The 72,089-nt window shown below is 41.1% G+C and overlaps 2 protein-coding genes across 9 annotated transcripts; both read left to right on the forward strand.

The window, feature by feature from the left end:
• Positions 1 to 27,043: 27,043 nt before the first annotated feature.
• Positions 27,044 to 40,673, forward strand: LOC133448261 (uncharacterized). 5 transcript variants are annotated; one of them, XM_061726627.1, is made up of 7 exons: positions 27,044 to 27,442; positions 29,467 to 29,835; positions 36,752 to 36,926; positions 38,742 to 39,029; positions 39,238 to 39,302; positions 39,517 to 39,560; positions 40,534 to 40,673. In XM_061726627.1, the coding sequence occupies exons 2-7, from the start codon at positions 29,623 to 29,625 to the stop codon at positions 40,568 to 40,570; spliced, it is 822 nt and encodes a 273-aa protein (XP_061582611.1). In that variant the 5' UTR covers positions 27,044 to 27,442; positions 29,467 to 29,622; the 3' UTR covers positions 40,571 to 40,673. The 5 variants fall into 5 exon arrangements, with proteins under 5 accessions (XP_061582611.1, XP_061582610.1, XP_061582614.1 ...); XM_061726626.1 differs by having other exon boundaries at positions 29,605 to 29,835; XM_061726628.1 differs by lacking the exon at positions 27,044 to 27,442 and adding an exon at positions 27,470 to 28,124.
• Positions 40,674 to 44,066: 3,393 nt separating this feature from the next.
• Positions 44,067 to 56,920, forward strand: LOC133449246 (uncharacterized). 4 transcript variants are annotated; one of them, XM_061728373.1, is made up of 7 exons: positions 44,076 to 44,405; positions 49,224 to 49,454; positions 54,276 to 54,450; positions 54,901 to 55,188; positions 55,386 to 55,461; positions 55,673 to 55,716; positions 56,789 to 56,920. In XM_061728373.1, the coding sequence occupies exons 1-7, from the start codon at positions 44,307 to 44,309 to the stop codon at positions 56,848 to 56,850; spliced, it is 975 nt and encodes a 324-aa protein (XP_061584357.1). In that variant the 5' UTR covers positions 44,076 to 44,306; the 3' UTR covers positions 56,851 to 56,920. The 4 variants fall into 4 exon arrangements, with proteins under 4 accessions (XP_061584361.1, XP_061584357.1, XP_061584359.1 ...); XM_061728375.1 differs by having other exon boundaries at positions 44,095 to 44,405; positions 55,397 to 55,461; XM_061728376.1 differs by lacking the exon at positions 44,076 to 44,405 and adding an exon at positions 46,464 to 47,735.
• Positions 56,921 to 72,089: the final 15,169 nt, after the last annotated feature.

The following is a 72,089-nucleotide window of genomic DNA, read 5'->3' on the forward strand; positions in this document are numbered from 1 at the left end:
GAAGGACAATCGGCCAAGACTTGAGGGAATCATTTCATGAAATTAGAAATCCTCACCATTTGCATTTTGTGTGTGATCGGTTTTGAAGTCATGTGAGGCAGCTTTCTTCACAGCTATTTCCATTTGGTCTCACGAATGCAGGTTTCTGAGGAAATGTAAAAATAATTTAATAAAATGTGAAATATCTTGTCTTCATACTGGTTTTTAAGAATAATTCAGTATAATTTTGTATTTTCCACCCCCCACACAGCTTTCCTAACCTTTTCCGATCAGAAGGTACAAAAACACAACTTGCACTCGACAAATTTTCAAAATGCAGCATAAGCTTTGGCACCGAAACCCAGCCGCACGTGAAGTCCAGTGAGCTTTCAGACAGATGAGCAGAAGCTGTAAACACATCCATCATCGTCGTCAGTAGGTGTCAAACGCCCTGAAAGTCCACGCTTCCCGACAGACGGATTACACCCAACATTTGCTTCATATTTCAGGACAGCTGTTTAAAAAATCATGGGCTGATTTTCTCCACCGGGTCGAGTCAACCCTGTGTGCTCTCAAGCTCGATCAAATATAATAAAGCATTTTTTCTAACGTTCTGATTGCATTGGTTTAACAAACAAAACATGAAACGACAGCTGCTAGACATTTAAAACACTAAGAAGTCAAGTTAAGCTATTCTTCACTGCCCAGCTGTGAGTTTTAAGGAATTATTTTTGTGATTTCAGTTTAATTCACTCTATTTACAGAGCGCCAATTCACAACAATAGTCTTCTCAAGGTTGTTTACACAGAAAATAACCAATAACACATCTAATTTATTGTACTTTATCTTATTCCAGTTCAACAACAGACTGCTCTGAATATTCACTTTGGTGCAAAAGATGAGAACATCTGGGTACTTCGCTATCGTGCAATAATGCTCTTTGGTTGAAAACGGACCAATTTGAATGATGGTCAGTAACTCTTGATGTGTTTCCCAACATAAAAAGGTGTTAAATTAGAGACCACTTTACCATGGAGCGCAAATCCAAAGGTCTAACAGATAAACAATTACAAAACGCTGTTGCAGATCCCTGACGTTATGTAGTTGTTTTGTATTTATAATTGTAAAAGTGTTAATAAAGCAATTTTTTTATGTTCCCGTGTCCCCCACAGTCGTACGAGATGCTGAAGCAACGGCCTCCAGAGTGACGACAGTCAATTCAAATTCAATTCTGTTTAAAAATACTTTACTGATTGTCGAAGGGAAATTAGTTGTGGAAGTAGTGATGATTTTAGTCTCGTTAAAGAGCAGTGTTGTGCTAGTTACTGAAAAATAGTAACTAGTTACCGTTACTAGTTACTTCATTAAAAAAGTAACTCAGTTAGTAACTCAGTTACTTAGACCAAAAAGTAATGCGTTACTATGAAAAGTAACTATTGAGTTACTTTAAATAAAAACATTATTTTAAATGCTCCCATTAATCCCCTCTAGCCTTCATTTCAGCAGGTACTGTATGGATTTACATTGTGCCTTGTGTTCTGCATTCTGATTGGCTAAACAGTCTCCCCGCTTCTTCACTTCCTGTGTCAATAACGTTAGTTGCTTAGCAACAAGCTGAGAACGGCCAATGAGCTTCAGCAGCAGCTCAAGAACGGGACCCTTTGATGAATCATTTATTACAGTCTCAGATATAATCCATGGTGGCATGTCGGTTTATAAGAATCTTTTTGCCCAGAAGAAAAAACAGCGACAAAACGACCCATAACTATTTTCTTCTCTCGAAAAAACACACCTGCACCGCGGCTTTAGGAGAAAAAGACGCTAGAGTCGGGATGCAGCGGCTCAGAAGAGCAGGAATACGTGCGAGGCGGCAATTTGTAGCCTTTTTAATTGTAAAAAGAATTTCACTTACCACGGGTTCTTTTTGGAACGTAACCCCTGCGAAAAACGAGGGATTACTGTAATGACAATCTCTCCACGTTGCGAAACTCGCCATCTCTCGGCTCTCCATGGCCGCGGTGAAGTTAGTTTTATGTTGGATATTCGACAGACGTTCGCTCTGGGGGCATTTCTGTTGAATATCCAACGAATATCCAACGTAAAACTAACTTCACCGCGGTCTCGCCATGAATGTCATGTTTTTGAAAGCACACACACATCCACACTACATTTCCTCAAAAGGCTTCACTGTAGCCAGTAATAACGGAGTAACGCACCCTTTGGTAACAGTAACTGCGTTACTGAATTTAAAAAGTAATGCGTTAGTATTTCTTACCGAAAAACTAACGTCGTTACTGTAACGCGTTCCTAAATAACGCGTTAGTCCCAACACTGTTAAAGAGTCATAGCGGAGATTTATAGCAGTGGCGGGAAGCATCTCCTGCCGCAGTGCGAGCTGCAGCAGATCCGGAGACTGAAGATGCTCCACTGCGTTGAGATGAGGATGCTCGGGGTCGTCCACGATCTTCTTCATTACACATGAAACAAAGCTTCTTTCTGAACCAGATTTGTTTAGAAATATATTAATGGATTATTATTTTAGAGAGCCCAACACCCTTTACCCTAAATTTTAGCAAAACTTTACCACATGCACAAAACGGCGTCATTGCCACACCAAAGTGATTATTTCTCTCCCCGTTCAGCCGCAGAGCTACTTGCCATTCAGCTGTTAGAGTAGCCAGCCTCTGATTAGTCAAATGTTTACCAGCCAGCCTCATTCCTGAAGCAGCAGGTGTACTCAGACACATATGCATTTTAATTACCACTTCATCAAAATCACCTTTGTGATCAGGACCGCTGTGAGCTGGGCTGCCCACACACACACACACACACACACACACACACTCGCAGAAAGAAATTCATCCATGCAATCCTGCATAACACCAAATCCCCAGAAATGTTTTCATTTCAAATGCCCACAGCCAAATATCAAATTCTAATGAGGGTCAGGTGACCTCTCCACACTCCAAAAAGCTGATGTATAGCCTCAACACGGCAACAATGAAGGAGTCATTGAGCACCCAGTTTGATCGCCTCTGTGCCTGCAGGGCAGCTTTGAAAGAATAAACAGGACAGCAGCGATTTGAAATGAAGCTGCACAAAGAAATCAGATGTGCGAAATCCTGTGGACAATATAAAACCTGGATGCAGTGGAACGGGAGCTTTCCTGAACAACCCCATCCCCATTGTCTCGTCAAGCACGACATTCAGGTCTTGAACTTTTTTTTTCCTTTCCTACTATTAAAAGTCTAAGTAGCAACTAAACAGTTGTCACGGAAACCAGATTAACCAGCTGTTTTCTTTTTGGCACAGTTTGATTATGTGGTGATAACAAGAAGATAATGATTCTGATGTGAGAAGTGTTTTTATACATCCTAAGAAAGTTTTCATTGAATCATTTTTTGGTAAGGTATTATTTTTGGCCATTATGTATAAATGTATAAAATGTATATGATGTATAAAACGACTAGTAGTCCTCTAATTATATATATTCCCCCCTCTTGTTACTACAATCAGGAAAAAGCTCAGAGATTATTAAAGGAGTATTCTGTATGAGTTTAAAAAAAAAGATTTTAAACCTTCATCTCCTCAGTTGTTTTTTTCCAAATGTTTCCAAAAGCCAAAACAAAAGTCAACTGTGTGTACATAGTAGGGGACTGCAGGTCAGCATGCAGCTCCTGAGGCTCTGGCCTGCAAACATGCACAGAAGAGAAAAAGAAGGCAGACCAGCACAACAAACTACAGGAAAAATGGAGAACAGTGATGGTGATGAGATACTTATAATTAATAACTGAGAAAGGAAAGAGAAGGAGGGGTGATGGACACCGCTCAGTGGATCAGGTCGGTGTCCCCATGCAGCACGTTAGCGGACTTGGGACAAATGGCGGTTGAAGAATGGGATGCCCCCCCAGGGCAGTGCGTGACCAGGCTGGTGACCAGCAGGAGGAGCCAGGCTCTTGTGGCGATATGTGGTTGTGCCACCAGCTACTGAGGCTCGTGCTTGTTAAATGGACAAACTGTTAAATTGCCAATATGTGTTCTTTCTTCAAACTTCAATCATCCAATCCACCAAACACCAAACAAAAGTCAAAGTTGGCATTGGCAGAGAAGATTTGGCAACTTTTAGGCAAAATTTTCATGGCTGCAACCCAGATACTCGCTCTGCTGCTCATCCCACATATGCAAATTCTTTACAAATGTGGCACCATTTAAAAAGGAAAATAAACAGGCTTTAATAAAGCATTTCATTCACTGCCATTGGGTGATGATAGTTCATTTAGCAGTCAGCAATAGTTTTTTGTTTTTTTTTTAAGAAAAAGGCTTGTTTACATGCAGTAACTCATCTATTTTCCATACCCGCTGTATTGTTGAGGGTCACAGGAGTTGGGGCGTATCTCAGCTGTCTAGTTGGTAGTCCATCACAGAAACACAAACCATGCACAGTTATCCTTATCAGATATGTGCATCCACTTACCTCTAGCCATAACTCAGGTGCCAGAAATTAAACTCTGCCTCATTAGGAGTGAGCTCTGACACCCACACAGACTACCAGTTAAACACAGTCAGTCCGACCTTGTTTGGACCAGAAGTTTACACCTCATTAGCGCCGCAAGGTTATACTGTAATAGGAACTCAAGAACACACTCACAGATTTCAAAGTCGTGGTTAATTCATGGCTTTGCAGCGTTGAGGTGTCCTTGGATAAGACAGTGAACATCCTCTCTGATGCAGTCATTGGTGTGTGAATAAAACCCTGTACAGATCTTTATAGACTCGGAGACTGCTTTATGAATGCATGTGTAGGTGGGTGAATGTGGCTTGTGCAAAGGGCAATGTGTTAAGGTTAGTAAATAATGTGACAAAAGCACTGTATAAATACAGTCCAGGTAACAACAAATCACTCTGACGTGAGCTTGCTGTGGGAGGAATCTGAGAAGCTCTGGGAAAACCCACTCAGGCACCGACGACTGCAGAGGATTCTGTTCTCGGCGGTAGCTGCACAAACCATCCACACACACACACACACACACGCACTGATTAGCATGTGTCAGAGACTTAGTTAACCTCATTTGCTTTGCTGAAAACAACTCTCCGTGGCCCCTGCTCAATCAACCAATATTGATCTGTGCATGTATGAGCCTGACACTTCTCTCTGTGTGTACCGTCTGTGTGTTTCAGTGAGTGTGTGTTGACGTGTGACTGTAATAACGTACAATACTGGAGACACAAACTGCTGAAGCAAAGCTGGAGCCCCGTGGCAAAGAAATACACACTAACACACACGGAAACCAAACTGGGAATAGTTATGTCAGATGTTAGGTTAACCGTTCCTGCCGATGCAAACCGAGGACTTGATTCCCTTTTTTGGAAGTATTTACACTGTTATCACTTTATGCCTGTCAAAAAAAGTTTGTTTTATTGTGCTTTTTTTAATGAGGACCGAAAGGTCAAACCAAGAAAAGGCAAAGCAAGACAACTAAACACTGACAGCCACAAAAGGGCCTATGGGACAAAGCGATGCTGACATGACTACACACACACTCGTAAGGAGATACACACACACGCATATTTATATACCGTATTTTCTGCACTATAAGGCACTTAAAATCCTTACATTTTCTGAAAAATCAGCAGTGAGCCTTATTTATGAATTTAGTTTTGCTTACTCACCTCAAATCAATTTCATGTGGTACACTGGGATCAAAAATAGTGCAGTTTTAGTCCAACTTTGGTAGCGAAGAAACCGCTCCGCTTGATCGATGGTCGGAGCGTTCAGACACATTAAAGTCGGTCCTTGTTTGGATACGGGTTGCACCGTCAGACAACGTTAGATAACTAATTAGCTAGAGCTGGCAAGCAACCGTCATCCAACATGTTACCTTACTGTTATTAAACGTCAAGCCAACGTTAGGTTTTTAGCGTAAATCCAATTTTCAAATCTATTTCATAATCCAGTTATAAGCAAATGTTGGAATACAACGTTGTTCCAACCTCAAACTAACTTCAGGTGTCTGCTATCGCTGGCAACGATGAACCAATGAGAGAACAGGACGTAGTACTAGGTTTACCTCCTCCACTTTTTATTTCTGGATTCGTGGAAGACGAACGATTTAAAATGTGAGAGTATTTTTCTGTTTTAGTTACAACTGAACGATATTCTGAGTTATTGTGAATGAGTTGAATAAAGTTCATCTTACCTGACAGTTTTGTTTCACTTACCTGCACCAGCAAGATGCTGCTCTCTGCTGCTCCGTTAACACAAAGTAACGATGGATATTCAGAAGTGGTTCAAGCACAACCACGCAAGCAAGTTTGCAGGACTGTCTCAGAAAATTAGAATATTGTGATAAAGTCCTTTATTTTCTGTAATGCAATTAAAAAAACAAAAATGTCATACATTCTGGATTCATTACAAATCAACTGAAATATTGCAAGCCTTTTATTATTTTAATATTGCTGATTATGGTTTACAGTTTAAGATTAAGATTCCCAGAGTATTTTTTGAGATAGGATATTTGAGTTTTCTTAAACTGTAAGCCATGATCAGCAATATTAAAATAATAAAAGGCTTGCAATATTTCAGTTGATTTGTAATGAATCCAGAATGTATGACATTTTTGCATTACAGAAAATAAAAGACTCTTTTCTAATTTTCTGAGACAGTCCTGTATATTCATGGTAATATTCATTTTTGTTGCTATGTTTCATTTTCTGTTGCTAGATTGTCTGATGGGTGAGGTAGCCCAGACTAAATGTAGCATTTTCTTTGTTCTGCAGCAATATTGCTGCAATAAAGCATTTGAAATACACTTTAAATATTCTTGTTTTGCTAGTATCATTCTGCTTGAAATTATGGGAAAATGCATAATTTAGTGTTGAATACCGTGCCAGGCATGTGCACCCCCTCTGATCTGAGATGCAGCCCTAGTCATCATTTTCTAGACCAACCTGCATGCACCTTAAAACCCGGTGCGCCTTATGTATGAAAATAGACCCGTTCATTGATATTGCACCTAATGGTCTGCAAAATATGGTTTATAAATACATCTTTCTAAACCAATTTTATGACGCAACAGAACCGGACACTTCCCTCGGCACTATTAACCGTATGATTTGTATTCAAACCCTTACTTTTGCAGGACGGTTCTGATTCAAGCTTCGCATGTTCAAAAATCAGACTATAACTTCTACTGCTGCAGCATGTAAAAGGCTCTCTCTCATATTTGCTCCACTGATATGTCCTGCTTTTGTTTCATTAAGAAGATGACAGTGATCAGACGTTCTCCCTTCTTGCACCTCGCTTGCCTTGTCAACCGGGTCAATACTGTCAGTCTTTGTTTTACACACCACACCTGCTGACTCTTCGTCAGGCTGTCTGAACCAGCGGCAGATGGATCCTGGTAGGGAAAGCTTGGACGGCACTCTGGTACAGTGATTAAAAGCTCATCTAAACTATACAAAGCGAGCCCCGCTGGAGGTCGCTTGGCGGAGTAGACGCTGCAGCCTCAACTGCAGGGCCAACTTTGAAGCATCAGACATTTTTGTTAAATGTGCAAATCGCTGTGAATTCACTAAAAAGTTCCATGGCAAGTGTTCAAAAACCTTCATAACTGCTGAAGTGACTGGCCTGTAATCATAGAAGCTTCGTCTTTTTAGGGAAACGGAGGACACGATGCTCAAAAAGACTTTAAGTTTAACAACTAATCTGGAAAGTTCCTAAAACTGGTGGTTTGGAGTAATAAAGTAACAGAACCTGGAGCTTTTCCCACTTCGTGTGTTTGGTCTGATGTCTGCTGATCTAATTGTCCTCATCATCATCATCATCATTTTTGTTATTATTACTATCATTGTTGTTGTTGTGGTTTCTTCTGCTTTGGAGACTGTCGTGTACGAGGGATATCTGCTGGTACTTGGTCTGATGCGTGACTATGACAACAGGAAGACTGTTCCAGAGATGAAGAGGAGACATCAAGGATGCTGGACAGCAGAGACGAAGGAGGAGAGCATTTTTTCTGGCTTTTCTGGCTGCAGGAACATATTTCTCTTCTCTTCATAGCTATTCATGACAATATGGCCAGAAGGAGACTGCAGACCGAGTAAAGGAGAAGGGATTTCAGCGCTTGGTAACAACAGACAGTTTAGGGGGCATATCACAGAAGTGGGAGACATTAAAGTATAAAAGATTGACTTCATGGGTGTAAATGGCCACATCCATGTAAAAAAAAAAACATAATGGTGTCCAGCAGCGTTTACAAAAAAACAAGTTTTACAAAAATCAATGACATCAGGCCAGCCCAAGGGAGTGTTGTGTGTGTTTCAGATTTTAAGAACTGCTAAAAGGCAACATAACACATCTACACCAGCCAGACTTCCTCCTCTTTCTCTGCACTAATAACTACCAGGAGCTCTGACTTCCCAACCCAGAGCACACCTGACGCCATTTAATCTCTGACCTCGTGTGGCTGAACATTAGTCTCCTGGTGGCTTTTTAAGGCTTTGTCAAATACCTCAAATCGCTGCTTCAAAGCAGGTTTAGAAAAAGACCAAATCCCAGGACTACGGCTAGATGAAGTAACCAGAGGTGCCGCCCCTTGGAAAGAGAGACCCGAGATGTGGGTCTAAGCTATCAGGCTAAAAAAAATTGATATAGAAAACAAAAAAAATTGGTGGTTATAAATGAAGTTGCTTTTGTCAATGAAAATTATGACTAAATATCGTCGCCAACGAACCTTTATCACCTGAGACGAGACGAGATGCAACGAAAATGCTGGTCATTTGACGATAACGATAATTAAACCCAATGTGTCGTCAAAAAAGAAAAAGATGAGGAGAAATGTGGAAAAATAAATATGTTGTAAACTCAAATGAGAGTCTTCTGTATCTGGAATGAATGTATTCTTGAGTCTATAAGGTAACAATAATATAATAATAAGATAACCTTGTTTGAATTTGAAAAATGGGTTTGGCTAAATACAATCTTTGACTAAAATTAGACTAAAACGGTCCTGGACAATCCTGAGTAAAATAAGACTAAAATGCTCAGACTTTTAGTCGACTGAAACTTGACACGACTAAAGGGAGAATGAACGTGACTAAAACTAATAAAAACTAAAATGATAGCTCGACCCAAAGATTAGACTAGAACAAAAACTGAAACAGGCTGACACAAACAACAAAGATCTCCTTAAAACATTGTTTTTAATTTTCATTTAGCATGGTTTCCACAAGGGAATTTGAATCTTAATGTTACTGTTTAGAGTCTTGCTCATTGATAAACGCAGTGTAGCTGACTGCGTGTTCAGCGTTTTAAGCGACTGCAGGCCTTTGTTTGTGTGTGCGACTGTTTACTGCTGATGCTAATTGCTAAGCAGAGACAATAATGAAGTAGTCGGCTCATCTGAATGTGTCTGTGTCTGCAGTCGACATCAGTTTGCTGCCATTAGCACTGATGCTAATTGCTAGCATTAGGGCTGATGAAGAAACTGATGAGGTACGCGTGTGTGTGTGTGTGTGTGTGTGTGTGTGTGTGTGTGTGTGTGTGTGTGTGTGTGTGTGTGTGTGTGTGTGTGTGTGTGTGTGTGTGTGTGCACGTATCCTTGCATGTGCATTCGTGTTATTCTGTGTCCACCGTCCGTGTGTCATCAGTCACTGTCCTGTCATCAAGACGGGTGCTAATTGCAGGCAGACAATGAGATGGAGTGGTCTCTCAGGACCTCAGACTTCAATACATTTAACACACACACACACTCACTCACACACACACACACACACACACACACACACACACACACACACACACACACACACACACACACATGCACACACAGTTTACGTGGGCATGTGTGTCCTTTTGGCAGGATTAATGGAGAAAGTGGGTGAATTATAGCTCTGTGCTGGTACGTGTGACAGACACTTACACTGTGTGTGTGTGTGTGTGTGTGTGTGTGTGTGTGTGTGTGTGTGTGTGTGTGTGTGTGTGTGTGTGTGTGTGTGTGTGTGTGTGTGTGTGTGTGTGTGTGTGTGTGTGTGTGCATTCAAGAGACTGCTAGGATTAATGTTGGTAAACTCAGTATGGTCTTGCAACAACAAATGAGGAAAATGCAGCGTTTTTATCTCTCCCTGTCAGGTGTAATTGGAGGTTAAAGAGGGACGTGAGCGTGAAGTTTCATAGAGAAAGCAGCACTGATGTTTCACACCATAAACTCAGGGCCAAATATAGTATACCTTAAGTGACGTTAGGTACAAATAAAGGACCTATGAGGCTTTTATGTTCTGTAGCATCTACTACTGATTGTGTGAAGAAAGAGGCTTTATAACAGAAAAAACATGAGGGACAACCGTGAGCATCTCCTTCACAAGACGGTAATTGAGCAGAAGTGTCTCTAATCAGAGCTGCTGCAACGTTGACCGCTACAGGAAATCCTTCCTGGACCCTCCTACGTGATTTCTGCTTGTGTTGTTCTCTCTGATGTAAGTCGCTTTGGATAAAAGTGTCTGCTAAATGACAGTAGTAGTAGTAGTTGTAGTAGTAGTAGTACAGCCAGAGATAGATAGATAGATAGATAGATAGATAGATAGATAGATAGATAGATAGATAGATAGATAGATAGATAGATAGATAGATAGATAGATAGATAGATAGATAGATAGATAGATAGATAGATAGATAGATAGATAGATAGATAGATAGATAGATAGATAGGTAGGTAGGTAGGTAGGTAGGTAGGTAGGTAGGTACGTACGTCATACATACATACATACATACATTTATTTGTCACTGGACACAATGAAATTACAGCTGCCCAGTCCAGTAGTATTAAAAAAAAACAAAGATACAAACATACAGTCACATGACGAAGCCACACATTGTACAACACGAAGACAATAAGGTAGGAAGACACAAGATAGAGACAAGATCCCTCAGCACCCAGAACAGGAACAGACTGCAGAGCAAAGCATCACTGTGCTCTAAAAACATCGGCCTGCCGGTCAGAACTCTGTCCCAGGTTTTCAACCAGCAGGCCCTCAGCCAGGCAGCCAAAATCATCAAGGACCCCTCCCACATACTTCATCCCGCATTTCAGTGGCTCCCCTCCAGGCGGCGCTTCCGCTGCGTCGCCTGCAGGATTGAGAGGAGGAGAGCTACTTTTGTCCCCAAAGCCACCCTGCTTTTTAATTCCAGCTGCTAAACCCCCCCCCCCCCGGACTACTCTATACTCCTGTTGGAAGGTTTACATCCACCTTCGACACTTTACACTGCCAATTTATACTTTATATTTTATTTTTTTGTACATAACGAGACATGCCCCATTTATCTGTTCATTTTATTCTATTCTACTTCTTATTCTATTTGATATTTTCAAGGTCTTGCTGCTCAGTTGTCTTGCAATTGCCCCTGGGGGATAAGTAAAGTTTTCTGAATCTGAATCTGAATCTGAAAACAGACTTTATAGAGAGCATGATAAAGTGTTAAGTGACAGTATTGGACTAAGTGTAAATAAGTTATAAATAAGTTAAGTTTGAATTTGCATTTATAATGTCTCCTTGAAGATGCTGCAGTTGCCAGAAAAAAAAGCCTCTCAAGTCCAAATGTGCACATGAACAAAAACAATCGAACGTCCTCTTAAATGAGCCAAAACATTTTCCTACAAGTTTGGACCAAACTGCAACAGATGGATGGGTGAAACGGTCAAAAATGTGTTCTTGTTGCATGTTTGGCAACAACAGGGAAATAAAAAGTGTAAATGGAGAAAATTGTCTTTTTTGCCGTCAGAAAAAAAGCAGGTTCTTTTTCTGTGTTTCACTGGACTTTTTTATGCACCCGTTTTTGTGTTTGTGCAGTAAAGACAAATGTGAAACCATGCGACATTTAAAAGTGTGATGGAATATAAAATGAATCCCTCAGACGCTCCGATTTAACTTTCAATATTTTAGTCTTTTCTCATTTAATAAGTCTTGTTTACTGACAATCACTCAGTTGCCAGTTTATCTGGTCCACGTGGAAAACCTCATCAAGTAGGGCTGGGCGATATGGCAAAAAAAGTGATCACGATTTTTTTTCCCATATTGAATGATCTCGATTTTTAATCACGATTTTTTAAATCAGAAGATCCCCCCTCCCTTCTGGAATAAAATAGAAAGAAACCAGAGATTATTATTATTTTTTTATTAACAAATAAAGCAAATAGCATGTTTTAACAAGAGCCATATAGAAATTGGCACAACAAACTGTAGTTTTAAGCAGTTTAAAAAAGTTTCAAGTAGTTTTAGCAGACAAAAAAATTTTCATGATCATTTAAAATGTAAACCAAACAAAAAAGTGCAAGTGAGTGAACTGCAAAACCTGCAGAACTGTGAACAAAAACAGTGCACAGAATATCAAGCCACTAATATTGTTTAACATAGGTATTCATATGCAACATGGATAGTCAAACAAACAGAAACAACTCTGACAGTTCACATCAAATTTTCAAATTATTTTAGCAGCCACCAAAATCTCCACCATAGTCAATATTCAAAATGTAAACAAACAGTTGTGCTTCCTAGAGGGAAGTGAAATGCAAAATCTGCAGAATTGTGAATTAACACAGCACTTATTTTTTTTCGTTTAATTTCACCAGCTCAAAGCAGGTATTACGCCCGGACTACATTTAATGCGACACAACGCGCTACCACCGCGCACATAAAGTTAGAAGAAAGAGACGGCGGGTATGTTTGGTTTTAGTAACATCATGCTCAGGCAATGAGTCTGCAATGGCCCAGACGGGAGACACATGTAGCTCAGTGCTTAACTTTTATTTTTAATCCACTCTATATTCTTCTGGTTGTTCTCCGATATGTTCCCCTAAAGCCTGAATTATGGTTCCGCCTTAAATCGACGCAGAGCCTACGCCGTGGCCTACGGCGTAGGCTCTGCGTTGTTGTAACGCGGAACCATAAATCAGCCTTCACCCGGTACATACATAGGTTCCTCTAAACGTCTGTCCCCGCTACAGTTTTAACTAAAAGAAAATGTGCTCCTATGGTCATGCAACTTGCCGCGGCATGTCATGCGCATGATCAATTAATGCAGACAGCGCGGTGCCAGGAAAGCGGGTTGTGATTGGTTGACGTGCACTTTGCTGCAGCATGTTTTGCACGTGATCGAGAAAGTATACTCACAGCTGATCACCGTGATCGAACTTAATTTGATCGCGATCACAAATCGAGATCGTATAATCACCCAGCCCTATCATCAAGTGCCCCGTGAGTATGTAGATATCCAATTATCTATCTGTATGGGACATCAAAATCAGTGATTTTATATTGTATATCTAAAATGTATGTCCATGAACTTTAAAAGGGCACATATCATTGCATTTTCTGTCTGACAGAAACATACCGTATTTTCTGGCCTATAAGCCGCTACTTTTTTCATAGGTTTTGAACCATGCAGCTATTCTGTGGATTTTTCTTCCACCACTCGGGGCGCTCTAAGCGGAATTAGAATCAAAACTAAGACAAAATAAATGCAAAGAAGAATACGCTACTTCTTCTTTAGCAGATAGAAGTAGGTAGAAGCAGATTTCAAACAGATAAATAGATAAATAAATACCGTTCATTTTCTCTTGGTTCTGTCCCGTTTTAATCAGCAAAGTTGCTGCCGTGTTAAAAGACACTGTTAGGAAAGGATCTATTTAGGTACAAACATGTACATCATTTACAGTTCAAAATCGTTCTGTACATGTAGTAAATATCTAATCTAACAACATAAATATCTGCGGCCTGCATATCTTTTGATATAATATAATATAATATTAAATATGGTACTTGGGTCTCTGCAGGGCAACCAGCTCAAAATCCATCATAACGAAAACCTGGGGCCTCATGTACTAAGAGTGCGTGGATTTCAACGTGAAACCGTGCGTGGAATTTACACGAACGCAAAAATTCAGATGTACAAAACTGTGCGTACACCCAAATCCACGCAGGTTGCTCTGTACATACCAATCAACGTGGAATTGAGCGCACATGCTGGAGCACAACACTCCGCCCTGTCTCCTCCCTCAAAAACATATGTTTGAATATGATAATGAAGATAATTATCCATTAAAAACATCCTAACAAGAAATGTGCAAAAAAAGGTAAAACAAATTAAATCGGCTGTGAGCTGGAATAAATAATTTATTTGAGGGCATTTCTTCCGATTTCAGCTGCATTGCATTATGGGTAATGCTGTTCTTTGCTTTGCGTTGCGAGGCCCCTGTCCTTTTACTTGGTGCCACTACGTCTGAAAGTATATTATTGGGTGAAGTGGTGAGACATGCAGGATACGGGGGCATGACAGATACAGATCATAGTCATCAGGCCCCCAGATCTTCCTCCCCATCTTTCTTCACTTCATGCTGCTTTTGCTGGTGTGGAGGAACTAATGACACACCTCCATCCTGTATACGTATGATATACTACAGTATATGTGCAGAGCATATTATGCAATTTCCAAAATGGTCACCGTTATCAGCTGATTGTGAACTTCAGTCCATTAGGCTTTAAGAGTATAACACCTTTCATGCAATTTATGTTTATAAAAGCCAAACACGAGATGCTAAATGATTCTTTGGCTTGTTTTTTTTGTCTCTCTCCCTCTTGTTTGCAGCCCAGTGATCATTTAAATCAGCTTTGCGTGTCACAGGAGAATCCTCTAAGTAGCAATCAACAGATTTGTGTTCAGAACACTGAGCAATTATGTCAAATATCAGGTTCACATTCACAGATGATCAAATGCTTTAATGCACCAATCACATCAAATGAGCCGTGATGAAAGGTCTTAAATTAGCCATTGTTGGGTCTAACTTGGCAGCTGACATCCTGACTGATCCCCACCCTCGCACCTCTCTCACCGTATTGAACGATCGCAGAGGAAGACAGCAAACCCGCATCCCAAGACTCCTGTCTAAAGCTTTGGATGAAATAAACTATAACCTGAATAAAAGATAATAAGCAAGTGCAACGTTTTAATTTTCAGTGTAAAAATCATCACCTTGTAAAAGAATGGAAATCAAAGCTGCTAAAAATGTATAATTATTTCTGAATTACTAAAAGCATAATGAAGGATGCTGGAACTCGTGTGAGGATACGTTTCTATTCTTCACAGAAACCTTCTTGGAAACGTCAGCGTATGTTACGGCCAGTGGCCTTGTCCTTTTTATTCATTGTTTAGTTGCAGGAGCCGTTGCAGCTTCCTGCCTGCTGCTTTACATTGTGGGTGAACTGGGGCCGGCCTCCTCCTGGATCACTTCCTGTTTCAGCAGAGGTGATGGGATCTGCAAATTTGGGCTCCTCCAATCGCTGAAGACGCCTCGTTATTTAAACCAGAACATCCCCTCAGACGGGGCAGCTGTGTTTCTGTGTGAACAGCTCGCCTCGTTGCTGGGTCAGGAATTTCAACCTCCATCAAGGTCTATTTCTTCAGGGCCTGTGTTGAAAGCATCTTATTATCTGGTGCTGAGACCTGGACTATGAAGAAGGAACTACAAGACCAGCTCAACGGCACATACACAAGACTCCTCATGTGTGTCAAAAGCATCTCCTGGAAAACTCATCCAACCAAGGAGCAGATCTATGGTGAACTGCCACCAATAACAACAACTGTAGCACGCCGTAGAGCAATCTTTGCAGGTCATTGCTACCGGGCTACGGATCAAGTAATATCCGACATCCTGCTATGGCGGCTCCCCCAATCATCCAGAGGAACCAGGCCTCATACTTACCCTGACACAATCTCTAGGGCAGTGTTTCTCAATCCTGGTCCTCTTGGGCCCCTGTCCTGCATGTTTTAGATGCTCCCCTGCTTCAGCACACCGTGATAAAAGTACCTGTGTCATCAACAGAGCTGTGCAGACCTTGGTGACAAGCTAATGAGGACCTTTAATTAGAATCAGGTGCATTGGTGCAGGGAAACATCTAAAACATGCAGGACAGGGGCCCACGAGGACCAGGATTGAGAAGCACTGCTCTAGGGACACAGGAGTTACACTCCAAGAACTGGGAGCAGCAATGGCCGACAGGACCCGATGGAAAGAAGTGACATCAAGGATCTGGACGACAGTCGAAGGATGATGATGATGTTGCTGGGTGGTGACAGGGCAGAGTCGGCGGCAGAACAGATCTAATTGGGGGGCACATTATAACCAGCGGGGGGCACAAACTGCCGTTCAAGAACGCAATATGATGTAAATGCTTAATATGAGTTTGCCATCAACGATCACAGCAAACCAGTTTCAATTACACAACATACTGCAAAGTCTCTTTTTAATACATACACACACACAAGTGTATTGTGCACCCAAACTGCAAAAAAAAACAAAAAACAACGACGTACAGGCCACGTCTCTCCCTCCCTCCCTCGCCCTCTCCATCTCTCTCTCATACAACGCATACACATAAAAATGTGAACGGTGAATCTCCAAATTTAATTTGACGAAATTAGACAGACCCAAACATTCCACATTTGCGTAATAATAAACGCCAAGGCTGGCGCCGTGAAGTCAATTAAATGCATGTCTCACCTTTAGAAGAGTTGCACATCTTAATTTTCCTATTTCACCATAGATCACACTGGGAAGCCTTCTTTATATTTTAGCGTTATTTCCGCTTAGATAAGAGTGAGTTTGATGCTCCTTAACAAGTTTGGTCCGCGGATCATCATCAACCCAGCGAGCCCTTGCTCCCGGTGGCTGATTTATGGTTCCGCGTCACACCAACGCAGAACCGACGGCGTAGGTTACGCGGCGACGCACACCGCACCGCGACCCTACGCCGTCGATTTAACGCGGAACCATAATTCAGGCGAAGCTGCAGTCTCTGCGCTGATCCTGACACACCGGGTCGGAGTGGATTTGGTCATGATGGTTAACCTGTGTTTTGTGATTAATAAGCACGAGTTTTAATTAAATGTAATTTACGAAGGATGATTTCACGTTCAATAAGATAAGTAATCAATAAAATACAAAGTTTGGCACAAAGGCTTGGCCTGCTTGTGGGTGAGTGGAGGGGGGCACATTAACTCATTTGTGGGGGCATGGCCCGCGGATGACCCCCCATGACGCCGACCCTGTGACAGGGTGACTTGCTGGATGACTTTGATTTGATGTGACCTGTTTTCAGGTTGTTTCTTTTATTGTGGTTTTCTTGTTTCTTACTGGTTTACAGCCACTTGATTTGTTGGTCTTAGATTTGTTTTGTTGTTTAAAGGGGACCTATTATGAAAAACAAGTTTTTTGTTGCTTTAAAGGGGACCTATTATGAAAAACACGTTTTTTCTTGTTTTAACATATATAAAGTGGTCTCCCCTCACCCTGCCAGCACAGGGGAGACAAAATACCATGGAATTCTGCAGGGTCTCTGACCCCCGCCTTACAGAGTCCCCCAGTGTCACGTGACCTTTTTTTGAGCCATTCTGAATCTGCGCCTATGGTGACGTCACCATAGGCGCTCATTTCCAGAGGTTCAGCCTCCGCTGCTGAAACCACGCCCACAACCAGCTCTCTCCGCTGCTGGAGCGGTCCTTTCATTGAGCCAGTAGGACGCGGCGCCGCGGCGGAGCGGATCCGGGTTAAATCATCCAGGTTCCCGGATGGTTTGGGAGCTGGGTCCTCGGGGGTCTGTCCCAGGTCGGACCAGCTTCACCCTCCGAGATTTTCAGCGAAATCTGTCGGTTTGATACCCGGTAACGGGAGATGCGCCGCGGATGCGCTCCGGAGCCGATCTGTGCGCCCGCCGTGCGGTTGCAGCGCCAGCGCGCAGAATCCGCCGGGCAGATCCGGCTGAAATTCCGCTGGTCGGTCCCCGGGAGTCCCTGCTATCAGTCCAGGCCGGTTCCTGCGGTCCCGGCCGGTTGGAACCGGTCAGATTCCCTGGTTAAAGCCGCGGTGATGCGCGCTGCTCAAGCAGCGCTGCTCCCGGGCGCCCGGCGTGGCTCCGGGGCCAGCGTTCAGCATCCGCCGGGTAGATCCGGCTGAAATAGTGCATAAATGTTATTTATATACTACTCATATTTTATTTTTTTAACAATAAAGTTTCCATTTGTGAAAATTCAGTGTTGATTAATTTACAGGCTCGGGCTGCTCTGGCGGAGCGAGGTTTATGCTCCTCCCCTGCTACACGTCATTCAGGGAGCCAATCAGCACAGAGCCTCATTATCATACCCCCCCCTTCCCTAAAAATGAGGCGCAGAAAAAGAGGTTAGAAGCGGTAAAACTAGTGACAGGGCCCACAGGCTGGATTTATGATTTATGTAGAAAAAACAAGCTTTAGATTGTTTTTAAGACATTCAAGGCCTGTTTAAAATATACATTAAATGCCATAATAGGTCACCTTTAACATATATAAAGTGGTCTCCCCTCAGCCTGCCGACTCAGAGAAGGAGGAAAGCAACCAAATTCTGCAGAGTCTGTACAGCCGCCCGGATGATCGTCCAGTGTGATGTGGATCTACGAGCCAATAAGATTCTGCTCCCGTCGTTACGTAACGACGGCGCGATTTACATCGGTTGGCCTCCGATGCGTGAAACCACGCCCACAACTAACTCCGCCGGCAGGAGCTTCCGCCATTTTTTCGTAGCGGTGTATCGCGTCATTCAGGCAGCCAATCAGCACAGAGCCTCATTATCATAGCCCCGCCCACTCAGAATCCTGCATAGATAATGAGGTTAGAGAATGGGAAGATAAAGACATGGGTCAGAGGCTGAATTTCTAATTTATTTAGCAAAAACAATCAAAAGCTCATTTTAAGACATCCAAGGCCTGTTTAAAATAGGTATTAGATGCCATAATAGGTCCCCTTTAAAAGTTCGGAGGACAGGCCCGATAGAAAGGTCTGACTTGTATTAGTACTTTTATTATTATACTATTTATTTAGTTGTAAGACTCTGTTTGACTCTTGGTTAATTTGTGCCTTTTCTTAGTGATTCGTGACAGAAACCACTACAAACTGGACAATAAACTACGTTATTTTCAAACCTTTTTTCTGGTTTTTAAAAGGTACCTAAAACCAGTAGTAAAACAAGTCCGGAGGCGGGCAGAAGTCAAGCAAGACACGGTGAAGATTTAACTAGGTCAAAATCACAGAGGGGCAAAAGCCCGAGGGAGAAGACTGGGAAGCTGCACTTGCAGATCTGCAGGGGAAGGAGCGCAAAGACAAACTACACACAGGTGCAAAACATGTGGGCGGGAAGCTGGAAAGCAGCTGGAGGCGAGGGAAGTCAAGACTCACGAGGTGAGCTTTACAAAATAAAATATAAAAGCTATGGGCAGTTGTTTTTTGTTTTTTAAACTGCACGCTACACTGAGTTTAGTCTGCAGAATGTGGAAAAAATGAACAATTTACGCTACACAAGCTCCATTTTCAGTAGATTTTGGAGCAACTGTGTTTCAGGAAGTTGGATTAAAAAGTGATAACTAGTTCAAACTAAATCATAAGGGACGTGAGGTACGGCAGGAACACACACAGCAGTCTGTTTAAAGAACTGACCTCTCGAGGGCGGGTTTGGGTCTGGTTTACCAGTAACAAAGCGTCCTGACAGGTTGGCGCTTGATCTTTGACTATTTTTCTTTATTAATATTCTCATATCATATCATGAAACAAACAGCTTGCACTGACTCCAAAAGAAATGAGCCTGAACACTGGCAGGCATACGTGAGGGGGAATAATATATTCAACATATTAGAAATATGTTGAAATGAAGCATCAAGATGTGACGGTATTATCATCCTGGGATGGTCGGGTTGGTTTTATCCACTCTGAAACACTTCCAGGCCCGGCGTTGAGCCCAGGATTCATCTCCAATTAAATTCAGAGGGGATTTAACTTTGACGTGCTACGGGAGATCTTAGAAATCTTACTCTTACAAGAATCAAAAATGTTATTACACTTCTGCGATGGTGTGGATGGTGGTAAAAGATTTGTTTCAATATGTCAAAGTTTCTAGATTCGACAGGTAAATTAAAATGAAAAGCATATTTTTGGGGGCAAACATTAAAAAAGACACCTAATAAAGGACTGCATAAAACATCTCCTTTCCCTTTCTAACAAGTTCTGATTCTGAAAATGTGTTGAGACATGAACCGACTGAAAAACTAATTTTGAAATGAAGAAGTCCATCAGCAAAAGCACAATTGTAGCCCGTCACCTTTTCACATTTTGACCTGGAACCGGAGCAAATATATTGCACGTGTACATGCTGAAGATTCAGCGGCTTCTTGGAGAAACAGACACTTCTAACAATTATCTTTTAGTTGTTTTAATTCTGTCTTTCTTCCGCACACAGACAGGTAAACAGATGAATGTGTTCCACATCTTCACACTCAGTGACCTGAATTCCTGCAGTTTATTGTGTTTGTTCTTAGCTGTTCTTGGCTGCATTAGTTTTTAATCTGAATTTAATTCTTTTGTTATGTAGAGGAGAACTTTGAACAACTATTGTGTATTAAAGTGCTTTTTCAGACAAAGAAAAATGCTTGAAAGCAAATCAAGAAGTAAAATGATAAAAGCATGAACTTGGCCGATGCTTAAAAACAGCTTTCAGCAAGAAAGAGTTGGAAATAAAACAATAGATGGTACGTGTCTGAGCTTTGATCATCATATTATGTATTTATATTATTATAAACAAAGACTAGAAAAGAATGAAAAAGTAAAAATTAGATCAAAAAAGGTTCTGGGGGAAGAATAGTCTGTATGGATTAAATTAAAGTTTGAAACCTTCCTTCTCACTTCTACTCATTTGCTGTTAAATTCGGCTTTCACTTGCTTGTTTTCATTTGCCGTTTGCTCTCTGGTTAGTTTATACACAAACACTAGGTTAGGTTTAGGGAAACACAGCACTCGTGTTTTAAAACTTCCCAAAAAAGCGAAGACTGGCAAGACGAATCAAAACCCCAGACCGCTGCCGTAGGAGTCATGTTTGCTGGTGCTAGTTTGCTTTTAGACCTGCTTTGTGTTAAGGCCCTGACACACCAAGCCGACTGTCGGCCGTCGGGCCGTCGATGAGCGTCGGTGCTCGTCTGTCGGCCTAGTTTTCCCGGTGTGTCCCGCACGTCGCCACAGGTCGGCCCCCCGACATGTCGAATCGGCGTCGGCGGTCGGTGAAACAGCTCACTCTATGATTGCTGTTCCCAGAATTTCCCAGAATGCTTTTCGTCGTCATTTGCGGACTGAATAAAAAAAAAACATGGCGGACATTTCTTATTTTTTTGTGAATAAAATCAATATTTTGAGTTAGTTTCTGCATAAAAATGCGTTTTGATTACATTTCTAGCGAGAAATATATATTTTACTTTCATAATATTCCCTCAGTGAATGTACATAATCACTCGCTTGCCTGTTGGTGCGAAGTCTTTTTCAAACCTCGCCAGAATAAAGGCTGATTTATGGTTCTGCGTTACACCAACGCAGAGCCATACGGCGTATGTTGCGCGGCGACGCGCGCCGTACGCCGTACCGTATGACGTAGGCTCTGCGTCGATTTAACGCGGAACCATAAATCAGCTCCGGAGCCGGCAGGCAGAAATCCCGAAATTTTCGGAGCAAATTTCTTAACAGGCGTAGCTACAACTGTTAGTTTTCATCTATTAAACCAACATTCATCTTCCTAAATGATTTATTTCAGCCAACGGTAATTCTCCACAGAGCTGCAGGTTTCCCCCCGGGACGACGGCAGGTTGACATGGCGATCACGTCTGTACGTGAGCAGACTGCGCAGAACGTACGTGCTAGTTGGCCGTCTTTGCGGTGTGTTCAAGTGCTTCTTTTTGAGCCCGACCCAGCCTGACACAGGCGACGCGAGGAGACACAGCAGTCGGCCGACAGCGGGCGATGTCGGGTTGGTGTGTCCTCGGCTTTAGAGTTTAATTAAGTTTGTGGATATCCTGTAGTTGATTTTTGTGTAAATAAAGACATTTGTTTGTCATTTTTTGGCAGTATTTGGGTCTTCTCCTTCCTCAGTCTAATAAATACTTTTATTTCTGAAGATAAAGCATTCATGGGGTGTCAGCGTGTTTTTCCTTTTGTACCTGTAACTAGAAACTAAAGCGACACTCTGGATTGATCACTGATGCTACAGGGGCCTGTACTACGAAGCGGGATTTGGGTTTAGCGAGGTAACTTCAGTTTTAACCCTGGGTTTTCAGGACTACGACGGTGGTTCACTTCTTACCGGGGTACATCGCCATGGTAACTTATGCTGAACAGCTAACCTGCTCCGGAGCAGGTTATGTTCGAGATACAGATCGCCGGGTATAAAAGCACCGCCCACTGACCAATCAGCTCTCTTGGAAAATGGCATGCCCTTTCGAAGGGAATCCAGTGGAGCTCGGTGCGCGGATCGTGAGAGGATCCCTCCGAAGAGAACGCTTATTCAGGGACCACCAAAACCCCTTTGCTTTCCCTGATGAGTACCTGTATGAACGATCCAAAAAAAAAGGAAAAAAAGAAAAAAAGGTGGAGGAGAAAATAAAAAATAAATCAATCAATGAATAAATAAAACAAATCATCACCCAAAATCCGATGTACAGTCAATCCAAAACTAATACCAATTAAATAAATAAATCAAGAAGAAATGAAAAAGAAGATGCATTTGTAAGGGGATAGCAAAAAAGGGATTTTCAATTTCGTCCCTCGAACATTCTGAGAAGTCACTTTAAAATACTAAATACCCCCCTCCTGAAAAAATAAAAAATTAAATAAAATAAATAAAGAAACCCAATTCTTTGGTACAGCATCAGCACAAGTTATCGGTCAACAACAATAGTTATAGAACCAATATATACAGACTGTCTCAGAAAATTAGAATATTGTGATTTTCTGTAATGCAAACACAAAAACAAAAAAATGTCATACATTCTGGATTCATTACAAATCAACTGAAATATTGCAAGCCTTTTATTATTTTAATATTGCTGATCATGGTTTACAGTTTAAGATTAAGATTCCCAGAATATTCAAATATATGTTTATATCCCTATGAATTTACGCATTTATACAGTCAGCGATCTTTTGCCAGCTGTCTTTCCTGCATTTTGCAGCTGCAACTGTGTTGCTTTTTGCCTGTATTATATGCCTATACTCATCATATTTCCGTAAAATTATTGTTTGCTCTTCGCTACTGAAATAAGCGGCTCTGACAGCGGACTTCTCCATGCTTGCGATTGGTCATGCGCTGAAAACACTGCCCCTTTTATGTGCACGCGCTCATATCCAGATTGGAGAAACCTGGGTTGATATACCGAGTTGATAACCGCCGTCGTGTGACCGCTTAGCGTGATTGCAATTGTCCGGGTTAGTGAATCTGGATAAGGAAAAGATATCCTGGATATGTTGAACTTGCTTCGTAGTACAGGCCCCAGGTCACCTGACAAAATAGCTGGATATAATGCACTTTTGCAAATATACATCATTTTAAATAACTACATTGAAAAGTATGCAACAGTTTAATGTGTTTAATTGTATTCTTTTCATAGTATTTTAATGAAAATGTGCTGATGTTTTTGTCCGTATTTATGCCCGTTGATGTAGATTTCTTAATGTGTGTGTGTGTGCGTGTGCGTGTGCGTGTCCGTGTGTGTGTGTGTGTGTGTGTGTGTGTGTGTGTGTGTGTGTGTGCGTGTGCGCGTGTGTGTGTGTGTGTGCGTGTGTTGATGGAAAGGCCAAACTGTTGTCTTGGATGTAAAAGTCCCTGGCAGCTCGTCTACCCCTCTATCCTCACCTTGCCATTCCTCATCTTTCCTTCAAGCATCGCTCTTATTTTATTTTTATGTCTCTCTTTGTCTGACTGTCAGATCCGCTCAGGTTCTACATCGTTTCTTTGGTGGTTCCAGAGTTGCAGCTTGCCCTCCATTTCACCTTTCTGTGTAAGAGCTTCAAGGTAATCTGTAATGCACACACACACACACACACACACACACACACACTTACACACACACACACTTCCTCCTGTCCTTGAGGATCTCCTGTCACACAAACTCACCAGTCACGTCGACTCCCAGCATATATTTGGGAACGACTTCACACATCATATTTTCCGAGACGACCACAGATCAAAGACACCTGCAAATGAATCGTCTGATTGATCGACTTCCTTGATCATTCTGGTTTCTTTCTTGATTTCTTCACCCAGAGAGACAACGCCGAGACCTGAGGTGCCATTTATTCTCAGCAGCCTTCACCCAACATAAAAGATGGAGAGAAGAAAATGACTGGGCTGAATAGTCAGGGATGGGTACGGCTGCATTTATCCACGTCCACGTTTGACAAGATAGCGAGCAAAGAAAAGAGACACATCGCTGGGACAGAAACGTAGAAAAAGGTTATTTGGGCTGTGATGGTCAGAACCACTAACATTATTGCCATTCGATGTAAAATATATATATATGAAAATGTTCTGAAAATGTGAACATGGGCCGTGTCTTTCAGCCGGCTGTTATCGCAGGACACATTCCCATTGATCAGAGCTCCTCTACTTTACAGTACATCATTTATCAGTCGATGACAGCACACAAGACATTGATACGTGGAACACGTGAAGAAAGTGTGTAATGGAATCGTGCTGCTCAGATGTGTTTCCCAACGGTGCAGAGCCGTAGATCACCTTTTTTCAGATCCTGGACCCCCTATGAATTTTACTTTTTTTTTTAACATCATTGCAATTTCAAGCGCTATCTTTAACTTTGCAAAAGCTTCCTGCAAATATTTCACAATAAAAGCATTTTTTTTTTTAATCAATGGTGTATACCCACTGAAACTAGGAGGTTCATAATTTGAAAAGAATGCAGATCATGTTATGTTTGTATTAAAAGTGTCATGCAGTAACTTCAACAATGCAAACGGGTGTGAGATTTCTTATTAAAATACAACGAATTACACTTGTAAAGAGAAACAGAAGGTCATGTGACCCTCTGTAGTTTAGGTAGATAAAAGCTTTGTTCACATTTGAGTAGAATAATAATCTATTTCTATGAATGTCAGAGGATCTTTTTTTTAAATATATATTTATTATCTCAGACCCCTTGTAATTACACTACGGACCACTAGGGGTCTGCGGGCCCCCCGTTGAGTATCACCACATTCAGAGATGTTTTGGACCACATCTGGACCACATCTGGACCACATCTGAAACCACATCTGGACCACATCTGGACCACAGCTTCCTGTGTTTCTTCTTCATGTTTCTGTAACTCAGTGGTTCCCAAACTTGTTCTGGTGCGCCCCCCTTTGGTTTATGAGAATATTTTTACCCATCCATCCATCCATCCATCCATCCATCCATCCATCCATCCATCCATCCATCCATCCATCCATCCATCCATCCATCCATCCATCCATCCATCCATCCATCCATCCGTCTGTCCGTCCGTCCGTCCGTCCATCCATCCAGATTTAGGAATCCCTAAGAATCTTCTGCCACCTTTTTAAAGGTTTCCCCCGTTTTGATTTCTGGATTCCAACAGATACTCAACAAAGGTGTTCGTACTCAGTTGGAGCGTATTTCTTTTGTTTTATCTTCTTTAGAAAATGATTGATACATATACAATTAGTAGGAATGGACACCACCTTTTTTATCACTTAAGGTTTAAATGTTTATTTTCTTCAAATTTCATGCTGGATTAATGTTTTAAAGCAGGACCACATTTTTTCGAGACTCTAACCAAGTGTATTTTATGCCTCAACCTAAACGTTTCCTAATTCAAAAGATTTTTACTGTTTTACTCCCTAGCCCACTTCCTTTCCCCCCAAGTGGTCCTTGTCGCTTGCCAGGCAGCCCCCCAGTCTCGCGCTCAGCAGGCACGCCGATTTTTCCCAGTGTCCAGCCGCGGTACTGCAACAAAAAATCCCATGGGGCCCAAAAAGCTTTTTTCCCATAGACCGCAATAGTAAAAGAGAAGCCTCTAAAACTGTTCACAGGAACCTCCAGCTGTAATCACCGGCAATTACTAATCTTTGTATTCTATATTTTTAAGTCATGGACTTTATATCCGTCAAAAATGTTTTATAACGGCCAGAAAAGTCAAAGAAAAGTCTCTTTCTGGGCGTGCCGTCACGGCCGTGTCGGTGCCATTGATGTGCCCCGGGTCTTGATGGGAGGTGACTCAACTGCGCATACCGTACTCTATGGGCCCGTGTACCAGGAAGTAAACCAGGAAGTCCGAGATTTTTTCGGCACATGCGCTGGCTGAGCAGAATGCATTGAAATGAATGGGCGGCCATTTTTGGCACTGTATCCAGTTATATAATACATCCATGAAATAAAGGCCAATGACTGAATGAATATCAAATAAAGCAATAGAATTGTTGTTTTTCTCTCTTTATCGTATAATGTTCACAAAGTGTAATGCAATTCATGTCATGGGTAGTTTATTTTGAAGGATCAAATACTCAACATCCCATATTATCCATTTGGGATGTTGTGCGCATGCGCAGAACCACAAAGTAGTTTTCTCCGCAGGTAGCACAAAAAGGTGCGCCGGTCCGGCGCACCTTTTTGTGCTTCGGCATCGAATTAAGTGTTTGGAGATACCAAAGATCCTCTATACACAAGATAGCGCATTTCCGTTACTGCCAATGGTATGGAATGGTATACACTTCCGGTCTCCTAAGTGGGCGTGGCCGCCCCTCTCCCCACATCGTTTTGGAACATACAACACTAGATACAGTACAACTTTCTTCCAAAAAAGGCTTAAATAATAAAAATAACAGTATTATTAACCAAAGAAGCAAGTTTCATATTCGTTTTAAACTTCATTTTATCCGTTGGGAAAACAATGAGAGCCAAATCTCGCGAGAGTGTATTGCTCAGACAGAGACAGGTCTCAAACAAAGTTCATTTTCTCCTAATCTGTCGGTCTGAAATTTTCCATTTTGGTGTCAGAATGTTCAGAAGGTTTGTGGCTTTTGAAAAATGGGTCCCATATTTACTTAGGTTACTATTGGGCGAAGGAATTGGTAATAATCTGTGCTCACGTTCACTTTTCCCATAGGACTCAATAGACTCAAGACCTACTTCCGGTCTCCTAAGGGGGCGTGGCAGTCACGTGACACAGATACAGAAAACACAACCGTAGTGGGCTGTCTCGGTTTATAGAACGTCTCTGGAGATACTTTAGATAAGGTCCGCCTTGTTGTCTAATAATCTCAAAGTTCTTCGTTGACGTGGCCGTGTATTTAGCGCGGTTTCAGACCATTTCTGATCATTTTTGACGACTTTTGGGGTTTGTTTTCATCATTTCACATTAACCGGAAGACACCACGGTCGCCGCCATATTGCCGTCGTGTTTACTAGTAACGCGCATCCTATTGGTGCAGCGGGATCACGTGACGACCGCGCCTCGACCCGCGGACGAAGATCTTACTACGCTCAGAAGAAACTAGTACCGTTTTGCGGTCACCGATCACGGGACTCTTGGGCGGTTTTGAGCTCCAAACTTTTACTTCTAAGGTGAGCATGAGTCAATCTTTTTTATCATATAAAGATTGTCGTCCCCAAAGGTGTGAGCGGGATGAAACGATAACGGGGTTCACCTTACGGCCTGTTTCCAGGTCTGTTAATGTGACATAATTTAAAGTTATGTGTGTTTAGTTTAATTTTGTATGCAAGTAATTAAATTGTATTATTTGCAATATTACATTATTTTTTATTATTTAAACGTTATGCAACCGTTTTAGTCTCCTTTTGCTCATTTAAATCAGCATTACTGTTTACTGAAGCACACTCCTAAATTAAATACTTACCTGCGGTAATGCCGCGTTCCATTTGTCCTCGGAAGTGGGGATTTCCCAGTTCCCAGTTGGATTTTTCAACTGGAACGCCCCTCGAAGTGGGATTTCCCACTGGGAAAGTGGGAGAGTCTTCACCACCCCCGAGTTACCATTCCAAGATGGCTGCCCCGGTTGTAAACAGTAGAAGAGAGCTCTGTAAAAATTCGTAGCACTTCATTCTAGTTTTGGTCACACTAAATCAGTCGTATACAAGTATTGTTCGGCATATATATGCTGCTATAGTGTAATTTACATTTTTCATGTGGTATATGCGAACTACAAACTTGTTTACCTACTTTGTAACTGGAACGCTGATAACTCGGCTGTGACGTCATACCCAGTTCCCAGTTCCGACTTCCGAGGTAAATGGAACGCAGCATAAGTACTGCACCTCTACTGCTCTTAGTTTTCAGCAACTTGTGCTTTTTATTATTTTACCCTCTTTTCTTATCATTTTATTTAATTGTATTTGTTATTTACTGTTTAATTATGTCTTGCCGCTTTTAATGTTGATTTAAAGCACTTTGAATTACCTGTGCTCTATAAATAAACTTTAGTCCAGCTTCAGCCTACAACAGGAGGCTAACGGCTAACCCACGTGTTTGCAGTGGCCAGTCAAGTGAAAAAAAAAAAGAAAAAATAGAGAAACATATTCCATGCCCATGTTTATGTTCAGCTGACATAGAGCTAGGGTTGCCAACTCCTTGAAAAATAAACAAGGGACACCTCAGCTCTTTTTTTTGTGAGTGAAACTATTTTTTTTTAACTATTTGACTAGAACCTGAATTGAATTAAATGCATATTTTATTTTTTTATATATATGTGCATTTTTTATATAAAATGCATATGGTATATATGATTTTTCTTTTTAATATGTCACATATATTTATTATATATGCATATTTTTGAATTGCATGAACATGTGGAAAACAAATTATTATCCAGCAATTCACTTTAATAAAAAATAACAAAATTAACTGAATAAAATAAGTATCTTTCGTAAACAGAAACCTGCCCTGCTTAACTTAAAATTGTATAAATGAATATAAAACAAACAATAGAAAGAAAGCAAAACATCCATTCTGTAATAGTGCACATTTTTAGTGCAATAACAGAAGTGAAAACAGAAAGTCTGTAGAAAACATATTTGTGCCTCAAAGGCCGTGACTACTTTGTAAAACGACAAAACAACCTGATCTCAGTATTTTCCACGGAAAGTGGTAAAATTCCGTGTGAGCACCACGGATATTGTACCTATGCGAAGTCAATTGGGATCCGTTGTCGTGATATATACACGGATTTTGAAGTTCAATGGACGTTGTTTAATATTATTATTTTTGTTTCTAAAATGTTATTTAGTGGTTTTTTTCATCACCACTTGGTTGATTATTTATTATTACATTATTCTTATTTATATATTATTATTTATTATAGTGGCTTAGTTATCAGTCTTTGTAACCGTGTTGTAACAGTGTTTTGATGACGTTTTAACAGTATTTTGACAGCGAGTATTGTGTCAAGTGACTGTGGTATTAGTGTTTGTACAGTAAGGATAATTGTATTTATATATTTATTGTGATTATGTTGATTAAGACTGAATTCATAGTTACGACTGAATTCATAGTTACAGTATTTTGGTCAGCAATTAAGAAATACTTACTTATTTCAAAGTGATTGTAGTAATTTTTTTCTCCTTTTTTACAGCTTAATTGCTACTTCCATCCACTAAATACATACACACACAAATACATTTAAACCAACAGCACTTTTAAGAGCCATTCTCTCTCTCCTGCGGTATCTTTTTTTACTAACTCTCTCTTAATCTCGTCTCTTCTATCACAGTTTCTCGTTGTTTGTCTCATGGCTGGAGGGTCTTTAAAAAAGACCTGCCCAAAATGCGGGGAAAAAATATTCTGTGCACTTAGATATTGCAATCATTGCCGATTCCGTCAACCCCAAAAACAGCGACTTCAAAAGAAACTGAATAAGTTCCACAGTCAACAAAAAGAGTGGGTGAACTCCATGAAGAAGAACAACATTAAATCCCACGTCGTGGATGATGCCGCCATTCTGGTATGTATTTTACAGAATTATGTCAAGGGATCTCACATCACAGTAGGGCCGGGCGATTATGGTAAAAGTCAAAATCATGATTAATTGAGCTTTTCACCACGATTACGATTTGCTCCGTGTTTGGGAATTCCTCCATGAAGCTTTTTTCCATTGGTGCTTCCTGCAGATGGAGACTATTGATTGGATGGGGTGCTGTCACGTGACTACGCAGCCAGGGGGAAATAATTGAAATAATTAACATGGGCAGGATTTGGTCGATTAATTTCTTTAAAAATAGGTTTTGATTATTTTTTGATTAATTGCTACATCACAGGGTTCATGAAATTCCTAGAAAAGTTTGAAACAGTTTTAAAAACCTGTTTTCCAGGAATGGAAAATGTTTGAAATTAAAGGTTGAATCTGGAGAATGCCCATTAAAAGCTATATTTAAAAAAACATCCAAGGTGCTTTTAGAGGGGTGGAGAATAAAAGGATAGTTTTATTGAAAAAACATATTTAGGGTGAATTAGATAATTTAACGAATTTTGATGGGTTTGACAATGACTTTATGTTTGTATCATACCAGCCAATAGTGGCTGGCATTGCAAGTTGCCATTTTAACTGCAGTTGCAACATTGTACCGGTGTGTCGGTGAGCTTCTCTCCACCGCTGCTTTCTTCTAGCTTTTGTCGTCAAGAGCTGCACCCGCGAGACAAAAGCTGCTTAAGCCAAGTACAGACTACACGACTTTCAGTCGGCGTGCTCTTCACACTACATGACTGCTCGGCGACAGGACTGTATACACTACCCAACTCGTCCCCAGCAGGCGTTGCGACCGGCTCTCTAAACAACGTTCTGTAACGAAAACTCACGCGAGAAGACGAGAAATGCACAAACTTATTTGTTTTCATTGTTTCATTCCTCCAGCTTCTGCGTTTATTTTCAGTGAAAAACGCCATAGTAACGCTGTTGTTGATTTTGCGCGGCTGCTACCTGGCCGTGTTTTTTTTTTTGTTGTCGCTTCGGGTCACTTCAGCTTCTACCTCCCCCGTGTCTGCCCTCGTTGGCTGTAGCTCTCTTTACGTCACCGCGACCGAGTCTGCGACTCGTCAGCGAGCCGTTGGCGAGTGTCTTTGATCTGTTCACACATAACGGTCCGTGTACTTCGCGGCCATCCGTTTTTTTCTTTTGAAATGACAAAATAAAAATAGAGAAATAATCCGTTTTTTGTTTTGATAATAAAAAAACGGAAAACAGATCGTTATCGGTCCGTGTATCTTTTGGTCATTGGATTTTTCCATCATGAGTGGGAATCAAAAAACAAAAAACGATTGGTTTATTTGATTTTCCTTTTAAAACAAAAAACAAATATTGAATTACACTGCATGTTTTCTTTTTCTGTGTTAATATGATTTAACAAAGATTCAAAATACGCTTTTATTTTCGTTTTCTATTTCATATAAGAAAAATGAAATTACTAGTCAACAGGAACGAAAAAACGAACCAAAAACAACCGTTTATTCATATTCAGTGCAGTGTTTGGCGGGTGTGCTTGTGAGAACTGGGGTCCCTGGAGGTCCTGGAGAGCCAATGTCCCCGTAGCGCGAGGTGTCCCCGGCGAGCTGCAGTGTTTGGCGGGCTGTCTGTGAGTGTCCTGGGGTCCCTGGAGGTCCTGGAGAGCACAAGTCCCCGTACCGGGAGCTGTCCCCGGTCCTGGCCGGGATCAGTGCAGTGTTTGGCCGGTGTGCTTGTGAGAACTGGGGTCCCTGGAGGTCCAGGAGGCAATTGGGAAAGCCCAAGTAGCCTACCCCCCGTACCGGGACGTGGTCCCGGTCTTGGCCGGGTGCAGTGCAGCGTTTGGCGGGCTGGGTGTGAGTGTCTGGGGTCTCTGGGTGCCTGGGTCCTGGTCCCGGGACTCGTGGGTCCCTGGGTCGGGTCCCGGGACTCGTGGGTCCCTGGGTCGGGTCCCGGGACTCGTGGGTCCCTGGGTCGGGTCCCGGGACTCGTGGGTCCCTGGGTCCTGGCCACTTTCGCCAGATTTTCAGACACTTTGGCCGGCTTTCGGCTTCCTTCGGGCCCGCCTCTGCGGCGCTGCTCCCCCCGACCACCGGGGGGTTCACAGCGCCTCCCTCTCGGTAGCGAGACCGAGTCCGCCCCAGGTGTCCCCCCACGGAGCCCCGCCGCCGCCGGGCAGGCCGACCTCCGATCCACCAGCAACGGGACTCGGGTCTCGGCAGCCCCGTGCGGGGAGACCTCGGGAGCGGCCGGAACCTCGCCCCGCCTCGACGCACCGTTTTCTGGGCGGGCGGGTGGGTCCGCTCGGGCTGGGGGTGACCGGCAATCCAGGGCCCGGTTCAGCTGTATGCGGCGTGGTAGGGTTTGAGAAACGCTGTTTTTCCCGGAGGACTAACACCACCGCCAGAGCGGCAGCCGACATCGGAGGTCGGCCTGCCCGGCGGCGGCGGGGCTCCGTGGGGGGACACCTGGGGCGGACTCGGTCTCGCTACCGAGAGGGAGGCGCTGTGAACCCCCCGGTGGTCGGGGGGAGCAGCGCCGCAGAGGCGGGCCCGAAGGAAGCCGAAAGCCGGCCAAAGTGTCTGAAAATCTGGCGAAAGTGGCCAGGACCCAGGGACCCACGAGTCCCGGGACCCGACCCAGGGACCCACGAGTCCCGGGACCCGACCCAGGGACCCACGAGTCCCGGGACCCGACCCAGGGACCCACGAGTCCCGGGACCAGGACCCAGGCACCCAGAGACCCCAGACACTCACACCCAGCCCGCCAAACGCTGCACTGCACCCGGCCAAGACCGGGACCACGTCCCGGTACGGGGGGTAGGCTACTTGGGCTTTCCCAATTGCCTCCTGGACCTCCAGGGACCCCAGTTCTCACAAGCACACCGGCCAAACACTGCACTGATCCCGGCCAGGACCGGGGACAGCTCCCGGTACGGGGACTTGTGCTCTCCAGGACCTCCAGGGACCCCAGGACACTCACAGACAGCCCGCCAAACACTGCAGCTCGCCGGGGACACCTCGCGCTACGGGGACATTGGCTCTCCAGGACCTCCAGGGACCCCAGTTCTCACAAGCACACCCGCCAAACACTGCACTGAATATGAATAAACGGTTGTTTTTGGTTCGTTTTTTCGTTCCTGTTGACTAGTAATTTCATTTTTCTTATATGAAATAGAAAACGAAAATAAAAGCGTATTTTGAATCTTTGTTAAATCATATTAACACAGAAAAAGAAAACATGCAGTGTAATTCAATATTTGTTTTTTGTTTTAAAAGGAAAATCAAATAAACCAATCGTTTTTTGTTTTTTGATTCCCACTCATGATGGAAAAATCCAATGACCAAAAGATACACGGACCGTTATCCATGATCCGTTATCCGATTTCATTGATGTTTGAAAATTGAAATTGGGAATTAAAACAGCGAGTGGAAAAATCTTTTCTCTATTTCCTATTCGTTTCCAACGGGGGGGCAGTATGTTAGAGTTCAGTACATGTTATTGATTGGACGCTGCTTTTTTTTTGACGCTGCAGCTGAACGGACTGTCACAACATCACTGCAGTTTCATGATGGAGTGAAAACAGATTACAGATTAAACTTATGTTTCACGGTCCGTGTATCTTTTGGTCATTGGATTTTTCCATCATGAGTGGGAATCAAAAAACGATTGGTTTATTTGATTTTCCTTTTAAAACAAAAAACAAATATTGAATTACACTGCATTTTTTCTTTTTCTGTGTTAATATGATTTAACAAAGATTCAAAATACGCTTTTATTTTCGTTTTCTATTTCATATAAGAAAAATGAAATTACTAGTCAACAGGAACGAAAAAACGAACCAAAAACAACCGTTTATTCATATTCGTGCACCGGAAGCTGGCATTTACAACCGAGTGAACTTAGTTCTGGATATTTGACAGGCATTCCTGTGACAATTCTCTCCAGGGGAAGTTTGATTTTAATATTTTATTGGTCGGGTTTACGTGACTCGGAAAAGGCTCTGTACGCGGCAGTTCGGGTAACCATGGTTACCATGGCGGCGCTGAAACAACAGATTAAGGATTATTTTTTAAAGATTGATTAAGGACTTGTTCCACAGCGGTTTGACGCACAAACACATTTCCTGCACGTTGCAGCAGATGTGTCTCCTGCAATGCTCAGAAATGAGCGTCAGAAGATTCTGTGCTCGGCATGATCTGAGGAGAAAAAGATGTAGACGCAGAGCTGGAGAGCGCTTTGATTCATCATGGCCGAATGACCGGCTATCTGTGTCACTGGGGGTGCATGCTGGAGAAGGTCGGGTTGGAAGAATTAATTTAGTCCCACGCGTGAGGTATCGACTTGATTACCATTATATGTATAAATTGCACTGCAGCACAAACTTTACCTGATGCCGGAATTCATGGTATGGCTGATGGAGCTCTCTCAGGGTTCTTCCAACCCGACCTTCTCCAGCATGCACCCCCAGTCAAGACAGATAGCCGGTATTGCGGCTTTCCTGTACTTATTAGAGCCGCTTGAGAGTTTATTGTTAGGTCCTGTATATTTGCATGACGCGCTGCTGCTGACAGAGAAGCACGCTGAGTCCGACAGAAGTTTTATGGCGTTTAATGACAAAACTCAGCCACAACGGCCTTCCGACATGCTTAATGGGCTTTAAACGTGTACACTGCAAACAGAGGTGGAAAAAGTACAAAAATATTGTACTTAAGTAAAAGTACAAATTTTCTGCTTGAAAATTACTTAAGTAAAAGTAAAAAGTACCCATTAAGAAAATTACTTAAGTAAAAGTATAAAAGTACCTCAAATTAAATATAATAAAGTACCAAAAGTACATGGTGTAAAATGTACTTAAGTACAAAAGTAAAAAGTACAAAATTCAAAGTACAAAATTATTTTCAAAAGGATTGCAAAGAAATTAAGAATCCAAGAATTTGCTTACAACTCTAAATAATGGTGATATTATTCTGACCCCTTTAGCGTTTGTTTCCATTAACCCATTTTAATTTCGTCGGCTTGAGCGTCGGCTGCCGCTCAAGGCTGATTTATGGTTCCGCGTTACACCAACGCAGACCCTCGGCGTAGGGTACGCGGCGACACGCACCGTACGGTGCGCTTCGCCGCGTACCCTACGCCGTACCTTACGGCGTAGGCTCTGCATCGATTTAACGCGGACCGATAATTCAGTCTTCATCGGTACTCGACGCGACGGCGGTTCCTCAGGCCTTTCCGGCCCGCCTCTGCGGCGCAACTCTCCCGGGGGCTGCGGCTCCTTCTCGGGGAGGCCGAGTCTCCCCGTCTGCCCCAGGTGTCTCGCATGGATCTATAATATTAACGGTATTAAAGGTGTCTCGTCACGGACCCGCCGCCGGGCAATCACGGCAATTTACTCGCCCCCCTTCCTTCCCGTCCGCCTTAAATCGACGCACCCCTACGCCGTAGGCTACGGCGTAGGGGTGGTAGACCTTCTCCAGCATGCACCCCCAGTGACACAGATAGCCGGTCATTCGGCCATGATGAATCAAAGCGCTCTCCAGCTCTGCGTCTACATCTTTTTCTCCTCAGATCATGCCGAGCACAGAATCTTCTGACGCTCATTTCTGAGCATTGCAGGAGACACATCTGCTGCACCGTGCAGGAAATGTCATTGTGCGTCAAACCGCTGTGGAACAAGTCCTTAATCAATCTTTAAAAAATAATCCTTAATCTGTTGTTTCAGCGCCGCCATGGTAACCATGGTTACCCGAACTGCCGCGTACAGAGCCATTTCCGAGTCACGTAAACCCGACCAATAAAATATTAAAATCAAACTTCCCCTGGAGAGAATTGTCACAGGAATGCCTGTCAAATATCCAGAACTAAGTTCACTCGGTTGTAAATGCCAGCTTCCGGTGCACGAATATGAATAAACGGTTGTTTTTGGTTCGTTTTTTCGTTCCTGTTGACTAGTGATTTCATTTTTCTTATATGAAATAGAAAACGAAAATAAAAGCGTATTTTGAATCTTTGTTAAATCATATTAACACAGAAAAAGAAAAAATGCAGTGTAATTCAATATTTGTTTTTTGTTTTAAAAGGAAAATCAAATAAACCAATCGTTTTTTGTTTTTTGATTCCCACTCATGATGGAAAAATCCAATGACCAAAAGATACACTGACCATTTTGGATTATTTCTCTATTTTTATTTTGTCATTTCAAAACAAAAAACGGATGGCCGCGAAGTACACGGACCCATAACGACCCAGGCTTGCCGAGCGGACGACCAGCTCCCCCTGATTTGGGGGAGGAGTTTATGAGTTTATTAGGATCCCCAGGAGAGTTGCCGACCAGTTCGTAAGCGGCTGATTGGGGCAAAATAGTGTAGTGTGAACAAGGCTTTACACACAGACACAAAATCCGCATCAGAAGGCCGCCGTTGTCGTTACACACAGCACCCAACGTCGGCGGATTATTGGCACAGCGTCTCATACCTCCCAAGCTGCATTGGGGTGCACAGCGAGCCGCAGCAGAGGCGAAATCAAAGCCATAGTCAACTAGCAGTGTTTAAGAGGCTAAAAACACACCAGTGTCAAGAAACACAACAACAGACTTTCACGATAAAACATACACGCGCCTCATGTCATGGCAACCCGACTGCTGGAATTATTTTTTGTTGTTGCGACTGCGATCTTGAAACACTAGATTTCGCTATTCTGCTCATTCTCCATATTCAACCTTCTTTTTTTCTTCTGGGCAAAAAGATTCTTATAAAATGACATGCCACCATGGATTATATATGAGACTGTAATGAACGATTAATCAAAGGGTCCCGTTCTTGAGCTGCTCGCTGAAGCTCATTGGCCGTTCTCAGCGTTGTTGCTAAGCGACCAACGTTAATGAACGTTAATCTAATTGATCTCTCAACAAATATTTTTCTAGCTTGAGAAGTTGCATGTACTTGGTCTGAAGCCAATGTTGCTGATTGGGCACCCCAAGAACAAGAGAGACAAGACCTGCAAGACCACGGTTATGCTTCCAGTGCACGCCCACCTCGGCCCGGCCGCCAAAAAATGTGCAGACGATATTGATGGCATCTATAAAAAGATGGTTGAAGGTGAGATTGCATTTATTTCATACGCATGGAATGCACATGCATACAGTACACATTGACTGTCAGTTGTACAATTTTTGTTGTCAATTTGTCCTGTATATTTCCAAAAAGCAAAGACTTCAAATGCTGCTCTGGTTGTAGCCTGGCTGCAACCTAGATTCATTTTAAAGGGCTGGCATTGTGGAAAACAAGAAAATGGAGCTTTGGGAGGTATTAGGGGGATAATGTGACCTCCTATGTTACTACGTCACACCTAACAGTCAAATCAAATATTTGGGAAGCTTTACCACTGCCCCCCAGTGTATCTACTCGGCACGCCTCCACCCGCCTCCACCCCTAGTGGAAAAGCGCAAAACGGGGGCGTGGCAAGGCGAGTCGCGCTGAGTAGGTACTAGTGTAAAAGCGCTCTTAGTCCCAATTTGCTCATCCAGATTTAATGTTAATTTAGATTTTTCAGTCACTGATGACTGTAAACCCACTGTATTTGCCACTACCTCCGGTTCTACTGTAGGTTTGTCCGACCTCTAAGGAGCCGTAGAGTCCCATTGTTTAGAAAAAAATATGAAATATGTTTCAAAAATGGATCCAAGGCACTCTTCTGTGTAAAAGCTTATATTCACCATTTCATGTTGAAATTCCTAAAACCATAAACAACACTTGTTCTTGTTAAAATAGAGCTGAGTAACAACCCACTCATAGCAGTAAGACCAGCCTTCTTCTGGGGCACTTCATGTTCACCATGCACAAAGTCTAGCATGTCAGAATGTATTTTCTTTTACCGCGGTTTTCTTTTATGTTGACCAATAGGAAGACAGAGTGGTCCACCAGACCCTCTGTTTGCACATACCGAACCTTGTAGCTAATGTTAGGATAGACCAGGGGTCGGCAACCCAAAATGTTGAAAGAGCCATATTGGACCAAAAACACAAAAAAACAAATATGTCTGGAGCCGCAAAAAATGGAAAGTCTTGTATATGCCTTAGAAATAAATCAAATGGCGAAAAGCGAAATGTCGAGGAAAAAAGTCGAAATGTTGAGAAAAAAGTCGAAATGTTGAGAAAAAAGTTGAAATGTCGAGATTAATGTTGAAGTACAATCTCGAGAAAAAAGTCGAAATGTCGAGAAAAAAGTCGAAATGTAGAGAAAAAGTTGAAATGTCAAGATTAAAAAGGAAAGGGAAAAAAAAAGTGAAAAAGGCAAAAAAGCAAAAAAAAAGTTAAAAAAAAAAGAAGAGAAAAAAGATTTTAAAAAAGAAGAAAAAAGGAAGAAAAAAAAGGTCAAACATTTTTGAAAAAGCTCCAGGAGCCACTAGGGTGGCTCTAGAGCCGCATGCGGCTCTAGAGCCACGGGTTGCCGACCCCCGGGATAGACAGACCATACTTCCTTATCTGTGACATGTAGGAAAGAGACCACAACTGTTCTTTATATTATTTTATTTATCTTTATTAACTGCTACTCCTGCCTCCTCAATGACTTATCACCTCGCATGTGGTCTTGACAACAGCATGTGATGATTGGGCGAGGTTCTGGATTGCATCGTTAAGGGGACATAATATAGAACAGGGTAGTTGCCAGTGATTGACAGGTCTTCAGTTACAATCCAGTTTCAGGCGAAACAGCAGTTGAGTGGAGAACACTCAGCTTTTCTCTGGCTTGGCCCCAGTGTCCTTCAGAAACCTGTCACTGCATCCATCTTGTTATACAGTCCAGCTTGATTGGTGTTTGCCCCTTTTTTTTTTTTTTTTTTTACACTTTTGCTAATGGCATATTTTATTGTATATTGCATATTGTTTGTGTGTGTTCTATGTCCATGTGTAGGTTGGATGAGCCAAGGTTCAGACCAAGTTGAGGACACACTGCCACCACCTCAAGAAGAGGACAAAACCCCGACACAGCGAAATGACTCACCACCCCAAGAAGAGGACCAAACCCCACCACAAGCAAATAATCTACTAAAGCCTAAAGAAGAGGAAATCTTTATCAAGCTGGAGAGAGAAGACTCTCCACCACCACCAAACCGGGCCTCAGCCATCCTGGAATCACCACAAAATGGCCCAAATATGCAGCAGCAGCAGGGTCGACATAAAAGATTAAAAAAAATTAAAGGTGTGTATCCCGTAGTCTAAGCTCAGATTTTAATGAAACCATGTGCTGACCTTCAGATTTCTGTGATTCCGAAGTAAGAAGAATAGGTAGAGTAATAATGCTCATGCCACACAGCAAAAACGTTTGTCTATCTGAATTGAGCACCAAAGGGAAAGCACTATGTATGTTCTCCATATATGTATGAATAATATATTCCGTACAATTACAGAATGCCCTCATAACCAGTTGGAAACGTTCCCAGTGCAAGGCATTCTAGAGACAAGGAAGAGAGAGGTAGGACAATACAAATAAATAACTGGATGACAATGTTGAGCTATTGTTCAATACAGCATGACATTTACAATGATGTCTAAAACAGAACTACTGTAAGTTAAATTTCACTTAAAAGCAAGGGCTTTTATTGCTTTTATCATTCATCCAAAAACTAAACAGAGGATATATATTCCAAGTAACACAGATGTACAATGTTTTTTTTTTTGCCTGACAGGGAAAGACGGAACACTTGTATGACTGGCAACCCTGCAGCACATGGTACGTTACTCATTAGGGAATGTTGACTGATATCGGTAGAGGGTGGGTTTGTTAAAGGAAATGGTAATGTCATTGCAGTTTACAGTTGGAATACACTGTCTAATTATGCAAAGACCACAAAGCAGAAAAGTAGAGTTAGTCTTTATTTCAAGAAGTTGTCATACATCCAGTAGGCTGTGGGCCAAGCAAAATTACATTTTCCCCAGGGAACTTATAAAGTGCTTCTCAGCTATTACATGTTATTATATCTTTAATCAGACTTTTATTATGTGGTTAGGGTTAGGGTACAGTATTAATCATTCAATATTAATTTTCGGCTGATCAACTCTAGTGCAGAGGTTGGCAACCTTTGATATTAAAAGAGCCATTTACCATTTACAGTAGTCCGCAACAAATTAACATTACAACAGGTCTAAATGAGCATTCATTCATGATTTAGCACATGCACCTACTCTGTAATGTTATATCTATGATTATTTTGAAGTTTAACTTTGCATTTCTATCCCAGTAATACCACGTCGTGTTGCATTTATGAAATTATAGAAGTACGATTTTAAAAGAAAAAAAAAAAAAAGGTTTACAGTTTTTTGTTATAAAACTTAAACGTGTACAACATTGAGGAAGTAATAATCTTTCAAGGCTTACAACACTGATAAGTGAAAATTAAATTTTGATACATTTTAAATTTTGCTATCAACTGGTTTATACTATTATTTAGTTTCGCTTATCTGTCCATGAGCAACAGTTGCTGTGAGGAATATTAACTTACCATGTCTGTCTTTTGAGAGTGAAAACAAAAGCACCAGCGTAACTGAGTCATTGCAGTTACAAAACAGTGATGTTTTCAATCACGTAATACTCACTGCACAATTCTTAAAAATATTCTAAACAGTATATAAATGTGTCAGTAATGACATTCATTTCAATGTGTATGAATGCTCATTAATCCTTCTCCCCTTTATGTATTCATCAGTGGAACGACCTGGCCTCCATCCTGGGAGCCAGCCTGATTGTCCAAGGAGGCACCTTGGCTGAAAATTCAACCATCAATCATTAAAGTCTGCTGTTGCTGTGTTTAATGTGTTTAATAAAGTTCAACATGACAACTTTCAATGGACTTAACATTTCTTTAACTTGAAGAACCCCTGTATGCATTGTTTTGTCGCTAGTGGCAATTCATTTCACTGCTGAATTGCATATTGATATGAACTACACAGTAGCAACCCATTGAAAAGCAGTGTTGTGCTAGTTACTGAAAAATAGTAACGAGTTACCGTTACTAGTTACTTCATTAAAAAGTAACTCAGTTATTTAGACCAAAAAGTAATGAGTTACTATGAAAAGTAACTTTAGTTACTTAAAAAAAAAAACATTTTAAATGCTCCCATTAACGCCCCTCTAGCCTTCATTAATTAATCAAATTATCGTGCAATTGCACATATAACACAAAGTTAGACACATGAATATTTGCAAAACTGATCAATATAATATTAGTAATATAACGCACTCTGTAGAAATGTGGTGCTCAAATTTGATTCCCTACATCCTGGCATCATGCACAGAGCCTGGCCATCTCGCATCCACGTTTGATATTAGATTTCAAATCAAATCAAATCAAACTTTATTTATATAGCACTTCTCATACAAATAATGCAACACAAAGTGCTTAACATAAAACAAATAAACATAAAACTTATTAATGCCCTGCCCCACTCCCCCCTCCCCGCAGACACAAGCACACTACAATTGACTTAGGTTATACACACAGACACACGGTGCAGACATGGCTAGGCACAGAGGATCCAGGTGAGGAAACGGTAACAGGGAGCCGTCCACGCCAGGAGGTCTCATAGCCCGCAGCTACAAGGGGGGGGGGCCACAGAGACCATCCTGGCCCGGACGGATAGAGGAGTCCACACCACAGCGGTGAAGCCGTGGTGCAGAGCTCCACAACCATCCAGGCCAGAACGACCCCCTGCAGGCCAGAGTCACTCCCAGCATGGAGGCTCCCCATGAGGAAACACTGGAGATAAAAGCTACAAGAAAGCAGGATAAAATACACTAAAGGAGTTTAAAAGAGTATAACATAACATAAAATCCTAAAAGTATGTCTGGAAAGCAAGACATTAAAAACTAAAAGAATAAGACAGTAGAATGTATAAAATAGACCATAAATAACGACTAAAATATTTAGATAAAACATGAGATTAAACAAAAATAAAATAGGATAAAAAAGGATAAACTAAATATAAAACAGAGCAGTAAGATCCAATAAAAATAAGGGTGAGCATAAGAAATTTAAAAGAGTTAAATGAGTCAGTTAAAAGCCTGATTAAAGAGATGGGTCTTGAGCCTCTTTTTAAAAACATCAACAGTCTCTGCGGCCCTGAGGTTCTCCGGGAGGCTGTTCCACAATCAGGGACCATAAAAACTGAATGCCGCCTCCCCGTGTGTCCTAGTTCTAACTTTTGGTATGGTTAAAAGGCCACCACTAGATTTGCCAAAAGATTTGCAGCATCGCATATCATCTGGCAATTGAAAATACGTTTTAAAACATCATTAAGAGAACGCTCAAAAATAAAAGCAGCTTACAGTTCCATTATACCTACTTGGACCTTGATGCTGTGGAAACCTTTCCTGTTAACAAAGTCAGCCTCATTTTGGGATGGTGCTGTAATTGGCACATGCGTCCCATCGATGCATCAAATAACGTTTGGAAAGCCTGCAATATAGCCAATGCTCATTAAATGTAATCTCACCAGCAAAGATTTCTGTACATATTTGAGAAACCTAAGCGATGCTGACCTGCCAGTTGGAACTCCGTCTTAATGACCCTCGTAGGTTTGTGGCCAGGAAAACAAATAAAGTTGTGCATGAAGCGCTTTATCGCAAGGCACACTTTACGCACCGACTGACAGGCAGTTGCTTTCCCGATATGTTCAGCGTCTCCAATACTGTACAGGAAACTCCCAGATGCAAAAAAAACGACAGCGATGCACATTGTTTGCAGCGAAGAGAGGGCAGACCCACGATGCGTAACGTTTGCAATGTATAGATTGCAAACGTTAAAAATGGTTGAATTGTAACAGTGGTGTCGCTTTCATTTTTTATAACATTATTAGCTGATTATAGCCTATGTGTAGTGGGCTGGCATCAGTATTTGATTTTAGAATGAATTTTGAGTGTATGTCTCACAGACTATGAGTTGAGGAATATTGAAAATTGTGTGTATTTCTCCCAAACTATAAGTTGTGGAATATTACTTTTTTTAAAGATAATATTAAGATAATTTAAGGCAACTGTAAGTGTATTTTTTTATTTTATATAAACTTAAAACATTTAAAAATATCACTAAAATATTTTTGGGTAGTCAGTTACAACTTATTAGGGTTTACAGTGTATGGATGGAGAAGGTTACTCAAATAAATCAGGGATTCTGCTGAAAAACGGTAGCGCTCTTGCAAATACTCGTCGAGGAAAGTCAAAATGTCATACCGTGGTCTTATCACCCTCTCACGGTGAATTGCACGGACACTTTGGGCTTCTATGTGTAACCAGTACTCGAGTTGAGGGGAGATGGCATCCCCCCTGAAATAAAAACGGTCAAAATCATCCCCCCTGTAAAACTGCCATCCCCCTTCCATCCCTTATGTGGTTTTACTGCTATTTCAACATTTAGAGTCATCACCAGAAAAATAACACCAGAAAAATAACTTATTTGACAATTTTCTCCTGTTTCAAGTAAATTTTCACTTGAAATAAGTAGAAAAATCTGCCAGTGGGACAAGATTTATCTTCTCATTACAAGCAAACAAATCTTGTTCCACTGGCAGATTTTTCTACTTATTTCAAGTGAAAATCTACTTGAAACAGGTGAAAATTGTTGTTTTTTCCAGTGATGAGTCTTGTTTTAAGTGTAATAAGATTTTTTTACTAAAATGAGACATTTTAACTAGAAATAGAACAAATATTCTTGTTGAGATTTTGAGTTTTTGCAGTGATCCATTTTACTTATCCTGTGAAGGACAGAGTCATATTGATAAGTTCAGAAAACTGTTTTTTATTGTTGTGTTTTGATGTATTTGATGTAAGCCCAGTGGATATTTAAAGCTTACAGAAGGCTGCATTTAACTGCTGCTATGTCATTCCTGCAGTATTTCTGCAGGTGTTTTGGTCAGTGCTATTATTTGTAATATATTATATTATTTGTAATCAGCACAAATTATCTGTCCCCATATGATAAAATCCATCATCCCCCCCTGATTTTTTTTTACAACTCGAGTACTGTGTGTAACAAGTTGCAGCAGCCCTCCTGAACTTGCACTTAAAAACCCGAACATAACTGGCTTATCTGAACAGAACCTGCATAAAACCTACCCCCTACCAGGTTATGTTCAGGGCCTATGTTACCATGGTGACTTACTTAACCTGACCATTTTGGAAACCCAGGTTTACCATTTACCCAGTTTAGCCAGTAAACCTCCTTCTTGGAATACCCCCCTGGTATCGAATCAAGTGTTTGGAGATACTTTAGGTAAGGTCCGCCTTGTTGGCTAATCGTGGCAGTGTATTTAGCACGGTTTCAGATCATTTCTGATCATTTTTGACGACTTTTGGGGTTTGTTTTGATCATTTCACATTAACCGGAAGACACCACGGTCGCCGCCATATTGCCGTTGTGTTTACTACTAACGCGCATCCTATTGGTGCAGCGGGATCACGTGACGACCGCGCCTCGACCCGCGGATGAAGATCTCACTACGCTCAGAAGAAACTAGTACCGTTTTGCAGTCACCGATCACGGGACTCTTGGGGGGTTTTGAGCTCCAAACTTTTACTTCTAAGGTGAGCATGAATCACATTTTTTTTATCATGTAAAGATTGTCGTCCCCGAAGGTGGGAGCGGGATGAAACGATAACGGGGTTCACCTTACGGCCTGTTTCCAGGTATGAGGTGTCTGTTAATGGCCCGGTTTCACAGACAAGGCTTAATGCTGCGTTCCATTTACCTCGGAAGTCGGAATTTAGAACTGGGAATGACGTGACAGCCGAGTTATCAGCGTTCCAGTTACAAAGTAGGAAAACAAGTTTGTAGTTCGCATATACCACATGAAAAATGTAAATTACACTATAGCAGCATATATATGCCGAACAATACTTGTATACGACTGATTTAGTGTGACCAAAACTAGAATGAAGTGCTACGAATTTTTACAGAGCTCTCTTCTACTGTTTACAACCGGGGCAGCCATATTGGAATGTGAACTCGGGGGTGGTGAAGACTCTCCCACTTTCCCAGTGGGAAATCCCACTTCGAGGGGCGTTCCAGTTGAAAAATCCAACTGGGAACTGGGAAATCCCCACTTCCGAGGACAAATGGAACACGGCATAAGCCTAGTCTCAGACTAAAATGCTGTTTGAGCTGCCTTAACTTTAAGTCACTTGCACAGACATATCTTAAAATAGTCATAGATTTAGTCTGTTCTGGATTAAACAAAGCCAATTGCAAGAGGGTGGATTAGAGCTACTCTAGGACTAAATTGAAGTTTATATTAATCCTGCAAAGAAGCAGGTTTAACTTCGGTTTAGTACTGTTTGTGAAAGGGAGCACAGATGGTTTGGGAGCATGGAGTAGTTGGAATATCTAAATGAAGACCAATATTCGCTACAGAGGCCAGCCAGACAAATACTTGTGGATAGGAGTAATCCATTGAATCAGTTTGATGAAATAACTTTCCGAGACCGCTTTCGTATGTACAAAGAAGATGTACTGGAGATAATTACTTTGCTTGAGCCTAGACTTTCCTCCATGTCTCAAAGAGGAAGGCCTGTACCCAGTTCTCTTCAAGTTCTGATCACTTTGAGATTCTTGGCATCTGGAACCTTTCATCGTGAAACTGGTGATTTGTGTGGTGTCAGTGAAGCAACAGTGTGTAGAATAGTTCACAATGTCTGCAGTGCCATTTGTGAACTGAGAAATCTGTACATTAAGTTCCCTGATGCTGCTGAGCAAGCCAACTATAAAGTGTGATTCTACGAATATGGGAACTTCCCAGGAGTGATTGGCTGTATAGATGGATGTCATATTGAAATCAAGTGTCCATCAACTCCTGATGCTGAGGAGTACAGGAACCGTAAGAATTGGTTTTCCATCAATGTTCAGGCTGTATGCACTCCAAATTTAGGGTTTTCAAACATTGTTGCCCGTTGGAAAGGAGCAACACATGATTCAAGGATTTTTCACAACTCTTCATTGTGTGCTCAGTTTGAGAGAGGGCACCATAGTGGAATACTACTTGGTGACAGTGCATATGCTCAGAGTTCTTATTTATTCACTCCTTGGCCACATCCCACAACAACTGAGCAGCAAAGATATAACAGAGCTCATATTCGCACTAGAGGGATGGTCGAGCGTATGTTTGGAGTGTGGAAAAATCGATTCCAGTGTTTACGCAATACACTTCGTTTTGAGCCAAGAAGATGCTACAGCTGTGCTGCACAACTACCTGAAGCAGCATAATTGTCCTGACCCTCCAATGGAAGACCAGAATGATCCAGATGTGCCCATGCCGGTGGCAGAAAATAACCAACGAGGACTTGCACTCAGAGCTGCTTTCACATTGCAGCACTTCAGTTAGAAAAGAGATACATTTAACCATGGAATGTATTGATTATGGCTTGTTTTTGCCTTAATAGTGTTTGTTGTGTACAACATATATAAATAGTGTGCTGAAAAATTAAATGAGAAACTCAACCAAGGCTGTTCTAAAATGTAGGTATATTTCATTACATTAAATAGCTATCTCATGCATCTTTCTTTGAACAGCTCTCTCTTCTAATTTCATATCCAATTCGACCTGTAGAATTCTCATTTTCATGTCATGCTCTTCTTTCAGATATTTCATTTTCTGCTCATGAAATTCTAAGGCTAACTTTTCATGCATGGACATCCTTTTTGGTCTCTGCTGGAAGGTGGTGGCAGCATCTTTTCTCTGGGATGCCATGCCAGATGTGGAGGGTGCACAGTCACTGTGCACTGGATCTTCCACCAGGGTTAGAATAATTTCTTCTGAGAAAAGAACACTGTTAGATACAAAAACTCACATGGTCCTTGGAATGAAATAAAAATAAAGATAGACACAGGCAGTGGAATAATCATGTACAGAAGGAGGTAACTAATTTACTTGCTATTGTATATTTACCATTTGTGCTCAGTTCTTCATGTCCACTGTCCAAATGGTCATCATCTGGTATACCATCCAGAGGTTGCTGGTCCTCTATTATTCCAGTCAACAAGTGAGCCAATTCATCGGTCTTGTCTTTACTTGGTGGGGGTCCACCACCAGTAGTAAATCTCTCTCTTCTGGCCTCGGCATTCCTTTTTTTCAAATCTAATTTGATGTTCTTCCACAAAGTCTATGAAGGCAGATATCATTCAATATAAACAATGTCACAAAACTATATCACTTCTGTGATATACAGATCATAATAGACATGTCTCACCTGCAGTTGCTGTAACGCTCTTGTGGTTACATTTTCATTTGAGTTAAATTCACTGCAAATGGCAGCCCAAGCATTCCTCTTCTTATGTTCAATAGCAGCTGCAGCACTATGACCTTTACTTTCAATAACAGCATGATTTCCCACAATTTGTTTAAGTAGAATATTTCAAACTCAGTATAGTTCTTTGAGCGTGTTCTTTTAGCTTCAACCATGTTTGGTGTCAAAATTCCCTCCAGCAAAACTGTACTCAATTCCATTCCAGGTTTTTGTGAGCACCATTAGGCTAACAGACTGTGCTCCCACTTAAGCTAATGAGGTGTTCTGCTTTAAGCTTACTCCAGGACTCCACAGTCTGGGACTAACTAAAACAAATATAAGCCACGCTCATGCAAGCCACTTAAATGACCTAGCTTTACTAGTCTGATTTAGGCCTACTCCTGGCTTGATATAAGCCTTGTCTGTGAAACCGGGCCAATATGACATCATTTTAAGTTATGTGTGTTTAGTTTAATTTTGTATGCAAGTAATTAAATTGTATTATTTGCAATATTACATTATTGGTTATCATTTAAACGTTATGCAACCGTTTTAGTCTCCTTTAGTTCCTTAAAATCAGGCCTAAAAGCATTACTGTTTCCTGAAGCGCACTCCTAAATTAAATACTTACCTGCGGTAAGTACTGCACCTCTACTGCCCTTAGTTTTCAGCAACTTATGCTTTTTATTATTTTACCTTTCTTTTCTTATCATTTTATTTATTTGTATTTGTTATTTACTGTTTAATTGTGTCTTGCCGCTTTTAATGTTGATTTAAAGCACTGAATTACCACTTTGAATTACCTGTGCTATATAAATAAACTTCCCTATCCTTGGTCCAGCTTCAGCCTGCTGGTTAGCAGCAGGAGGCTAACGGCTAACCCACGTGTTTGCAGTGGCCAGTCAAGTGAAACATGATTGTTAAAAAAAAAAAAAAAAAGAAACATATTCCACACCCATGTTTATGTTCAGCTGACATAGAGCTAGGGTTGCCAACTCCCTGAAAAATAAATAAGGGACACCTCAGCCCTTTTTTGTGAGTGAAACTATTTTTTTGACTATTTGACTCGAACCTGAATTTAATTAGATGCATATTTTTTATATATTATATATGTGTGCATTTTTTATATAAATACATATGATGTATGTGATTTTTTTTTTAATATGTCACATATATTAATATTATAACTTAAAATTGTATAAATGAATATAAAACAAACAATAGAAAGAAAGCAAAACATCCATTCTGTAATAGTGCACATTTTTAGTGCAATAACAGAAGTGAAAACAGAAAGTCTGTAGAAAACTTAAACATATTTGTGCCTCAAAGGCCATGACTGTAGGTTACAGTTGTAAAACGACAAAACAACCTGATCTCACAAAAATCTGTGAAATGCCCACGACCTCCTACCAGTATTTTCCATGGAAAGTGGTAAAATTCCGTGTGAGCACCACGGATATTCTACCTATGCAAAGTCAATTGGGATCCGTTGTCGTGATATATACACGGATTTTGAAGTTCAATGGACGTTGTTTAACATTATTATTTCTGTTTCTAAAATGTTATTTAGTGGTATTTTTCATCACCACTTGGTTGATTATTTATTATTACATCATTATTATTATTTATATATTATTATTTATTATAGTGGCTTAGTTATCAGTCTTTGTAACCGTGTTGCCGTGCAAGTTACTGTTTGTTACTGTCAGTTTGTAAAAGCATGTTTTTAACGCTGTTGTAACAGTGTTTTATTGACGTTTCAATGGTGTTTCGATGACGTTTTAACAGTATTTTGACAGCGAGTATTGTGTCAAGTGACTATGGTATTAGTGTTTGTACAGTAATGATTCATTTGTATTGTATATATTTATTGTGATTATGTTGATTATGACTGAATTCATAGTTACAGTATTTTGGTCAGCAATTAAGAAATACTCACTTATTTCAAAGTGATTGTAGTAATTTTTTTTTCTCCTTTTTTTTTACAGCTTTATTGCTACTTCCATCCACTAAATACATACACACACAAATACATTTAAACCAACGTCACTTTTAAGAGCCATTCTCTCTCCGGCGCTTTCTTTTTTTACTAACTCTCTCTTAATCTTGTCTCTTCTATCACAGTTTCTCGTTGTTTGTCTCATGGCTCGAGGATCTTCAAAAAAGACCTGCCCAAACTGTGGGGAAAAAATATTCTGTGCACTTAGATATTGCGATCATTGCCGATTCCGTCAACCCCAAAAACAGCGACTTCAAAAGAAACTGAATAAGTTCCACAGTCAACAAAAAGAGTGGCTGGACTCCATTAAGAAGAACAACCTTAAATCCCACATCGTGGACTATGCCGCCATTCTGGTATGTATTTTACAGAATTATGTCAATCAACATGAGTGTACAAAGTTTGTTAAATGACTGACATATTTTAGGCTTGTGATTAATTGAGCTTTTCACCACGATTACGATTTGCTCCGTGTTTGGGATTTCCTCCATGAAGCTTTTTTCCATTGGTGCTCCCTGCAGATGGAGACTATTGACTGGATGAGGAGAGTACTATTGCTGTCACGTGACTACGCAGCCAGGGGGAAATAATTGAAATAATTGACATGGGCAGGATTTCGTCGATTAATTTCTTTAAAAATAGGTTTTGATTATTTTTAGATTAATTGCTACATCACAGGATTCATAAAATTCCTAGACAAGTTTGAAACAGTTTTAAAAACCTGTTTTCCAGGAATGGAAAACGTTTTAAATTAAAGATTGAATCTGGAGAATGCCTATTAAAAGCTATATTTAAAGGAGCTTGAGGCAGGATTTATGAAAAAAATTTGTATACGTTTTAAGTTTTCTAGTAATAATGTCAGATGAAGCGTTCCAAACCAAAAAGAATGAGCCCTCTAGTGTATCTCTCCGTTGCCTTGAACAGGCTGTGTGCTGTAAAATGTGCTGCAATTCGGGCCCAAATTTCCCGCGCTGTCCTGTGGATGTGACGTCACATGACGCTGCATGTGCGTTCTCCCCGTTCTCCCGTGCCGGCTTCCCTGTTGGCTGCAGTACCCCCGACGGCCGTCGTGGTGAAGGGTGGCGCTAGAGAGTCTCATTTCTTAAAAGGAGCCTCATGCTCCTTTAAAAAATAATAAATAAAAGGATAGTTTTATTGAAAAAACATATTTAGTGTGAATTAGATAATTTAACGAATTTTGATGGGTTTGACAATTACTTTATGTTAATATCGTACCAGCCAATAGTGGCTGGCATTATAAGTTGCTATTTTACCTGCAGTTGCATAATTGTACCGGTGTGTCGGTGAGCTTCTCTCCACCGCTGCTTTCTTCTAGCTTCTGTCGCACAGAGCTGCACCCACGAGACAAAAGCTGCTTAAGCCAAGTACAGACTACACGACTTTCAGTCGGCGTGCTCTTCACACTACATGACTGCTCGGCGACAGGACTGTATACACTACCCGACTCGTCCCCAGCAGGCGTTGCAACCGGCTCTCTAAACAACGTTCTGTAACGAAAACTCACGCGAGAAGACGGGATACGCGCAAACGTATTTGTTTTCATTGTTTCATTCCTCCAGCTTCTCTATGCGTTTATTTGCAATGAAAAATGCCATAGTAACGCTGTTGTTGATTTTGCGCGGCTGCTGTCTGGCTGTGGTTTTTTTTGTTTTTTTTTGCTTCGGGTCACTTCTGCCTCCACCACCCCTGTGTCTGCTCTCGTTGGTTGTAGCTCTTTTTACGTCTGCGACTCGTCTGCGAGCCGTTGGCGAGTGTCTTTGATCTGTTCACACATAACGGTCCGTGTACTTCGCGGCCATCCGTTTTTTGTTTTGAAATTACAAAATAAAAATAGAGAAATAATTTGATAATAATACATTTGATAATAAAAATAATTATTTTTATTATCAAAACAAAAAATGAGAAACGGATTATTTTGGATTATTTCTCTATTTTTATTTTGTCATTTCAAAACAAAAAAGCGAAGTACACGGACCCATAACGACCCAGGCTTGCCGAATTGACGACTAGCTCCCCCTGATTTGGGGGAGGAATTTATGAGTTTATTAGGATCCCCAGGAGAGTCGCCGACCAGTCGGCGAGCGGCCGATTGGGGCAAAATCATGTAGTGTGAACAAGGCTTTACACACAGACACAACATCCGCATCAGAAGGCCTCCATTTTCGTTACACACAGCACCCAACGTCGGCGGATTATTGGCACAGCGTCTCATACCTCCCAAGCTGCATTGGGGTGCACAGCGAGCCGCAGCAGAGGCAAATCAAAGCCATAGTCAACTAGCTGTGTATAAAAGGCTAAAAACACACCAGTGTCAAGAGACAACAACCACACACACGCTGCTTCTGCTCCAGACTTTCACGATAATACATACACGCGCCTCATGTCATGGTAACCCGACTGCTGGAATAATTTTTTGTTGTTGCGACTGCGATCTTGAAACACTATATGTCGCTTGTAACACAGCGTGTGCTACGGGGGTCACAGAGACGGCGGACACCGGGATCTTGCAGGACTTTTTATTGTTCTTTGCACGTGCACAAACACTCAGAGGCCTCGTCAGCCGAGCTGCTCGTCCCCTCTGGTCTGCTTCCGTCCTTCTCTCGTCTCCAGAGCCCACACCCTACTGAAATACACAGAGTGATTAGACACACCTGTGTACCGTCAGCTGTTCCAGCGCCACTCCCCCGCACTCCCTCTCTCCCCTACAGACCACGCCCCAATCCTGCACCCTGCCACATACCCCCATCACCCGACTCAGGCCGGGGACCGTCCGGCCAAGCCTACTCCCCCCCCCGCCCCCTCGGAGCGGGAGAGGAAGCCCGGAACCCCCCGGGCCTTCCTGGTCGGGGGGTCGTCCCCGGCGTCGGCCTGACCAGCGCAACGGTCGGGGGGGGCGACCCCGGCGTCGGCCCGCCGTGGAAGACGCTCTCGGGGCCGGGCCCATGGTGGCCTCGGGCCACCCGGTGCGTCCAGGACCGCCTCCCTCACGGCGCAGCCCCGTCCTGGAGCTGGTGCATCCCGGACCACGCCCTCCTTGGTGACGCAGCCCTGCGTGGGCTGCTGGTCCGCCTCCAGGACCGCCTCTTCCCCCACACTCTGCTCTGGCCGCAGGTCCGGCCCCGTCTCCGCGGGACCCGCCGTTGCGGGCGGCTGCGCCTCCGCAGCCGCCTCCCCCGCCAACTCTGCTTCCCTCTCCCCCTCCGTCTCCGTCGCCGACTCCATCCCAGGAGCCGTCGCCTGGCGGCCCGCAGCTTCTGCCTCGCGGCCCCTAAGCTGCGCCACCAGCGCTGCCGCGGCGAACCTCAGACGGGGTGCAGGGATGGGTCGTTCCGCAGTTCCCGCCGCCTCGGGAGCCGTCGCTTGGCGGCCCGCAGCTTCTGCCTCCCGGCCTGTCAGCTGTGGCGCCGCCAGCTCCTCCCACGCTGCTGCGGCGACCCTCAAGCGGGGCGCAGGGCTGGGTCTCCCCGCCGCCACGAGCGCTTCTATTGCGGCCAGCTGCCGCTCGCCCTGGTCCCGGAAGACGGCTGTCATGCCCGCCATGGCCTGGGCGAGCGCGTCCAGGGCCCGCTCCATGCCTCTCTCGTCCGTCCTTCGCGCCCCACGTTGGGTGCTAGATGTAGCAGGGCGAGTGCTACAGGGGCCGACCGAAGGATGGAGAGACACGGTGTTTCGTGCAGAATCCCTTTTTATTCCTCACAAACCACCAACATGTGCACAAGCACCCCTGCATGACAGCAGCTCCGACTTATAAGGCAGGCAGGGTGGAGAGATCTACTCAGGCGGATGGGACACAGGCGCGCGTGTCCCATCTACCTCTCCACCCTGCCACATCGCTATTCTGCTCATTCTCCATATTCAGCCTTTAACTGAATGTTTTGGAAATGTTTTGTGTGTGGATGGTTAAGCCGGGCATACACTGTACGATTTTAATTTTGTGAACTGGTATCTACAGCATATATCCCTCACATCCACAGTATTGATGTTATCATAATTTAGAATATATATTCATGATTAAAGTTGAAATTCCGACGTAGAAAGGCACTGTCCTGTGCTTCAGCCAAAAAACTGAATTGTGCTCACAAAAACAGCAAAAACTGTTTCAAGTGGGCCACTACAACCCAAATGAATCAGTTTTGAAATTCCCACTTACATGAAAAAATAATGTTAAAATCATTGTTTTTACTGTTGTTCCATGATGTTAGTGTAAATTATTTCTATGCTAAATATATATATATATATATATTTTATTATATACAGTAATCCCTAGTTTTTCTTGGGGTTACGTTCCAAAAAGAACCCACGATAGGTGAAATCCGCGAAGTAGCAACCTTTTTTTTTTTTTCTTCAATTATTATACAAGGCTTCAAATTGCGGAGATCAGCCCCGCCCCACCGCGACCCGATTAATTGGATTTCAACGGGAGAAAATGAAAAATGATTATGAAAAAAAATACAATAAGTACAGTAGGATAAATTGTGACGCGTATTTCACTGCTCTTCTGACTGCTGCTGCATCCTGACTCGCTCTGTAGCGTCTTTTTCTTCTAAAGTTCGCGGTGCAGGGGTGTTTTTTCGAGAGAAGAACATAGTTATTGGTAGTTTTTGTCGCTCTTTTTTTCTTCTGGGCAAAAAGATTCTTATAAAATGACATGCCACCATCGATTATATATGAACGATTCATCAAAGGGTCCCGTTCTTGAGCTGCTCGCTGAAGCTCATTGGCCGTTCTCAACGTTGTTGCTAAGCGAACAACGTTATTGACACAGGAAGTGAAGAAGCGGGGAGACTATTTAGCCAATCAGAATGCAGAACACGATTTACAATGCAAATACACGAGACGGTGAAAGGTGAACCGCGTTATAGCGAGGGATTACTGTGTGTGTGTGTGTGTGTGTGTGTGTGTGTGTGTGTGTGTGTGTGTGTGTGTGTGTGTGTGTGTGTGTGTGTGTGTGTGTGTGTGTGTGTGTGTGTGTGTGTGTGTGTGTGTGTGTGTGTGTGTGTGTGTGTGTGTGTGTGTGCGCGCGTGTGTGTGCGTGTGTGTGTGCATGCGTGCACATACACACACTCACTCACTTCAGGGCAAGCTTGAGTATAAATTCAGCTATAAAATAGTTTACTGTATTTTTCTAATTGATCTCTCAACAAATATTTTTCCAGCTTGAGAAGTTGCATGTACTTGGTCTGAAGCCAATGTTGCTGATTGGGCACCCCAAGAACAAGAGAGACAAGACCTGCAAGACCACGGTTATGCTTCCAGTGCACGCCCACCTCGGCCCGGCCGCCAAAAAATGTGCAGACGATATTGATGGCATCTATAAAAAGATGGTTGAAGGTGAGATTGCATTTATTTCCTAAGCATGGAATACACATGCATGCATACAGTACACATTAGGAATGGGTGATATTTTACCGTTCACGATTTACCGTCAAAAAAATTCCCCACGGTAAGAATTTGTCATCTCGCGGTAAACCGATAAATTTCCGTTGGTGATGTTTTTGTGTAAAGCTGATTTATGGTTCTGCGTTAAATCGACGCAGAGCCTACGTACGTCGATTTAACGCAGAACCATAAATCAGCGTTAACAAACATGGCGGAAACAGCAGTTGAGTGGAGAAACACTCAGCTTTTCTCTGGCTTGGCCCCAGTGTCCTTCAGAAACCTGTCACTGCATCCATCTTTTTATACAGTCCAGCTTGATTGGTGTTTGCCCTTTTTACACTTTTGTGGCATACTTTATTGTATATTGCATATTGTTTGTGTGTGTTCTATGTCCATGTGTAGGTTGGACAAGCCAAGGTTCAGACCAAGTTGACGACACACTGCCACCACCCCAAGAAGAGGACCAAACCCCGACACAGCGAAATGACTCACCACCCAAAGAAGAGGACCACACCCTGCCACAACCAAATAATCTACTAAAGCCTAAAGAAGAGGAAATCTTTATCAAGCTGGAGAGAGAAGACTCTCCACCACCACCAAACCGGGCCTCAGCCATCCTGGAAACACCACAAAATGGCCCAAATATGCAGCAGCAGCAGGGTCGACATAAAAGATTGAAAAAAATTAAAGGTGTGTATACTGTAGTCTAAGCTCAGATATTAATGAAACCATGTGCTGACCTTCAGATTTCTGTGACTCCGAAGTAAGAAGAATAGGTAGAGTAATAATGCTCATGCCGCACAGCAAAAACGTTTGTGCATCTGAATTGAGCACCAAAGGAAAAGCACTATGTATGTTCTCCACATATGTATGAATAATATATTCAGTACAATTACAGAATGCCCTCATAACCAGTTGGAAACGTTCCCAGTGCAAGGCATTCTACAGACAAGGAAGAGAGAGGTAGGACAATACAAATGAATAACTGGATGACAATGTTGAGCTATTGTTCAATACAAATTTACAATGATGTCTAAAACAGAACTACTGTAAGTTAAATTTCACTTAAAAGCAAGGGCTTTTATTGCTTTTATCATTCATCCAAAAACTACACAGAGGATATATATTCCAAGTAACACAGATGTACAATGGTTTGTTTTTTTTTGCCTGACAGGGAAAGACGGAACACTTGTATGACTGGCAGCCCTGCAGCACATGGTACGTTACTCATTAGGGAATGTTGACCGATATCGGTAGAGGGTGGGTTTGTTAAAGGAAAATGGTAATGTCATTGCAGTTTACAGTTGGAATACACTGTTTAAATCTAATTATGCAAAGACCACAAAGCAGAAAAGTAGAGTTAGTCTTCATTTCAAGAATTTGTCATTCATACAGTAGGCTGTTGTCTTTGGGTAAGGACCAAGCAAAATTACATTTTCCCCAGGGAACTTATAAAGTGCTTTTCAGCTATTAAATGTTATTATATCTTTAATCAGACTTTTATTATGTGCCTGTTTGAGTACAGTATTAATCATTCAATATTAATTTTCTGCTGATCAACTCTAGTGCAGAGGTTGGCAACCTTTGATATTAAAAGAGCCATTTACAGTAGTCCTCTCAAAAATATCAGCAACAAATTAACATTACAACAGGTCTAAATGAGCATTCATTCATGATTTAGCACACTCTACTCTGTAGTGTTATATCTATGATTATTTTGAACTTTAACTTTGCATTTCTATTCCAGTAATACCATGTTGTGTTGCATTTAGGAAATTATAGAAGTACGATTCAAAAAAAAGAAATAGGTTTACAGTTTTTTGTTATAAAACTTAAACACGTACAACATTGAGAAAGTAATAATCTTTCAAGGCCTACAACACTGATAAGTGAAAATTACATTTAGAAAAAAAAACGTGTTAATTTCCATATAAGATTTGTCAAAGCCACATTGAGCCAGTGGAAAGTGGCCAAAGAACCACGTGGCTCCAGACTGGGCCACATCAACTGGTTTATACTATTATGTAGTTTTGCTTATCTGTCCATGAGCAACAGTTGCTGTGAGGAACATTAACTTACCATGTCTGTCTTTTGAGAGTGAAAACAAAAGCACCAGTGTAACTGAGTCATTGCAGTTACAAAACAGTGATGTTTCCAATCACTTGATATAATAGCCTCACTGCACAATTCTTCAAAATATTCTATACAGTATATAAATGTGTCAGTAATGACAATCATTTCAATGTGTATGAATGCTCATTAATCCTTCTTCCCTTTATGTATTTATCAGTGGAACGACCTGGCCTCCATCCTGGGAGCCAGCCTGATTGTCCAAGGAGGCACCTTGGCTGAAAATACAGCCATCAATCATTAAAGTCTGCTGTTGCTGTGTTTAATGTGTTTAATAAAGTTCAACATGACAACTTTCAATGGACTTAACATTTCTTTAACTTGAAGAACCTCTGTATGCATTGTTTTGTCGCTAGTGGCGATTAATTTTACTGCTGAATTGCATATTGATATGAACTACACAGTAGCAACCCATTGAAAAGTCACAACTTATGTAATTCTTCATGCTGACATGTTACTCTCCACATCAAGACCTTTCCAATGTTGTATTTGGTTTAGCTCTACGACAATGGTTTAATTGTCTCATATGATGGAGTCAGCCCATACCAGGCTTAGTTTCAGAGACCACTTTGAAGGCCCAGTATATAAAATAAAGCTGTTTGTTTGTTTTCTATGTTAGTTTGTTCTTATTTAGTGAAATTAATGACCAATAAGTCACCTACAGAGATACTGTGGACAGTGTTTCTCAATTGTGGTCCTACCCCTGCCATGTGCGTTTAGAAGTCTCCTTGCTCCAACATAATAATAATTAATTATTTTTTAATAATTAATTAATTGATAATTAATAATTAGCTGATTTTTTTTTAAAGCTGAGAGCTGTGATGGAAACAGTGTGCGCCCAGTACTACAGTCGATGTAACTGCAAATACTGGTCATGCAGGAACGCCTGAAATGTTTTCAGTTTTTGTTTTTGCACCCTCAACCTTTAATTAAAAATGCACATCTTCACTTAAAATCATGACTTAACTTAATCTCAGCCAAAATGAGTTTTAAAAATGCAATAGAACCTAAAAGGTCCCTAATGGTTTGTTAAAACAAAACCTTAACACAATGATCGTGAGTAAAATACCTACAGGTGAGTCCTCTGGACAGCCAATTCTAATTCATACATTATGAAAATGTTGCTGTAATAATCATACATTCCAGACCCATAATTCTGCAGTTGACTTCACTGCTGTAATTAAAAGCAGGGAAATGCATATTTTAACAGAACTTTCCAATGCATGTGTACTATAGCCTACATGCACACAGTTACAAAACACACAACGTTGATTACACAAAAACTTCCAACTTTGCACAAAACGTTATAAACTTTGTCTTCCTTATTTTTTCTCAATTATCTTTTAATTGCCTTCACAAAATAGCAGGACTTGACAGAAATACAAATGATACACTGAGCTGGTTAAATATTCTCCAATCCTGAAGGGGTCTCAAAACTAATGTTAAGCAGATGGATTAGACATGATTGAAGCAAAAGCAATGCAATGACACATTATGCTAGTGTGAAATATTGACATGAAAACAACAATTGTATAGTGCTATGTCTGAGTAATAAGGTCTGTTTAATATACAGGCAAGGCAAGTTTACATTCTTAACACCACCAGCAAGTCAAAATGCTTTACTTTCTATCACTATCTGGTGGAGCTGTTAACAACTCATAAACATCTGAAATGTGAGCCCGACTACACACTGTTGTTTGTAAAAAGGATGTAAACCACTGATTTCAGTGGTGTCAAACCTGAAATATATCTGAAAAATAATTTAAGCTGTCATATTACTGGAGTAGGAAGTACAATATTCCTCTCTTACATATCTTAGAATGCAATTATAAAGTAGCATCACATTGAAATACTCACATGTGGTACAAGTAACTAGTAAGTAGTTTTTAAGGCCAAGTAATAAAGTAAAATAATGACTTTCAACAGTGACTTTTCAACACTGGTTTCCATTAGGACTGCACTTCTACCACTGGACCAAGCGTTGGATGTTCTATCTAAACCACGAGGTGAGCTTTGCAGTGACTCAGCGTTTGGCAGCAGCTTTTACATGTCTTCTTCCTCTGACTCGGGGCTGGTGAAGCCATTGTCATCCCACTCCTCAATGTCCTGTATGTCAAGTAAATTTGACTCCATAGTGGCTGTAGCAAGGCTAGTGCTACGGGGGTCACCCGACAGGACAGAGGACATGGGGTTTCGTGAGGAAATCTTTATTTGCACCCAAGACACACGTGCCAGACTCAGCACCTTCCTCCCAGCAGAGACCTCTTGCTGGTGTGCAGCCGCTCTTTATGAAGCCAGGCAGGGTGGAGAGGTTGATTGGGCACACCTGTGCCCAATCAGCCGAGTGGCTGCTCCTCCACCCTGCCACAGTGGCAATACCACCGTAGGCATTTACAGCCTGTTTGTGTTGTCCTTTCAGTGAGTGGCATCTCCAAGTAAGGACACTGTAGAGCTCATGTGTAGCATTCTCCGTCAGGTCAATGAGGCCTGTAGAGGAATTGTGGGGCAAAACAGAAAGAAAAAGATGACCACACAATCATCACACAGCAACAATGCTCAATGTAAACAAACCATGATAATTGCTAAGGCTGTTCCCTGATAGTCAAATATTGAAATTATTAGTCGGGGATCCCATAGGCAATGGAGATTTCTTTAGTCGAGAAACCCATTAACTATTAATGATTGTTAATTTTTCTAACCCGCCCAATCAACATTTTAAATAACAGAAAAATAAGTGTTGAAGAGCTCAGGAGGTGAACAGAGACACTGAGACACATGATAACAGAAGAAAGGCCAGCAACACTTGTGTCCTTCTTGAAACGGAACTTTATAAGTCTATCTAAGTTTATTATTTGAGTATGAAAGATCCTCGTGTTCGTTTGTCTGGTGCACCATAAGAAAACCAGTGAACAAAATCAAAGTTATTACAAGCTTTATTATATCATGCATGTTTTCCGGCCGGAGGTGCACCTTTCTCTTTTTTTTTACACTTTTCTCAAACCATAAAAGGTAGGAGAGAAAATACACACAGTGGTCATCGATCCAGCCTTATTTATACTGAAAAAGGGAGGTGTTCTTTATGGTATAGGTGTGGATGTTGAACCTTATCTGTGGAAACATTTGTGGTTAAAGAAACCTAAACATGTCACACTTTCAGCCATATATATACGTCCTGCTGATTGTTTCTTACTTGAGATGCTAGCTCACCAAATATCTAAGATCACTAAAACCTTGAGAAAAAGGGGATGGAACCAGTTTTAAAACACCTGTTTCTCTTCATTGTCTTCACCTAAAGAAGAACTCAGCTAAACAGTCTAGTCCTACAGACCAGGATGTTGCCAGTGTAGAATTTAACTTAATTTGACAACAAACCATGTTGACGATACAGATCTTTCTTCTTGCACAAAAGGGTCACAGAGATGTTCTCAATATCCGACCTCAAGTCTTCAATGCACCCTGGAGTGTAGACTCTCTCTAAATATGAGAAACAAAACATTTTACAAAATACAATCAGTGACGGTCTCACTTTCAACATATAGCCACTTTCTATTGTGTGTATAAAGGTAGTCATTAACAGATGTATGTATAAAGTACGGAAGAGTATTAGGGCCAGGCAAGAGAAAAAAAATTTGAGAGTGGAAGATTTTTTTTTTATTGTGCACTTCGAGAAAATTTCACGAAATTTCGTGAATAAAGTCGAAATTTCATCTTTTTTCTCGACATTTCGACTTTTTTCTTAAAATTTCAACTTTTTTCTCGAAATTGTACTTCAACATTAATCTCGACTTTTCAACTTTTTTCTTGACGTTTTGACTTTTTTCTTAAAATTTCGACTTTTTTCTCAACATTTCGACTTTTTTCTCGACATTCCGACTTTTTTCTCGAAGTGCATAATGAAAAAAAATCTTTCTCCTCTAAAATATTATTTTTATTTTCCTCCTGCCTGGCCCTAATACTCTTCCGTAATAAAGAGACATCAAAGTACTGAACATATTTTACCTGTGACTGCCCGCTGCCTCACATCACACACCCACTGCTGTGTGGTCTCCTGATCAAGGTTGTGTTCCTTCGTGATGTTGCTGAGGCTGCAGCTTCTACCTTTGCCCTCTCTGTGATCTTTTGAAGAGAAAAAAGTGAGAATGAAAGCTCCATGTAACGCCAAAATGCAAAAACCACCAGTTTAAATAAAGCTCTCAGTACGGACACGCAGGCGGTCAAGTGGTTATGCCGCGTACGCACCGGGGGTCCTTTGCTGCGTGTCATTCCCCCTCTCTCTCCCAATTATTTCCTGTCATTGAACTTTCAAATAAAGGTGTCTGTGCCAAAAAAAATATTTAAAAAAAAAGTACACCACAGTACAATACCTTCATCAGAACAGGTGAAACATGAAATTACAAAATCTGTATAGTCTCCCAAGAGAAGGTGTAGATAAGAGAAGAATATCTACATAGAGTTTACAATCTTTTACGTGCAGGCAATGTTCTGTTCAGTCTGTTTTGTTAAAAAATGGCAATTAAAATCAATATAAAAAAGTGCAAGCAAATACTGTATGTAGTGTCAGAGGATAAGACAATGGTAATTTGCCCTTACTTTGACATATCCGTGGGCTAATGCTTGATGAAAGTTGTCTCTCTTCCTGCTGTTCCAGCCCATAGCTTGTTGAGTCAGCATGTTCACTCGTCCTAATTAAAATAAAAAAGCATCAGCAAGACAAAATGTAAGAATTCACAGCAAAAGGGCACACTGAGTGAGAGATTCAATAGACTAAACGTATCGTTGAATGTTTGTTGACCTAGTACCAGTGATAACTAGTAAGGAAGGAACAGTGAGAAGTTATTTTTCATGTTTCAGCACTGCCTTAACAGTGTGTAATGTAAGTGTCAGACTGTACCAACCTGCCTTTGTCATTTATTTTGTGACAAGAGCTGCCCTAGAGAGAAAGCTGTTAACCTAAAAAGAAAATATTTCAATTTATGTTTGGTATACATTACATGACAATATTACTTACACATCACAGATCTTCAACTCAATGGTTTAAGACAGGGATCAGCAACCCGCGGCTCTAGAGCCACATGTGGCTCTTTAGCGCCGCCCTAGTGGCTCCTGGAGCTTTTTCAAAAATGTTTGACCTTTTTTTTTAATTTTTTTCTTTTTTTTAATTTATTTTTTATTTTTTCTGTTTTCCTTTTTTCTCTTTTTTTCATTTTTTCTCTTTTTCTTCTTTTTTCCTTTCTTTTTTAATCTCGACATTTCAACTTTTTTCTCGAAATTTTGACTTTTTCCTCAACATTTCGACTTTTTTCTCAACATTTCGACTTTTTTCTCAACATTTCGACTTTCTTCTCGACATTTTGACTTTTTCCTCAACATTTCGACTTTTTTCTGAACATTTCGACTTTTTTCTCGACATTTCGACTTCTTTCTTGAGATTTTACTTCAACATTAATCTCGACATTTCGACTTTTTTCTCGACATTTCAAATTTTTTCTCGAAGTGCATAATGAAAAAAAAATCTTCTCCCAGTTATAACTAATATAGATTCACACATAGATGTGTTGCCTTCATTCTAAGGCTTATACAGTAAAAATACTTCATTTTTTGTGGCTCCAGACATTGTTTGTGTTATTGGTCCAATATGGCTCTTTCAACATTTTGGGTTGCCGACCCCTGGTTTAAGAGAAAACATGTACTAAATAAACCTAGGAGTTGGGGAGCCCTTCCTACAAAATACATTTTTGTATCGCTGAAAATATGAAGTGCCTATGTTTCATTTAAACTCTGGCATAAAAGATATGCTTTATCCCTCATACCAAGGTTGTCACTCAGATGAAAAAATAAATGTATCCATGTAATTGTGATAATGACATTAACAACGTACCTGCTCCACTTCCTCCCACTGTATTTCCAGCTCCATCCTGGCGTCTGCCACCCCATTTCACCTACGACACAGCAAGAGAACCGTTATGTAGTATTACTTCAGAGGTTTTAATATAACAAAATCCGATCAGTCATGGCGTGCATCGTATGTTTTATCTACAGTTATATATTTGAAAGATAAAATGTAACATTTCTCAAACACTGGATAATTATCAGGACCTTCCAGCAGACAACCAATCAGAAGAAGACACTGTGTGAATATTCATTTGGTTCTGCTAATACACAACCTGCCATAGGGGGCGCTGTGGCGATATACATATTATAAACAAAATCAGGTTTATATGTATTAAATGGACATCTGGTTGGTTTATTTTTTTTGCATATTTAGGGGTTAATGGTCCAATAGAAACCTTGCCACATTTTTTTAATTTTGTCCAAATTATAATGGTAAAACAAAATGTCCTTCTAGTGTGGCGTGTATTCTGACCAATTCTCCTGCTAAAACACATGTACCAGCGCGCGCACGCAAACACACACACACACACACACACACACACACACACACGCGCAGACACACACACACACACACACACACACACACACACACATGCTCTGCTGACCTAAGCTTGTTGGTTCCTCACACCATCCATATTCTTCTCCACTCTCATTTATCATCACACTTTTCTGCTCGATATCTTCAAATAAGGCAGCGAGATGGAGGTGTTTTATAATTAAGTAGAAATCTTGAAGGACTAAAAGACTTCAGATAGATAAATTAATATGACTTTTTCAAATGCTGACTCAATCTATTGTGTGTTGATGAAATATCTGACGTGCTTTGGTCAAAATACCTCAGGGATACATCACTTTGCATGTTTTTGTCGGGTGTGGCTCTTTGGAAATCTGGGTTCAGGTTTTGTGCTACCTGTGGGACGTTGTCTGGGTCGGATGTGAACTGCTCAACGAATGAGAGACTTTTCTTGTACCTCAAAGTGACAAGGTATAATCAAATGGTCAAAAGCATCCTTTAATATCAGATGAAACTGCAGCCGAGTGTAGTTTATTGGAAAAAAAAAACAATAAACTGGAGCTGAGGAAAGTATTGAACATAAATCCTAGTTTGATTCCTGAAACAATGATTTTGTAAGGAAACATGGCCTTGCTTAGTTTTTGTTTTAAAACATTTACTCAAAAGAAAAAAGTGCAGCATTTCGGAACATTTACAATATTTCAGATTTAACAGCCCTTCAGCGGCAGAAGAAACAAAAGAAAGTCAGTGCTCAAGTTTCACCTCTTATCTGACTCACCTGGTTAGAATGATGGCAAGAAATGTTGAATTAAAGTGTTTTTCTTCTGAGAAGTAGTGTTGTTTGTGTCAGCCTGTTTCAATTTTAGTTTTAGTCTAATCTTTGGGTCAAGCTATCATTTTAGTTTTATTAGTTTTAGTCACGTTCATTCTCCTTTTAGTCGTGTCAAGTTTCAGTCGACCAAAAGTCAAAGATTGTATTTAGCCAAACCCATTTACAATTCAAACAAGGTTATCTAATTATTATTATATTATTGTTACCTTATAGACTCAAGAATACATTCATTCCAGATACAGAAGACGCTCAGACCCAGCAGCAGCGACTAAACCAGAGAAAACTACTTTAAAAACTGGATATTAAGGATCTTTGTTAACATGTCATCTCGTTTTGTTCAACGAAAAGGAAGACGCATTTTAGCAGAGTTTTTATTTTGTAATCTACATTTTAGTCTTGTTTTTTATTCGTCTACGATATTGCATTATATATTTAATTATCGTTATCGTCACATGACCAGCATTTTCGTTGAGTCTCGTCTCGTTTTCCTCAGGTGATAAAGGTTCGTTGACGATGATATTTAGTCATAATTTTCGTTGACGAAAGCAACTTTCCTGAGAAGGATTAAAAAAAAGAGAACATCACAATCAAATCAAAACCTTGAAGTCTGGACAAACGATGGAAAAGAAAAAACATGAGAGTCGGGGCTCGTGGAAAGGTGGATGAGAGCTACAAAGGAGCTGTGAAAACAAAACATTGTTTATCTGCTCTGCGCTCAGCTCACAGATAAGACATGACTGCAATCACAGGAGGATCTCCCTCGTCCAATCTGTCAGAACTACTTTAAAGATCTTGTTCTCCTGTCGTGCATCCGCGGCAGGCATGAGGACGGTGGTCTGACGAACAGATGAAGACTTTCCCAGACTGGGAGAGAACGTCTCTGCTCATGATCCTGTTGCATCTTGCAGGCCCTTTGGGAGAAACATTAGCAGAGTCTGAGGCCCCGTTTACACGTAGCAAAAACTGTGGTGTTTTCATGCGTTTTGGCCGTTCGTTTACACGAAAACGGAGCTCAAAGTCTCCAAAAACGATCATTTCTGAAAACTCCGGCCAAAGTGGAGATTTGTAAAAACTCCGTCTTCACGTTTGCTTGTAAACGGAGAGAAACGGACATTTAGGCTTCAGAACGTCACATTATGCCACAGAAAACATCACCACACTGCAAAAACTCAAAATCTTAACATGTTTCATTTTTAGTCAAAAAAATCTCATTACACTTAAAACAAGACTCATCACTGGAAAAAAGTGAAAATTTACTTGAAACGGGTGAAAATTGTCAAATAAGTTATTTATCTGGTGATGACTCTTGTTTTAAATGTAATGAGATTTTTTGACTAAAAATTAGACATTTTAACTAGAAATAAGACAAATATTCCTGGTACGATTTTGAGTTTTTGCAGTGCAGCGTCATGAGTGCGACCAGTGTTTACAATTTGTTTGGCCACCGTCAATATTTTCTTGTATTTTACTTGTTTTATATTCTAAAGTCACACTTAAAAGTAACTCCACTTCTCTGTCACTCCAAACCAAAGACTCTCGTTCCATCTTGGAAGTAACTGGAAGTTACTCGTGTCATTTGTTGATGTTTTTTTCCAGGATTCTGATTGGCTAGCATGACTTTATCTTCTTGTTACACTGCCCCCCCTGTAGGTTTGGCTGCTCATAGCACCTTAACAGCGTATTTATGCAGGTTCGTGTAAATCAGGGGTATTCAACTAGATTATTCAGGGGGCCACATCTGCAAAAAGACTGTATGGAGAGGGCCGCACTGCGTGCGCACACAAAGCGCGCAGGCGGAAAATTTGGGGGTTTTCAAAATGTATTTTGCACTCAAAGATGAAGATTTATGTATATATAATACATTTGTGCACAGGAATGAGCAGGAGAATAAATCTGTCTAGTTTACATATGAATTATGTATTAATTGTCTCCAGATTTAGTAATTGTAAATGTTAAATATAATATTCAGATAAAGAAATATTATTTTAAATGCAAGTTCATTTTGAAACCATACATTGTGCAAACTTAATAAAGTTGATATTGACCTACTTTTAATAAAACACGCCATAATGACAAAGCACCACTTTCCACCAAGATTTCCTTATTTGAATATTATATAAAGCATTGAGCACAAGCATTTCAGTCCATAGTAGCCAGTTTGATGTTATAAATAAGCAACCAAAATATTAACCATAAGCTCCTTTATTTATGACACATCTGTGCATTATATCAGCAAAACAAAACAATCACATGAAATTATAGGAGGCTTAGAAATCCACCTGAAATGCATAGTCCTCATTTGCATCATCAGCAGCCAGTGTTTAGTTTCCCGTGATGTTCAAAAGCAGGCAACACTCAGAGATCCAGGAGGATCCCAAGAAACTCCTGACATCTGCGCTGGAAAAACTTCAGCTCTTTGAACAAGTTTCAGGAAACTTTGATCAAAGGGCAGAACGCACTGAGGTCCAGGCTCGACCCACTGACAAGCAGATTAAGAAACGTCAACGATTTCCACGCAGGAAGAGGAAGAGGAGGCCAAAGTTGCCACTCTGAGGGTTAAATTAAAGGTTTTGCAGTTACAGTAAGAGCAACAGAGAAACTGCTGGGAGCTGGAGAGAGTCTCATCCCTGCAGGATCTCCAGCCTCAGGTGAAAAGAGTCCAACAGCGCCCCCTGGGGGATGATCCAGAGCTGGGACTGGGTGCATGCGATTCTCTGTAATCTCTTGATTTGTTTATCCACAACAGGGGGAAATGTTCTAATTTTATGGAGCCAAATCAAGGCCAAAAGTTTTGCTAATTTGAAAATAAAATTGTAATTGAAAAACTAAGATTTGTACCTGAAAATTCAAGTTTTGATCATGAACTTATTTTTTTACAGTTTAAATTTTTTTTTTCAGTATCAGATATTTTTTTCAGTTTCAGATCTTTTTATTTCAGTTTCAGATCTTTTTTTTTTCAGTTTCAGATCTTTTTATTTCAGTTTCAGATCTTTTTATTTCAGTTTCAGATCTTTTTTTCAGTTTCAGATCTTGTGAAACTGAGATCTTCATAGACTTCAACGACTCTGTTGTGAGATTATTACGCGAGCAGCGGTGAGACGGGTTTTTACTCTCAGATTCATAGTGATAAGCGTGATGCATTGGAAGTGATGCTCATCTAGATGATGTAGTGGTGCTGGTTGGTCGTAAAATACCGTCCCTGCGTACCTCAGGGGGAATGAGTGCACAGAACGTGAGGACTCGTTGTAATGGTGGGTTTTTTAACAATGTCATATTTTACTTTAGGCTCTGGTCATGTCACGTATTGACTTGTGTAATTCCTTGTTGGTTGGCCTTCCTGCAGGCTCAGTTAAACCTGCAGATGATCCAGAATGCAGCAGCACCGACCCAAGAGAGCTCATGTCACTCCGCTGCTAATCTCCCTGCACTGGCTTCCAGTTGCAGCATCAAGTTCAAACCTCTGCTTCTGGCTACCAAACAATCACCCAAACGTAGTAGCAGTAATAGTAGTAGTCAGACCAATCCCAATACACCCCCTACTTTCTACCACTAGCCCTAAAAATAGGTAGGGCCCTAGTAATGTTCCCTAGGGATTGGGACACCACTTGCTACGTCACTGCGTGGTTTACGTTCGGGTACGTAAGCGACTGCGTAGTTACGTTTGCACAAACGTCACACCATATCAGGAAGCCCAGAGCTAAAAGCTGTTTTAATTTCCGCTGTAGCGCTGTTAATATGACACTTTATTAAGTTTTAATATTTTTTCAAGCGTAAAAGTAACCGTTAAGATCCCCAACCTGGGCTCAGTTTATCCAAATAACACCTGTTAAGAAATTTGCTCCGATGTTTTTGTTGATGAAAACAGCCGCCGGCTCGGGAGCTGATTTATGGTTCTGCGTTAAATCGATGCAGAGCCTACGGCGTAGGGTACGGCGTAGGGTACGGCGTAGGGTACGGCGTAGGGTACGGCGTAGGGTACGGCGTAGGGTACGGCGTAGGGTACGGCGTAGGGTACGGCGTAGGGTACGGTGTACGGCGCGCGTCGCCACGTAACCTACGCCGTAGGCTCTGCGTTGGTGTAACCCGGAAACATAAATCAGCCTTTATTCTGGCGAGATCTTCGCAACAACGGGCAAGCGAGTGATTATGTACATTCACTGAGTGAATATCATGAAAGTAAAATATATATTTCTCGCTAGAAATGTAATCAAAACGCATTTTTATGCAGAAACTAACTCAAAATATTGATTTTATTCACTAAAAAATAAGAAATGTCCGCCATGTTGTTTTTTTGTGATTCAGTCTGCAAATGATGACGTAAAGCATTCTGGGAAATTTTCTTTAGCCCTCCGTCGGCAAGTCAGTATCTGAAATCCCTCGCTCTGAAGGGCTAGATTGATGCCCCCTAACCCTAGATATGTCCACTACCCCTAGATGCAAAGAGGAATTGGGACACCACTACCCTCACGGGAACGCGCAACATTTAGGGGTAGTGATGAAAAGTAGGGGTGTATTGGGACTGGCCCTTAAATTACTTGGCAAGTAGCAAGGACCTTGTTCTCCTGGCACGGCAGGTGGGAGACGTCAGTCATGACGCTGCACCTTCTGACAGTGGTAAGACAACACATATTTACCAGCTCAGCCCGTTTTAAGAGGCAGAGCCTGTTTGTGTGGTGAGTTTTGGTAGAAGAGTGAGCTGAGGCCAAACCCAACCACCTCAACTGTGATGGTTTGTGACAGACGTTTCTCACCCTCCCACCGAGCACTTTGCTGATGCATTCTCCCTCCTGCCAACGTTTTCCTTGACTCGACTAAAAGTCTGAGCATTTTACTCTTATTTTAGTCAGAATTGTCCGGGACCATTTTAGTCTAGTTTTAGTCAAAGATTGTATTTAGCCAAACCCATTTACAATTCAAACAAGGTTATCTTATTATTATATTATTGTTACCTTATAGACTCAAGAATACATTAATTCCAGATACAGAAGACTCTAATTTGAGTTTACAACGTATTTATTTTTCCACATTTCTCTCCATCTTTTTGTTTTTCGACGACACATTGGGTTTTCTTTTCCACGTCTAAGTAGGAAAGTGGATCCAAAGATGATTCTTCTTCTTCTTCTCCAGCCCCAGAGCAGATCCCCACGTTTCTCTATGTAACTTTGTTTTTAATGGACGTTAACTAGAGCTCTGCGTTAACGGCATCAGCCTCTAACTCTGCAGCTGCATCTTCTGGATCTGATTCCTGCTGCAGCGACTGGGATTGAGGACTAACGTCACCCAGCAGAACTAAACCAGAGAAACTACTGAAAACATGGACATTAAACCAGAGAAACTACTGAAAACATAGACATTAAACCAGAGAAACTACTGAAAACATGGACATTAAACCAGAGAAACTACTGAAAACATGGACATTAAACCAGAGAAACTACTGAAAACATGGACATTAAACCAGAGAAACTACTGAAAACATGGACATTAAACCAGAAAAACTACTGAAAACATGGACATTAAACCAGAGAAACTACTGAAAACATGGACATTAAACCAGAGAAACTACTGAAAACATGGACATTAAACCAGAGAAACTACTGAAAACATGGACATTAAACCAGAGAAACTACTGAAAACATGGACATTAAACCAGAGAAACTACTGAAAACATGGACATTAAACCAGAAAAACTACTGAAAACATGGACATTAAGGATCTTTGGTAGAACATTTCGGTTTTAAGGTTTATTCCCCTTTGATTTTGTTTAATGACTGTTTATTTGTTTTTTTTTTTGTTTTTGTGTAATTGTTTTTTTGTTTTTTTTTTCTGTATGCTCGAAATAAAGATTTCAATCAATCAATCAATCAATCAATCAACATTTCGTCTCATTTTGGTCAACGAAAAATGAATACACATCTTAACAGAGTTTTTATTGTAATCTACATTTAGGTCTCGTTTTTATTCATCTACGGCAGGGGTCGGCAACCCAAAATGTTGAAAGAGCCATATTGGACCAAAAACACAAAAAACAAATATGTCTGGAGCCGCAAAAAATGAAAAGTCTTGTATAAGCCTTATAATGAAGACAACACATGCTGCATGTTTCTATATTAGTTATAACTGGGGGAAGATTTTTTTTTTCATTATGCACTTCGAGAAAAAAGTTGAAATGTCGAGAAAAAAGTCGAAATTTCGAGAAAAAAGTCAAAATGTCGAGATTAATGTTGAAGTACAATCTCGAGAAAAAAGTCGAAATGTCGAGAAAAAAGTCGAAATGTCGAGAAAAAAGTCGAAATGTCGAGAAAAAAGTCGAACTGTCGAGAAAAAAGTTGAAATGTCAAGAAAAAAGTCGAAATTTCGAGAAAAAAGTCAAAATGTCGAGATTAATGTTGAAGTACAATCTCGAGAAAAAAGTCGAAATGTCGAGAAAAAAGTCGAAATGTCGAGAAAAAAGTCGAAATGTCGAGATTAATGTTGAAGTACAATCTCGAGAAAAAAGTCAAAATGTTGAGAAAAAAGTCGAAATATCGAGAAAAAAGTCGAAATGTCGACAAAAAAGTCAAAATCTTGAGAAAAAAGTTGAAATGAAGAAAAAAAAGAAGAAAAAACATAGAAAAAAAAAGAAGAAAAAAAGGATAAAAATTCCCATTTTCAAACATTTTTGAAAAAAGCTCCAGGTGATAAAGGTTCGTTGACGACGATATTTAGTCTTAATTTTCTTTGACGAAAGCAACTTTAGTTTGGAGTTTAAGGATGCACAGTTCTTGGTTTAGCCCCACCGTCTTTGTGATACAGAGCCATGGATCTCCATACAGGGAAACTTTACTCCCTGGACCTGCTTCGCACGAGTCCTGGTAGGTTCCCGTGTCAGCAGAGAGTACAGGAGAGTTCAGGCTTGGGTGTCAAACATGCCAAACCAAAGTGCCAGGAATCGGTACAAACCGTACTGAGTGGAAAAGGTTGTTTTCCCCTTGGAGTCCGGAGACGAGGGAATCTGTTCGGAGCTGCGCCTCGGTCTGGCGGTGGGGGAAATGTCACACCTGCTCCAGGTTATTAATCAGCTTTGTTTAGACAGCAGCGTGCTGGCCGGGACCCGGGGGAGCGACGGCCGCCTGCAACAGTGTTGCAGTGTGTTGCTCCTGGAAAGGAGGAGAAAATGAAAACTATTTCTGTGCAGTGACCGTCTGCTGGTACGTTTAAGCTGGAGACGACTCCTGATAGCTGTGGTTTACTTGTGCAAAAGATCTGTTCATGACCAAACAAGCATTTAAAAACAATATATAAGGTATTCCTTGATATATTACGATGGAGTATTAGGGCCAAACTAAGACAAAATTGGAAATTACGAGAATAAAGTCATAATGTTGCGAGAATAAAGTCGTATTATGAGAATAAAGTCGTAATATTACGAGAAAGTCTTAATATTACGAGAATAAAGTCTTAACATTACGAGAAATCGTAACATTACGAGAATAAAGTCGTAACATTACGAGAATAAAGTCGTAAGATTACGAGAATAAAGTCGTTATATTACGAGAATAAAGTCGTAACATTACGAGAATAAAGTCGTAAAATTACGAGAATAAAGTCATAATGTAGTGAGAATAAAGTCGTATTATGAGAATAAAGTCGTAATATGAGAATAAAGTCGTTATATTATGAGAATAAAGTCGTAATATTACGAGATTAAAGTCGTAATATTACGAGAATGAAGTCTTAACATTACGAGAAATCGTAACATTACGAGAATAAAGTCGTAAAATTACGAGAATAAAGTCGTTATATTACGAGAATAAAGTCGTAACATTACGAGAATAAAGTCGTAAAATTACGAGAATAAATTCATAATGTTGTGAGAATAAAGTCGTAATATAATGAGAATAAAGTCGTTATATTATGAGAATAAAGTCGTAATATTACGAGAATAAAGTCGTCACATTATGAGAATAAAATCGTAATATTATGAGAATATAATTTATGAGAACTCTTTTCCCTGTGTAAAAATGAGGAATATTGAGCATCTTGTGAAGTTATTCATTTATAATATATTTAATATTACGACTTTATTCTCGTAATTTTACGACTTTATTCTCGTAATTTCCTTTTATTTTTGTCTTAGTTTGGCCCTAATACTCCGTCGTAATATATACAACAGAGATGTGATTTTTCTTTTCTTTTTTTTTAAAGCACACTTGATTAGAAAATGAAACCAATTGGGGCTGACTG

This window comes from Cololabis saira, chromosome 8, assembly GCF_033807715.1.
Source record: "Cololabis saira isolate AMF1-May2022 chromosome 8, fColSai1.1, whole genome shotgun sequence".
Taxonomy (NCBI): domain Eukaryota; kingdom Metazoa; phylum Chordata; class Actinopteri; order Beloniformes; family Belonidae; genus Cololabis; species Cololabis saira.

Bases quoted from the DNA above. Each gene is read 5' to 3' on its own strand.
- LOC133448261 (XM_061726627.1), top strand. From the start codon at position 29,623: ATGGCTGGAGGGTCTTTAAAAAAGACCTGCCCAAAATGCGGGGAAAAA. The intron at 29,836-36,751 runs GTATGTATTTTA...ATATTTTTCTAG, and splicing joins TGGATGATGCCGCCATTCTG to CTTGAGAAGTTGCATGTACT. The intron at 39,561-40,533 runs GTACGTTACTCA...TGTATTCATCAG, and splicing joins TGGCAACCCTGCAGCACATG to TGGAACGACCTGGCCTCCAT.
- LOC133449246 (XM_061728373.1), top strand. From the start codon at position 44,307: ATGAAGATCTCACTACGCTCAGAAGAAACTAGTACCGTTTTGCAGTCA. The intron at 55,189-55,385 runs GTGTGTATACTG...TAATATATTCAG, and splicing joins AAGATTGAAAAAAATTAAAG to TACAATTACAGAATGCCCTC. The intron at 55,717-56,788 runs GTACGTTACTCA...TGTATTTATCAG, and splicing joins TGGCAGCCCTGCAGCACATG to TGGAACGACCTGGCCTCCAT.